We start from the raw sequence: 64,109 nt of genomic DNA, 5'->3' as shown, positions 1-64,109 counted from the left end.
TATGCAAGAATATGCACAACAACGTATTTCAGATTGCAACTCGAACTCGGCTTCCGGGCCGATCTGAACACTTGCGCGGACCTGCACAAAAAGGTGAGCACTCCGACGATCAAGTCAGTATAAGTCGGATTCCCAGTTTAGTTCGAGGTCAGAAATCATCGTACCTGATCGTAGAGTGAGGCCTTCTACTTATGGGTGGTAGTCCCGCTAATCTCGCGACGGTTATACCCGGTAATCTCGGGACCGACGGTTACGCCCGATAATCACGCCGCTGACAGTTGCTCACATTGGCCCCTACCGAGCTCCCCGGTAGGTTGGACCTGGGCCAGGTTCACCTCGGCCCTCATACTTAGCATTTGTCGACGTTAGTGGCGGCCATCTCGGCTATCCGAGCTGGGATGACTCATGAGTCATCTTGGAGCACCAATAGGGGTCCTCCACGTGTCCAGGGTATTTTCTTCCCCAAACACTAACGTTTTTGAAAAAACATCGGGGAAAGATAATATATCCCAACTTTTTGAGAAAACGTTGGGAGAAATCTTTTAAATTCATAAATCCCATCTTTTCCCCAAGGTTATTATAAAATGTTGAGAGAGGTTAGTTGGAAAGCATGGGGAGAGATTCTTGAATACCAACGTTTGTTAGAAAACGTGGGGAGGAGGATAACTTATCCCAATGTTTCAAAAAATTTGAAGATATGATAATCTTTTCCTATATTATTTTAAAATTGTTGGGATATGTTGAAGTATTCCAACCTTTTAATAAACGTGGAGACTTTTCGCTAATTTTCATGCACCTGCGCCCCAGACTTTTTGTGAAGGTGCTGGAGATTTTAAAAAGAATTATAAAAAGAATTAGGAAAAATTTGATACAAAATTTGAGTGATGAATTGTTATGTCTCATTTTTTATTATTTTTATTTTTAAACTTTTCTTAAAGGCATCTTTTAAAAATCTAACAAAATTTACTTTTTTGTAAGTATAATATAACAAAATTAGTAATTTATCTTCCAAATAAGTCGTGGATTTTACAAAAATAATAATTTTTTTAATTACAATATAATTTACTAAATTTAATTTAATAATGTATTTTCAAATGAGTTGTGTGACTTCAAATTTAATTTAATGATATATTATGAATTTAAGTTATTTGAAATATTGGGTAAGTTTTGAGTCAAGTCTTCTCAACTTTTAAGTTAAATATTATTATTATTATTATAATATTTTTTTCTACTTCAAAAGTTACATATTTTTATTGTTAAAAACATTTTCGGACTATTCTTATTTTAAGATTTAAATTGAAGTTAAGGTGATAATTTAAACCCTTGAATTTTTTAATTTGGAGTTCTAATTTTTGGTAAATTATAATTAAATTAAGATTAATTAAAATTTCAAATTTTGAAAACAGAAATTTAACTAAATATTAATTCAAAGTTTTTGAATTTTAATTTTTCTTCTGGATTTAGATTATTGAGTTTTAACAATTAAGTTAATTCATCAAATAAAATTTTTCGAAGGTGGTTCCCTTTTAATACAAGGATTAGAAAAAAAAATCTTTAAGGTCATATCTTTGGTTTAATAATAATAATAATATTATTATTATTATTTTGGTAAATAAGAAGAAAAGAAAAGAAACAGAAAAGAAAAGAAAAGAAAAGAAAAGAAAAGGAAAAAAGAATGAAAAACAAATGAGGGCTTCATCTCTTTCTCCTCTCTCACCACCCAAGCCGCCACACCCCTCCCTCTCTCACGTGTTCCTCTTCCGGCCAACGATTCAGCGTTTTTCGACGAGATTTTCGAGCAGTTCCGGCGACTCCCTTGCAGTGGTGCGGCGCTCTTCAAGCAACATCGGCGGCCGCCCTCCTCCACGAACGACGAAGACCTTCGGCAGCCGCTCAGCGAACGGTCGATTGCGGCAATTCTCCTCTACCCTCGACGGCCCGGCACCTGTCGTATTTCAGAGGTTTGCTTTCTGTAATCTTTATTCCGGATTCTAGTACATGTGATGTGGAACAGTGAAAAAAACCAGGAAATTAAGACATGGCAACCCAAGCAGCTAGTTCTTTCAATGGCAACATGAAGGCAATGTTTCTTTTCTTCAACACTTATATGCTTATTACTTGTCGGAAATGGTTGTGTAATGCGTATTTGTGTTCATTATATGTTAAAAAATTGGCTTCCTTCTTACTGCACGCCAACTGTTTGTAGAACAATTGATGAGATTGTAAAGTTTGACAATTTGTTTTGCTGTTGGATATGCCATTAAGTTGTGCTTGAAGAAGATGAAGCCCTCATTTGGATGATTCATGAAGAAAAGTTTGTATAGTAGCTGAAGAAGCTCTTGATTTCTATTGCTTAAGTTACTTTGTCTGATTAACTCTGATTCTGTCTTCGGGGTAGTGGAAGAAAGGTCAAAGATTCTTTGTTGGGCTTGGTACCTTTTATCTTTCAAGGATCCAAGGTTATGTTGTGAAATATCCCATATTGAAAAGAAAAGTAACCTTAATTATTATGGTTTATAATAGACTTCACCTACTCTATTGCTAATCAATTTTGAGATGAGGGAGATTAGTTAAGTAGGCCTCGATTCTTACCAGAGAAACAAACAAACAAAATAAAAAAGTTGAAACTTTTATAGTAAATTCATTTGTTCTTGGGGAAGAAAATTATTGAGAAGGAAAAAATGATAAGAGGGATGTATGTGGAGGGGGTGGGAAGTTGGAAAGGATTGTTTGTTTGGTTGGACTGATAATTATAATTGTGGCCGATTCTCGAGTTGGGATGGATTTATTAGCATCGAGTTTTGTTGGTGTGTAGAATTTAAAATGGTTTTTATAACTCTTCAATTTACCATCTTCGTGTTTATTCTACCTCATCCGGATTTAATTAGGCGTTTACTCTAGTGATGATGATGCCGTTTAGATTTTTACAAATCCAATGGTGGTGAGAGAGACTTATGATGATGATGGATGATTCCAGTCTGAGTTCATTAGGCAACGTCCCCACGTTTCGTCTTCTTCTTCTTTTGAGTCTTCTTATTATTCTAAGTGGGTGGCATTTTTGCAGGTTTTGGTTTCTATGATTTTGTTCTTTATTAAGTATTTTGTTTCCAGGTGCTTGGGTTCTCATTGAGAATCTTGTGAGGTTTCAATTAGAAATTGTTAGTACTTTCAAATCCAGCGGTCGAAAATTTATATATTATGGTTTTCGTTGAACATGTGGAGTGGTATTTGATAATCGATATTTATAAGTTTGGGTTTTCTATTTTGTATTTAAGATTAATTTTGATTTTGGTATTTTATATTTTGGCATTCGACCTTCAAATCAAGTCTCTCAAGAATGCGGGGATTGAAATTAGCTCGTTTTATTTTTTTTTTAAATTAAATTAATGTTGTCAATGTTTTTGGTAAAGACGTCGGTAAAACTGTAGATATATCAACGTTGGCAGAATAGTTGATCTGCCAACGTTAAAGGCATAATAGTAGATCTATCGACGCTTTTTAAAACGTTAGCATAATAGAGTAGATTTGCCAACATTTTGAAAAACGTCGGCAAATGTTGGCAGAAGTTTCCATCTGCCAACGTTGGTAGATCTGCCGACGTTTAGGAAACGTTGGTAGAAAGTCAGCTCTACCAACGTTTTTTGAAGGTCAGCAAAAGTATTGTTCTGACAACGTTTTTTTAAAAACGTTGGCAGTGTGCTTTCCCAACGCACTTTTGTCGACAAAAATGTCGACGAATATTTATCATTAGGAGGAACTATTCACAAGGTTTTTTTTGGTCTTTTCCCAACGTTTTATGGCGTTGGGAAAAATTAAAATTCTTGTAGTGTATTGGGGACAGAGAAAAAAAGGAATCTTTCAACTGGATGCTAGTGTACCGGCAGATCCAGCCATGATTGTCCGACAGAATAATGGATAAATTCATGCAAACATGGAAACAATCGGTACCTTCGACAAGGAAACCTGATAGAAGTTGGGTCAATATTTGTTGGATAGCTCCACCAGCAGATAAATGGAAACTCAATACAGATGGGTCTTCGCATGGAGATTCTGGGATAGCAGGGGCAAGTGGCATAATAAGAAATTCAGAAGGAAGTTGGATCAAAGGCTTTTAGCAGAACATTGGGCATACAACGGCTATAATTGCAGAATTATGTGGAATTTCAACGGGTATAGAAATTGCTTGGGAGATGGGGTGTCAGATGCTTATTGTAGAGTCGGATTTGGCTGTTGCTTACAATATGATACAAAACCGATCGAGAGCTAACGCTACATTCCAACCGCTCCTAAGGAAAATTGGCCAGATGATGGATCGAGAATGGGATATTTCGATAAATCATATTTACAGAGAAGCTAACTTTTGTGCCGATTGGTTAGCAAATAAAGCATATAATCTTCCTTTAGGTGTACATATTTGTGAAGTGCTTCCTAGAGGCATCTATCTTCTGTTGCTAGCAGATATGTCTAAGATCCACCAAACCATCTTGTAGTTTTTGGGCAATTTGCCCCTTTCGCTTTCCTAAAAAAAATTAAAGGTGGACCATCTATTAGAAATGCTTTTAGAAATGCTTTTGAAAGAGAGGTATCAATATTTTTTATAAATATTTATATATTGTTTTATGATTGGTATTGTTCTATTTTAAAAGTTTATGCATTATTATAAAATTTGAAAATTAATTATTGCTACAGTTTTTTTTAATAATTTATTTGTGTAATATAATTATCCATCAATTTTCTCTCCTACGGATGTTTAAGAAATAATGTCATTATCTTTACTTTTTGGATTTTTTATAGTGAAAATTATATATTTTTAGTAAGTACTAAATAGTAAAAAAGAATGTAGAAATGTTTTCTCTAAAATAAGCAAAAATTCTTTTAAGATAATTCAAAATATTATCAATAATTAGTTAATAATATATTTAATTTAAATGCTAAAGTATATTTCTCTCATTAATTATAATTTGTTAGAATTAATATAATAAATTAAAAACAAACTAAAAAAAGTATTTTATAAAATAATCCAATATGCAGGGTTGGCTTAAGCTATAGGCGAGTAAGGCTCGCTTAAGGCCCCTTCTAGAGGAGCTCATATTTTTCATACAAATATAATATGTGGTATATATACTATAATATTATTATCTATTGATTTTACTTTTTAATTATAAATGAAATTTAAGATATAAAATAATATATATTTTTATAATTTTTCGTACGTTATTAAAAATACAAACTAATAATATATATAATTATTTGAAAATAAAAAAATCCATAGGTCATAAAATTTTCTCAATTTTAATTGGATACCTTTTCAAATTTGTTAATTTTTATCTTATTTTATTTGCTTTAAAAAATTCTTTAAAATCTCAAACATTAATATAACTTCCTAAAAATGCTTATCAGGAGACCTTCCATATTCATTTATTTTGTTTTTCACTACTAAAACATTTCAACTTCTTAAAAAAACTCCATGAATATATTAGGTAGGTTAGACTAATTACTCTTTCTCGATCTCTTTCAAGTCTCAACTCTTCAGGTTTGGTTTGTGCGGTCTCACCACTACAAGTGCAATTATCAATTACTAAATTGAAATCCTTATTTTCTCAAACCAATCTAGTTGCCTCAAAATTTTAGGTTTTTTTTTTCCGTTCAAATTCTTTTACATTTAAAAGAAAATTATTTCATATTGTTAATTCTTCAATACCTTAATATGTAAGTAGGATGACTTTGAGATGAAAAGTTGAAAATAAAAAGAAAAATGATTGAAGAGGCATCTCAACTTTACTCCCTCCTTGCTAGGGATCGTCGAATCAAATCTGGTAATCTATATTATTTTATATTCTAAATTATATTTATAATTAAAAACTCAAATAAATAGATAATAATATTTATATTATATGAAAAATATGAAGGTTTATAGATTTGAAGGCTTTGGACGATGGAACTCACCTATAATATATTAATAATATGATATTAATTTTTAAATTATAGAAATATAATATAATTATTGATTAATTAAATAAATAAATAAGTAATATAATATAGGTTTAAAGAAGCAAAATTAACTCGGGATATACAAAAAAAAAATTATGAAACTCAGTATCGGTGGTTTTTTTTTAATAATTTTTATCCGCGTCTCAAAATGTTAATGGACACGCAGCCTTTCCTTTCCCTCGTAAGGTCAAAATTCTTTCTGTCCTACGTCACGTTTTGAGAAAAGAAAAGAGAAGAAAAATTAAGTAAAAAAAAGGGGAAAAACCCTAAACCCAAATCTCTCCCTCTCCGTCTTTCATCTTTGTTTTGAGCCGTCACCCACCACAGTCACGCTCTCGCCGGAAACGACCTCCGACGGCCACGACAGCAGCGGCGAACGGTGGGTCGACCTCCGCGACGACCTTGAACCGGCGGCGGCAGCAATCCTCGAGCACGACACGAACGGTGGCGCCTTCCCCGCAAACTCGGCGGCTCTGCGTCTCGAACTCAGCATCTCCGGCGAACCACGGCGTTGCTCCTCCCTCCACGACCACATCTGCAGCGGCGCGTCTCCTACGGCTACTTTCAGCGCTGACCCACAATCGATCGCAGCCAAATCCGTGATACCCATCACTGTGGGCGTCGAGTTTGCAAGCCCGAAGCTCTTCGAACTCAGATTTGCAGTATCGGCACTGACCCAACCATAACCCAAGAGGTTTCAGTGTGAGTTAGTGGTTAATGACTCATCTAACTTTGGTTTTCGATTTCATTAAAGTATTTTGAATTGGTTTCTAGAAACGTATCTCTTTTCATTTAGGAGCCTTTCGACAAAGTTTAGGAGTATTAGGACGCCCTTTGTGTAAATAGTTCTTACTTGGGGATTTCGTATGTTGTGTGATATTATGTGATGCTTGTTTGCTCTTGCTTACACATTTATTACTAATTTATATTATGTTGGATAGACTGGTTGGTTGTGTTCACAAAAGCATACTAGATTATTTGTGAGGAATCTTTTATGTTATCGACCATACTAGCGTTGTTGTGATTTGATGTGATTGGCATATTGCTTGGTTGAAAGCATGTATGTTGTGTTTACTTTACAGGATGCTGAAATTTTGTGAGTTAATTGATGCATGGGCCATGAGTTAGAAAGCATGTTGCATGACTTGCTGTGAGAGTTGCAACGACACTATTGGGTATCGAGACTTCGGGTAAAAATGGTCGAGGGTCGATACACCAATTTTTGATAAAAATTATAAGATGAGTGGTGAGGCCTCGATAGTGTTTTCAAGGTACACCTCAAGGGGACAAGTCCTTAAGGCGAGAGACGATAAAAATGCGAGGTCTGAGTGAAGCGAGACACACCTTAATTAATCAATAAAAATTATATATATAGAGCATAAATTTATATAATAAACATAGTTTAAAAATATCAAAACCATAAAATATCAATAATAAATAGCGAATACATCAAAATATTAAAAAGAAACATATAATGACCAAATTCTATTGACAAAGTTAAAAACAAGAACAAAATTAAACTTTAAAAAAGTAACAAATAAAAAAGTAAAATAATAACAAAAGTAAAACATGAAATAAAAAAGAAATAAAAAAAGAAATGAAAAAAAGAAACAGAGGTGAAAACCTAAAAAGAAACAGAGGTAAAAAAAAGTAAAATAATAACAAAAGTAAAACATCAAAGAAAAAAAATTGAAAGAAAAGATATGAAGGTGGTCGCCTTGGCACCATTAAAATAAAAAAAAAAGAAAGAGTTGATTTCCTACCGTCAATGGTGAGTGCCATGGTGAGTGCGCGCCAAGTCAAGCGCCCGATTGAAGGCAGTCGCCTTGGCACCATTCAAGGTGCATCCAAGCGAAATTGCCTCATCTCTCGCCTGGATACATCTCGAGAACACTGGGCTTCGGGTTAAAACTGTTAAGGATCTATGTGATGAGTCTAGTTGGAAGACAAGTATTGAGACTTTGGGTAGAAATGGCCAAGAGCCAATATGTTACAAAGTCATTGAGACCTTGGTAAAAATGGTCAAAGGTTCGAGGCTTTGGATAAAAATGGTCAAGGGTTGAAGGCCGAACATAGTAGAGACGTGCAGTGTTTTAAAAGTCTTAAGGCGGCTTCAAGGCTTTTTCTCAACGAGAGGCGAGGCGTAAGCCTCGAGGCGGTATGAGGCGTAGGCCTCATTTCAAATAAGGAATCACAAAAATTTTAAACTTTGTATTATAAAAGTACAAAACATACTTAAAAAATCTAACAAAAAGAAATATCTCAATAGTCCATTAATGTACATCAATACATCTAACCTTTCAGAATCATTATCACTAAAAAAACAAAAAATAAATCAAGAAAAAATTTGGAAAACAAGTTGAGGTGAAAAAAGAGAAGAAAAAAGGGAAAAACAAAACTAAAAAAAGAGAAGAATAAAACTTGCTACCCTTAATACAGTATGTAATGACCAAAAGAAAAAAGAAAAAACAAAGCAAAATAGAGTAGATAGGAGGGAAAGAGAAGGAAAATAAAATTTTAACACTGCTGATTTACATTTTTATTCATTGTAACAAATCAAGACAAACCTAGTTTGTCTTTTAGTTTGGTCTAGGTTGCTAATTAATTATAGAATAATAAGATTTTAAGTTTAAAATAATATATCAAACAAATGTCTAAGGCAATTATTTTTCTGTCAGAGCACTAAACCACCTTGGTAATTACACCACCTTATTAATTTCACCCACCACCGCCAAAGACCATTTTCATTTGAGGCTAACGCCTTTTAAGCCTCAAAGGCTTAAGAACAGAGGCTTACGCCTTTGTCATCTAAGGCGTAAGCTTCTTTTTATTTGTTACAGGCGTAAGCCTTGAGGCATGATATAGCCGCCTCACCTCAAGGCGCGCCTCAAGGCTTATGCCTGATCGATTTTTAAAACATTGGAGACGTGTCGAGGTTATGGGTAAAAATGGTCAAGGATTGGTATGACTTGAAAGAGTAAGTCTTTGAGGAATAGGTTATAGGTAGAAAGAATTAGAGATTTATGATGTGGGGTTTGACTTGTCATATAGGTTACATGTTTAGTCAGCGCATGTAAATTGTTTTACTTTATGTAGCGCATGTAAATTGTTTTACTTTATGTAAAGCATGATATTCTGATGAGCTGATATTTGTGTTTTTGTGAAAAGCAAGTTGGTGGTGCACGGCCATTCAAGTAAGGGCTACTTACTAAGTGGTTTTGCTAACCTATTCCCCTTTTAGATTTTGCAGGTAATGGTGTGATTCACGAGAACGGTGATGGCATGGAGGGGACTTGGTTCGAAGGACCATATAGTTGTTGTTTAGTTTTCTTTTTATAATTTAGTTTCTCCTTTACTGGTTTTGGATAGGATAGTTGCAGTTGTTTTTATTCTTAGTTTAGGTTGTCCCTTGCGTCAGTGGATTGGTTTTGTTTAGCTTTCTGTTAAAGGTTTGGGTTGTGAGATTGAGACTTATTGAAGTTAAGAGTTACTAATTTTGTTCAAGACTCTTGTGAAAACATAGTTTTTCCTCTTGTTGAGTTGAACTTTATAGGTGGTTTTAGTAACGGTGCCCCCATTTGAGTCGGTGGAAATTTGGGAGCGTTACACAAAACCCCCATTTTGCCGCCATGGCAGGCCTTCGGAGAACCTCCACACCACACTTGCTCTATTCCTTCTATTCCTCTTGCCTCTCTCCAGCATCTCCCTCTCCAGCAACCACTCTCCTCCTTGGAAATTTCCACCTCCGCCACTCTTCAAACGCCGCTCGCATCAAGGATGATAAGGACCCATGGTGGAAGGAATCCATGGAGAAACTTCGTAACATTGGGATCTCCGCGCACATTGATTCGGGCAAGACCACACTGACTGAGAGAGTTTTGTACTATACGGGTAGAATCCATGAAATCCACGAGGTCAGGGGAAAAGATGGGGTCGGTGCCAAGATGGATTCTATGGATTTAGAAAGAGAGAAGGGGATCACGATTCAGTCTGCTGCTACTTACTGTACCTGGAATGGTTACCAGGTAGAATTATGGATATTTTACTAATTTATAGTCGAGGTTTTGAACTTCCAAGTGAAACAGTTTTTGAACTTTTATTTGATGACCATGATAAAACCACTTATGTGAACCTCTTACCAAACAAGTTAGATAGAAGATTTGCTTTTCATATTAATTATTTGTCTAGTTTTATGACATCGTGTCTAAATGAACGTAAGTTAGGACATTTACATGTATTATATACTTTTCTGATGTGGTATCTGTTTTGGTGAAGAAACTTGTAGTCTGCATCAAGAACTTTTGAACTAGTTTTTATTTATTTTTTATTTTTTGTTTAAATATCTTGAACATTTGATTGCAGATTAACATTATTGACACCCCTGGTCATGTTGATTTCACAATTGAAGTAGAACGAGCCTTGCGTGTTCTTGATGGTGCCATCCTCGTCCTTTGTAGTGTTGGTGGTGTGCAGAGTCAGTCTATTACCGTTGATCGACAGATGAGGCGATATGAAGTTCCTCGGCTTGCGTTTATCAATAAGCTTGACAGGATGGGTGCAGATCCGTGGAAGGTTTTGAACCAGGTAAATATAAAAAAGAGTGCTTGTTGTCTTTTATAATTTTTCTTTATGGATTTCAAATTATTGGAGGCCTCGTTTTCTCTCTAATTATTCTTTATTTATATACTATTGAAGATGATAAATTGGAATTACAATATGCTAGTACTAATAAAGTGTTTTTCTCTCTCTCATATATGTCTATATTGAAGATAATTCATTGAAATAACAATATGTTCTACTAATCAAGTGTTTTGTTTATTTTTTCTTTCCCCTAATTTTTTTTGATAGGTTTTGCTTAATTATTATGAAACGGAAAGAAAAACTTATAGATGATCCTCAAATGTAATTAAATTGGAAAAAAGGTCTTATGAAGTTTTGGTCAATATTTGAAAGGATTTGGTTAATTTTGAGTATTGGTGTAAATGTATGCATCCTTTTTCTAAGTACAGTTTTTTAATACTATTTTAAGTTTTTGTAACATCTCTGGCGGCGGCTTCCCTCTCTTTTGTATATTTCATTTCATTAATGGAATTCTCATTTCCTCTTGTATTTTTCTTTCATTGCCATGGTCCTATGTTGCTACTAGTCATAAAAACTTTGCTACGGGCTCGGTGGTTCCTATGTAGTTAATGTATTGAAGCTAGTCAATAATATAGTTTTGTTGTTGGTGATAATGGGTAGGGTACTAATCTTTGTACTGAATTAGATTTCTTTGTTTTGAAGGCAAGGTCTAAGCTCCGGCATCATAGTGCTGCTGTGCAAGTTCCAATCGGCTTAGAAGAGGAATTTAGGGGTCTTGTTGATCTTGTACAGCTTAAAGCTTACTACTTTCAGGGTTCCAATGGGTAATTTTCCCAACCAACTACATATAATATATACTTTTGATCCTCATCTTCTCATGGTTTGTTTATTGCAAAGCAGTGATAAAGTTACGATCGAAGAAGTTCCTGCAGACATGGAAGCTTTAGTCTCAGAAAAGAGGCGTGAACTAATAGAAATGGTTTCGGAAGTCGACGACAAACTTGCTGAAGCATTTCTTTGTGATGAACCCGTATCACCTGCAGAACTTGAGGTGCCTATTCAAGTAATATAATAAGAATAATTTATTTATTTTTCCAGGAAGGGGTACGAAAGAGTAGGGGTGCACAACAACATTGACAAAACTGACAAGCCAAGCTGATCCAAACTGATTTTTTCGTTTACAGTTTGATTTGTTATACTTTTAAAAACCAAAATATTAGGTTCAATTTCGGTTTGGGATTATAAAATCGAATCAATCCCAAACCGAACTGAACCAAATATATGTATATATAATTTTATTTTTATCTTTTTGGCTTTAGCTTTTCAGTTCTTTAGTCCCAATTTTGCAGTGACCTCATCTGAAGTGTGCCTCATGCCATACAGCCTTAAGCGTGATTTATGTTTTCATGTGATTGACGCTTTCATTTTTTTATTTACTTCTTTCTTATCAAGCTCTAGGCTTTCTTTTTTATTAGTCCTTCTCCAGACCCCACCCCACCCATGCCCATACACCTAGCCGCTGGTGTTATCAATACCATCATGTTGGTCTTTGTGCAGCTGCAAACCCTCACCCAAACTCATAACCATGGCACCTCTTCCTAATGTAGATTGAAAACGGGCCAAACCTCTACAATTGTATGATATCCATTTGAGTATAACACTTGAGGATTGTATATAAACACGATAGTCAGCAACAAAAAACTCAAGAGTTCCAGTTGAATTTAAAGTTTGTTTCATTGGAGCACTTTCGGACACATCTTTTGTGTTTGTACTTTTAAAATTGAATTTAAAGTAAATGCAGATCCGGTTCTCTGTTTTGGTCCTTTAATTTATTGCTTTATGAAATTAAAGAGGCCGTTGTATGTTATTTTCAACGGATACTTGTTGTTTTCCTTAATCAATATCTCTCTCTTGTATAAATAGGCTGCAGTTCGTAGGGCAACTGTTGCACGGAAGTTTATACCTGTATTCATGGGTAGTGCATTTAAAAACAAGGTACTCATGCTTCTTCAATGTACTTCTTTGGATGAGAGCTGTCTTAAATAGAGTTTCCCTTTATAATTTATAATGTTCAAAACTATCATTGGTTGCTAAGAATGTCTAGTGTTCTTTAAGTTGTTTGTGCATCCGTTAGAGATGCTTTCTTGATGTTATACCATGTACATCATTAGAACAAGTAGATGAGTTGAGATTTATCTCTTACCACACTAAATTTCATCATGTCATAGTTCATTTCCTTTTTGCTAAAAATTTTCTTATAATGATATTGGTTACAGTTTTGGCGAATTACCCATCTTTGATGTGATCTTTAGAAAGATGAACATAGGTTAGACTATGTTACTAACTATTAAATCCTGAGGTGACCAAAAAATTACTGAAACATGATTAACTTTGTAAGTCTGCTTGGTTATTGTTGAGCATTTATCTACCAAAACTGGATTCTTGCAAAGAATAGTTGTAACTCTGGAAAATAGAATACCCTTTTTTTATGTTCGGGGAAGGAAGCTGCCTTTAACGGTATGAATACCCTCCTTTCCTTTTTTGAGGCCATCTCGGGGCTTAAGATTAACAGAGGTAAGAGTTCGCTTTTTCGGCATTAATTGTGATCCCTCAAAACTTCTCCATTGAGCCTCCAAAGTTGGGTGTGAAGTGGCACATCTCCCCTCTTCCTATTTAGGCTTTCCCTTGGGTCATAATCCTAAGAGTATTTTTTTTTGGGTCCCGGTGTTGGAAAAGATTCAGAAGCGACCGTCCTTATGGAAGAAAGCCTTTTTCTCCAAAGGGGGATACTAACGCTTATTCAGTTGGTGCTAAGTGGGATTCCTTTTTACTATCTTTCTCTCTTTAAAGTTCCTGTATCAGTCAGTAAAAGTGTGGAGAAAATTATGAGAGACTTCCTTTGGTAAGGGGTGGACGAGGGAGGTGGAGCTCACTTAGTTAACTGGGAGGTGGTTTCCAAGTTGTTGGAGGTCGGGAGTCTGGGTATTAGGAAGATGAGATCGAGAAATGAGGTGCTTTTGGCTAAATGATTATGGTGGTTCTTTCAAGACTTTAGTGTCCTGTGGCGTAGGATTATCGTGAGCAAGTATGGATCGCACCCTTTTGACTAGGCCTCAAACAGAGGGCTTGAGGTTAACGCTAACAACCCCTAGAAGGCTACCTCCTCGGGCTTTCCTTTCTTCTCCCAGTTTTTGTCTTCTTTAGTTGGCCTCTGTGTTAGATTCTAAGGGGGTGTTGTTGTCTCTTTCTTTAGGTCTCGACCGGTCTTTGACTGACATAGAATCTCGGGAAGTGGTTGAGTTGCTTCTCTTGCTCTCTGATGCTCCTATTTTTCAAGGTGGAAGGGATATTTGTGTTTGGTCCCCTAGTTCGTCAAAGGGTTTCTCTTGTTGTTCTTTCTTCAGGCTTTTATCCTCTCCTGACCTTTCCCCTTTGGTCCCGGTGTTTGCCTCGCTTTTGAAAGTGAAAATTCCAAAGAAAATTAAGGTGTTCGTGTGGCAGGTCTTACTTGGGAAGCTTAATATCATGGATTGTGTTCAAAGGAATTCTTCGTGTTGCTTGGGACCGCATTGGTGTGTTCTTTTGTGGCGTTGTCCTTTCTCCCAGAGCATTTTGGGGCAGTTTTGTGAGACCTTTGAGGTGGCTTCGGTCCGTAATAGAGTGCAGGGCTCTGTTGGAGGAAGTGCTTATGTCTTCTCCTTCTGGGGAAAGAAGGAGTTTTTTGTGGCAAGCGCGCTCCTTAGCTTCTTGTGGGGGATTTGGCTTGAGAGAAATGATAGGATTTTTAGGAGCGTGGAAAGAGATCGGGAGTCTATTTGGGATCTTATTAGATTCAATGTCTCTTTATGGGGATCTGTTTCAAAGTTGTTTTGTAATTATCTGATAGGCTTGATTCTTTTGGATTGGAGACCCTTTCTTTATTGGGGTTCTCCCTTGCGGGCTGTTTTTTTTGTATGCCCTTATACATTTGCTTTTGTTTTCATTTGTCTTAATGTAATGCTTAGTTTCTTATTAAAAAAAAACTCTGGAAAATAGAATCCGGCAAGAAAGACAAGAATATGCGAAGTTTGGAGAAGTTCTGTAAGGACTCTAAAATAAATATATTCAAATTGAAATAATTATAATATTTAAATCAAAGCTTTTATTGGAAGTTCCTGGCCTCTTAAGAAGTTGAATGTACTTTCCTTCTTTAGGGTATGTAAAAAAGAAATAGGAATTCTTTTGTGTACTCAATTATAAAGTAGATAATGGTAGGTTCTTTCCTTGTTCAAAGAATAAAAATATTTTGAAGGGGTCGACCTTTCATTTTATTTTTTAAACCAATACATTTTTTTTGATCTATTTGGGATTTCAATGGTTGATAACTCAAATCATTGCTCAGCCACGTTGCTGTTTGTAAGTCCTGCTGCCATTGTACTATACAGCTTACAGCTGTCTGTTAATAGTTGTTTCATGTTTCTCATGTATGGATTACAGGGAGTACAACCACTTCTAAACGGAGTACTTAGTTACTTGCCTTGTCCAACTGAAGTTAGTAATCATGCATTGGACCAAACGAAGAATGAAGAGAAGGTATCTGGTCTAACTAAACAATTTGTGCGCTAGTTATTTTCCCATGATGATTTGAGGATTGAAATATGTTATTCTGGTGTATTTTAGATTACACTGAATGGTACTCCAGATGGACGTCTTGTGGCACTAGCATTTAAGTTGGAGGAAGGTCGTTTTGGTCAGTTGACATATTTGAGGTATTTCATGTGCTATGTACAAACTTAAAAAGAGCATAAGGGTAAAGGTCAAAAGTCCATGATACTCAGATTCAGTCTTAGTCAAGAGAAATGAACCAGTGGAAGAAAAATTAAAATCAAAAGAAAAGGGGCGACATAATAACTAACTTATTGTTTAGTACTTTATGCTTCTAGTTAAGTGGAACGATTATTTTTTTTGTGGCGTGTGTATTTGGGACTTTGATATATTTTGATGAAGTGGGACTTGGATATATAATAGGATTTATTTTTATTTTTTTGAGAAAAATATATAATAGGATTTATTTTTATTTTTTTGAGAAAAATATATAATAGGATTTAATTTTCTTATAAGAGACATAATATATAACTTGATTTTACATGATTTTCTTTTCTTTCTTTGGTTTTTTTAGCTAGCTTGTTTCTATATTTGTCTGTTGTTTTTAATTTAAGTGGCCCAGATAGGTAAATAATGTCAAGATTCAGTTAGCTAAGTTGGCGACTCGCGTGATGTTATCTTCTTGTTAACATGAATATGAATGAATATTATTAATGTAATTATCTTCTCAAAGAAAGGAAAACAAATGTATCTGCATACTCATACATAATTGCATTCTAGTTCTACATTGTCCTTGATTACTGATGTTACCATATTCTTCCCTCCAATGAAGAATCTACGAAGGCGTCATCAAGAAGGGAGAGTTTATTGTCAATGTAAACACAGGCAAGAAGATTAAGGTTAGTTTAGGACATGTGTTATTGGTTTTGATTTTTGTCTAAATGTTGAAGCTTTTTTGTTTCAGCCTGGTTATGCCAAGGATTTGTTAGGAATGCCTTTAGAGCAGTGTTTTGAACGTCAAGGCGAGATGATGTGACGAAGCCTAAAAGCGCAAAGCGCCACTTTACGAGCTTCTGTAAAATTAAAGAAAAATATAAAAAACTAATAACGCTAAACGAAGAAACCTAAGAAGCACGGATACGGATACGATACGACACGAACACGGTGATACGCCAATTTCTAAAAATATAGGACACGGACACATTGGGGACACATTATTTTTTTAATAAAAATTTAAAAATACATGTATATATTGATGTAGTAGTATTTTTAAATAAATTAACTACACAAATAGAACATTTTGTTGGTGAATTAATGATAATAATACAAAATCTACTCAATAAAATATTAAATAAATATTACCTATAACTATTATTGATAAAAATAAATAAATTCTTAATTTTTAAAATATAAAAATATTAAATAAATTATGCCTAAAAATTAAATTAAAGTTTAAATAATGTGATTGGTTAATCTAGAAAGTTAAAACACCTATATATTTATTTGAAGAAAAAGCTCCCATCCGTCCATCATGGAGGATTGTGAAGAGAAAGGTTGTTAAACATTCAGTCATTAACATTTCTCCATCTTCTCCATTTTCATTCTCTTCCTCTCCCCATTCTTTTGATTCTTTTTCTATTTTCTCCTCAGTCTTCCGACTCACATTCTTCTTCTTTCTTTCAATTTTCTTTTTTTCTCTTCTACTTCTCCTCCGTTTGGGCCGCAAGTAGGCATCATCAATGGCAGAACTTCCGATGGTGGCAGTGGCAATTGGCATGCCTTTTTCCTAGGTTTGAAACCAACAGCCGTGTCTCATCCGTGTCCCAGCGTGTCTGAAATTAGGAAAAAAATAGGAAAAAAATCAGACAATTAAATTAGGCTGTCGGACACGTGTCTGGAGTGTGTCGGACACGTGTCTGGAGCATGTCCAAGTGTATCCGTGTCGGACACAGACACTTCGCCTAAAATGGGGTGTCTGTGCTTCGTAGGCAGAAATCCTTGCGTTTAGTTTTTTTTTTTTAATCTGTATTGCTGCCGGCATGTAAATGGGCCTAAAGCCCAGAATCTTTAATTATTACGAAATTTTCGCGTTTTGATTCTTTTCCTCCTAATAAGATTCACGAGTCACTTCTTTTCCTTTTCTATTCTTCTATTTCTTCTTCCTTCACTCCAATCTCTCTATTTATGATTCTCCCGCAGCAACCAGTTTCCTGTGATTCTTCCACAAGAACCAATTTCTACACTAGATGTATATTTTTATGTATTTTTATGTATTTTTATATATAGTGCGCCCAGCACAAAAAGTCGATGCTTTTTTTGCATCTCGCTCTTAAGCTCCAGAGGACTATTCCACTTTAATGCGACCCGAGCTTTTAAAATCACTGCAGTTTATGGTAATTAGGACTTTTTTTTTAAACAAGAAACGAACTTTTCATTGATATATGGAAAAAAATTGAAATTGTTCGAAGATACAAACCTTGAAGGAGTGAAAAGAGAGGAAGAACGAGAAAATTAAAATAAAATTAATTAGGACTATTATTAGCATGGAAGAGTATTTTAGTAATTAGCCAAGGAGTCGGTTATAAATAAAGGGAGTGGAAAGGGATGGAGGTAAACAATAGTTTAGTTGGTTAAGGCTGGAGTAACTCAAGAGAGGGGTTCTGAAGGAGTCAGGAGAATAAAATAAACCTTATAACACTTGGATCTTCGTTAAGGCAATCTAAATTTAAGATGTTGGCACTACCTACCAGATCACCACTATAATACAAAAAGTCCTCTAATGCATCTTTAGTGGCATTGTCATTAGTTGAATTTATAATGACATGACAAAGGAGATAAAATTCATTAAAATACCCAATGTATTTTATAATACCCTTAAACTAACTCAAACCTTCAATTTCCAAAATTAGAGGGAGGGGCAACCAATTTTGAACCATCTTTTGAGATATCTTCCATCATAGACAATAGGAAAAGGCTCTAAGATCATTGATGAGTGAAATTACAAAAAGAGGGGGAAGAAAATCCCATCAAAACCAAAGAAGTTACAGAAAACATCTCCAGTTGGTCAAAAGTGTAGGCAAGCTATATGAATGAAATAAGGGAGAAACTTTACACCAAGACATTGCAAGAAAAATAATGTTATAAAGAAGACTAATGAAATGTAGCTCTTTATCGACAAAGAGTCTATGATTCTTTTCGTTCCAAAAAATTCATAAGAAGCTATCATGATGTGCTTCCAAATAATCTCTTTCCTTTCTTGAAAGGGTGTCCCACAAAAACAAATGATAGTAAGGCTTTGATGTTGAGAGGTAGCACAACTTTCCAATTGAATGCAAGAAAAGGATCACATCCTATAATTATGTAGCAAGGGCGCATAAAAAAAATGTAGCAAGGGCGCATGCATGGAACGAGATTGTGATTCTCCATCTCTTTTACACATAATGCACCTATGGGGGGATATAGAGAGATGAGGGGTTATTTGTTGAAGTTTGTCCTTGATGGCTTTGTGAGCGAGCTCCCATATGAAGAATTTTATCTTTTTAGGGTAGGGATCACCCCATATCACTTTGGCAAGATAGGTAAAAATGTTCAATCCTTTGGTTCTATATCGATGAGGAGAGATTTGGTTGAGTAAATTCCTTTTTTTGTCAAGAGGCCATATCTATAAATCTTTGCTTGTAATCAGTGTTTTTAAGGCGCAAGGCGCACCTCAAGGCGACGAGCCTCGTTATCGCCTTAAGGCGAGAGGCGATAAAAAGGCGCCGCCTGAGTGAAGTGAGGCGCAGTTAATAAAATAATAAATAAATATTATATATAGCAATTTTATGTATTAAAAATACTCTAGATGAAAATATTTATAAATCTATTTAATGTACAAATAAATTTTAACTTAAATAATTAAGTAAAATAAAAAATTTTAATTTAATAAGATATTAATAAAATTAGTGGTTAAATAGAAAACTAAAATTAAATAAAACTTAAATCATAAATTAACTTAAATAAAAGAATTATAAAAGAATTTATTTCACTCTTGCCTGCCAGATGGCAAAGTAAATGCAAGATGGCAAAGTAATTGCATGCAATTAGTGCCTTGAAAACCTAAAAGGGAAGAGGAAAAGACTCCACCAAACCTCAAATACCAAAATCTCTTTAATTCTACTTTTTATTCTTCTTCTACTTCTTCCTCTTTTCCGATTCTTCATCTTCAGTTCTTCTTCTACTTCTTTCCCGAGCACAACCCGTTCATAGGTGAGTGAGACTAGATCTTTTGGCTGTCTACAAAGAAGGAGATGACTTCATAATCCTGCAATGACCAAGCAAAGGCAGTGGCGGTGGTGGCAGTGAAGGATGAAGCAATAGTGGCAAAGGAGGAAGGTTTTCGGGTGTGGGCATTTGAATCTTTGGGTGTAGGTTTTCATCTTTCTAGGGGTTCTTTCATGAGTTTTTAACATTATAACAAAAAAAAAAGAGTCGCCTTGCTTCTAAGAGGCGCTCGCCTCACCTTATGGCAACGGCGCCAAGGCGCAGCAAGGCGCACAAAGGCGAGCGCCCGATTGAAGGCGCTTGCCTCGGCGCCGTTCAAGGCGCGCCCAGGCCAAAACGCCTCACCCCTCGCCTTAGGCGAGCGCCTGGGCGCGCCTTGAAAACACTGCCTGTAATAAGATTGATGGATGCTAGCTTGTTAGATACAGAATCCCATTCTTCTATTTCGTCATCCTTGAGGTGTCTCCTGAACCCCAAGTCCCAAAATCCATGGTTTGAACACCAAATCTCTTTAACAGAAGCGGTTTTCCACAAGGAGAGGTCAAGAAGACGAGGGAAAAGTGAAGCGAATGTAGTGTCCATTAACCAACAATCAAACCAGAAGGATGTAGAGGCTACATCTCTGACATGGGAGGAGGTGCTATTGAAAATAAGATGCCGCTGTTTATAAATGCTTTTCCACGGTCCATGTGCATTTTTTATATGTTTTGAACCAACTTTATTGTTGTATGCTTCGGCAGAATATTTTGCGTCAATAACCCTCCTTCAAAGTGCTGTTTTTCCCCTCGAAATTGCCTAATACACTTAGCCATGAGAGATCAGTTCTTATCTCGAAGCCTATGGACACCTAGGCTGCTTGGTTCAATGGCTAGCTGAATTTTCCCATTTTTCAAGGTGCGTGGAAGAGTTGTCGGCACTGCCTCTCCAAAGAAAGTTCTTGAAGATCTTCTCCATAGCTAAAGCAAGCAACCTTGTTAGCCAATGCAAATAGAGATAGGTAGTAAATGGGAAGGTTAGATAATGTAGCTTGAATCAATGTGTGTCTATCCATTTTTGACATATATGAATGCAGCCATGAGTGGAGCCCTCGTTCAATTCTCAACCACTGGTGCCCAAAAAGTAGTGGTGTCAGGATTAGCATTGAGGGGGAAGCCAAGGTATGAGCTTGGCCAATTACTAACCTTGCAGGCATATAAATGAGTAATGGAAATCAGATTCCTCTTCCATATTGATGCCTAGAATCTCATATTTGTGGAGATTGACGTCGAGACACGATGTCTTGAAAATTCTTGATGATTCCCAAGAGATTTTGAATGGCTTCGATATCATCACTGGAGAAAAGGATAGTGTCATTGGCGAATTGGAGGTGATGAATGTGTAGTGAGTCGGGTCCCAAATCGAAGCCTTTTTTCAAATTCGATGCAGCAGCTTGATTAAGAAGTCGGCTAAGATTGGAGCTTCTAGTCGGACTTATTTTGTATCAATTTTTGATTGGAGCTTCTGCCTACCTAGCAACATCCCAGATTGGCTCGAAACAATCCTCTTATCACACCCTTTTAAGAAGGAAAAAGCTATCCTCTGGATGAACATCTATAGGGCTTTCATTTTGATCATATGGAAAAAAAAGGAACTCTAGAATTTTCAAGGATACCAACCACTCGCACTAACATTTGATAGACTATTATTTTATTTGGCTTTATCTTTATACAAATGTGTAATCCATTTAATAGTTACCGTTTGAATTCTCTAATATCCAACTAGAGTAGTTTTTTGTAACCTCTATGATAGGATTTTTTGTAACCTCCATGGATAGGGTTTTTTTGTATATTTCATGCCATCAATGAAATTTGTTTCCTATCCCGAAAAAAAAAAAGTCAGCTAAGATAATCTACCACCAAGATGAATAGGAATGGTGGAGGGGTACCTTGTCTAAGACCTCTAGAAGTAATAATTTTACCTCTAGGCCTCCCATCGATGATGATAGAGTAGTTGGCTATTGATATACATCCTCTAATCCACTTTCTCCATTTGTTACCAAAGCCTTTAGCATGAAGAGTGCCGTCAAGAAAATCTTAATCAACTTTGTCAAAGGCTTTCTCTATGTCCGTCTCTTCCTTTTTTCATTTCCATTTCTCAATGAGTTCATTGGCAATAAGGGATGCATTTGGAATTTGTCTCCCTTCCACAATGGTTGATTGTTACTCCAATATGGTGGGAGGGAGAACCTTTTAAAGTCTAGAAGAGTGGACCCTGGCCACAATTTTATACGTACAGGTAGTGAGGCTAATGGGCCTGTAATCTCCCACCATGCGAGCACATTCTTAGTATTTAGGCAAATATAGGTTTCGTTGAGGTTAGCATTGACGATGCCATTCCTAAAAAAATCTTGAAACACTCATGATGTCATGCTTGAGGATGTTCCAAATATTTTCAAAGAATTCCAATGTAAATCCATCAGGACCTAGTTACTCGGAGACTTGTTGGTGCCAAGATCACAAACTGTTAACCATACCTCTTGTTCCAAAAATTGTTCTTCTAGCCTCTGGCTATGGAAAGCATCAATCGAGTCCCATGATAAGGAGGGAGGGAGAGCTCGGGAGCCGTCTTTTTTGGAGAAGAGCTGCTCATAGAAAGAAAGAAATTTGTTAACAATTTCAGACTCGAACGAAAGACTATTCCCTTGCTTGGATAAGATCTCCATGATGGAACACTTCCTTTTTCTGGAAGTGACGATCCTATGGAAGAATCTGGGGTTGATGCCACCCTCATTCAACGATTTACTTTTGCATCTTGGACGTCATAGAATTTCTTCATTCGCTACCAGTGATAGGAGTTGAGATTTAATGGATGATCTCTGAACTCGATGAATGTCTAAGAAAGGCCCTATTTCCTCCAAATTATCAAGGTTAGCTCTGTTTGGAGCTAGTTTCGCTGGGGTTTTGATACTTACAAAGGTAGTCAAATTCCAAGTCTTGATAATTGGTTTTTGAGCTTTTAACTTCTGGATGAATCCGTGCCTTGGCCAGCCCCTGGCATTTTTTTATCAATATTTGATAAGAGGTAAGAAGCTATTATGGTTCATCCACATATTTTCAAACCTAAATGGGGATGGAACCAATTTCTTGGCCGAAAGGAAAGCAAGATGGGGTAATGGTCAGAAGTGGGTCTACTCAATCTTTTAACCAGCAGATTGCAGAATTTGTCCATGATTGCTTCAGTCACCATGAATCTGTCAATGAGTGTGTTTTAACCATGGATCTGCTTGGAAATTGGGAGCTTCTTGATTGTAATTCATTGAATTCCTAGAGATGATGGATTTGAGTTTAAAAATTCTTCACTAACTATACAAACCTGAATATTCTGACACACTAAGAACTGTTGTCCACAATATCAAGGCTATCAATCTACAACTTTGGTTTTATGGCAATGATTGGAAGCCTACATTTCTCGAAAAAGGAAAAGGTTCCTTTTTTGAGAGGTCGTCATTGCATTTAGATGCCAAGCTTGGGGCATAGTTGTTTGGAGGAAAAATATGTTTGGTAAGATCACCTCCTTAAAAAAGGGTGGCAAACATCTCTTCAAGTGGCTCTTCAATTTTATCCTTCTTATTAATATAAGAAGTAAAAAAATGCAAGATTGAGGTATTATTCGATGCACTGAAATCGGAATCTAATTTAATTAAATAGTTTTTCCTCCAAGATGTGTTTGATTTTTTATGACCACCATTTTGTTGGCTGAGTAATATCATGGGACAAAGAACTTGTTTCCAATAAATTGGTCGATTCTCCAGAAGTCTTGCATGCATTCGGCGGAAAATGGTGGTCAAATAAAGGCACCTTCGAAATTTGATAAGACTTCATGCCTGAGTCCTCCTTAAGTCTCAATTCACATTCGTTCCTAAAATATCAACTATTTCCAACTGTTTCCAACAAGGTTGAACATCTTTGAACTTTCTCCTACTATAGAAAAATTGAAGGGCCCAAATAAACGATTGCTTTTAAGGCATTTGTCATGGAGATAACAGAACACCCCCTCAGACTTCATTCCTGCTGTTCATTAAAATAGTCAGCAGCATTTAATGCATCAACCGAAAGGCTGGCGCCTTCAGATTCTTATCTTTTACATCCAGTGAAAATTTATTATATGCCTAAACTTCCACTGCTTCATCTTCTATTCCTTCATTTACATAAAACCTAGATTTTGAAGCATTTTTCTGTTCACCTTCCAAAACCTTTTTCACTATATGAATATCCAAGATATTGTTGAACATTTCGGATTCAACAAGGGCATAATTGGAAGAAATTATATCAGCATTTATCTATTTTCCATTACATCCCACCACTTGCACAAAGAACTTTCCAAATCTTGGGTGTTTGATCTCAATCTCTGCTGGAAGAAAATCACACAATTTTTTTTTTTACTTAGATGGAAGCTTCATGTCAATCCAACAGATTAAGTGTGTTACTGTGTCAAAAGAAGTGATGAATCCCCCACAATTAATACACTAGACCTCAAAGCAATCCTTCTTCCATAGCATTAAAGGTAAGGGTCCAACCAGCAACCATCTCAATCTTGTTATGTTTCTCAGCGCTCCAGAGTTCGAATTTCAAATAAAACTTTCCCACCTTCTTCCACTTTCCTTCCGCACCAAGATCCTTCAAAATCCTACCATCCTGGAATTTTTGATCTGCAAAGAAAGGATCAATCAACTTTTGAGATTTCTTTCTTCAATGCGACTGAAATGGTCTTCCAATATGCCGGAAAACCAGCCACCCTCTTTTGTGAACACCTGCAGGAACCACCATGCATATTTGGAGAAGAAAGAGCCCTAGGGCCTCCAGCCTACTTGTTAGGGCTTGTTCTCTCCCTGCACATTTATTCCCAAAACAAACAAAACAGAACCATAGACAACAGACACCCCAAACATAAGGACTAACAAACTAACTTGAAGGGGGTGAATTTCCTACTTTACCCTTCCTAACGTAAGTATTGACTATTGGGGCCTCACAAAAAAACATCTTACTTGCGAGGTTGGTTTCCTATTAGATCAGACCCCTCCCTCTTCAACTATATTTCTTTGTTTCCCACTAAAAAAACTATCAAATGTTAGATTAAGATAGACCAGGAATTCAGTTTGGTTATCTATTAAATATTGGAATTTGGAACTAAGATAAGATAATGTGGTTATGTTCTGCTTCCTAAAGTGATATCTGATGGCTATTTTAGATTCTATTTGATGAAATTTTATCTTCATATTTTGCAGGTTCCTCGCTTGGTACGGATGCATTCTGATGAGATGGAGGTAACTTTAACTTTCACTAGCAATTTCTGTAAATGAACTTTGACATTCGACATTTATTAGAGGCTTCTCTTTTAGTAGTTGACCTCTAGGCTTGGTTCTGGTGGCAAGAAGACAGTGGGTCTCTTTCGTTAGTGCATAAGGTCTTTTAATAATAAGATGCATTTCCTCGCTCAAAGATATGTTTCTTTGCCTGCAGGATATTCAAGAGGCACATGCTGGGCAAATAGTTGCAGTTTTTGGTGTAGACTGCGCATCAGGTGTGTCTCTTATCCATGTGTATTTCCCCAAACTGGTATTTTACCCGAGCAATCCAATTTAATATGATGAGGAAGGTTATCCTATATTAAGGCTGAAATTATCCTCGAGGGACTTCAAAGTTTTGATAATTAGAGAAGCATTGGTCCTATTTTACACAGGACATCCTTATGAAAATTTTGAGGTAGTATTATTACATGTTATGCGAGGATGGGGACAGGAGATGTTGAACTGTTTCCTATTCAAAACTTTTTTTTGTATACTAGTATGTATTTTCATGATATTCTACACTGTTGGGTTATCAGGAGATACATTTACAGATGGGTCAGTTAAATACACCATGACTTCTATGAATGTCCCTGAGCCAGTGATGTCATTGGCTGTACAACCGGTTTCAAAAGATTCTGGAGGACAGGTGAGTTGATTCCCCTGTGAGGGTGACTGGGATCAAAGTAGTATTACTCTTTAACTGAATGTTTTTTCTTGACGCTTCCAATAGTTCTCAAAGGCTTTGAATAGATTTCAAAAAGAGGATCCTACTTTCCGTGTTGGGTTAGACCCAGAGAGCGGGCAGGTACCATTATTTATAATTTCTCATTTATATAATTTTTGAACTCCTAGTTCATATCTTAATGCATTTCTTTTACTATTTCTGTGAGCAGACAATAATTTCAGGGATGGGAGAGTTGCATTTGGATATTTATGTTGAACGCATTAGGAGAGAGTACAAGGTTTATTGCATTCTCTCATTTTGTTTTTAAAGATATCTTGATGTTATATATTTGGAGGGAGAAAAAAAAAGAAGATTTCTTGTTTGTGTTTAGAATTGGAACTCTAAGTGGATTATTTTTTTGGGTGGACATGCTTCTGTAGGTTGACGCAACTGTTGGAAAGCCCCGAGTAAACTTCAGAGAGACTGTCACGCAACGTGCTGAATTTGATTATCTACATAAAAAACAGACAGGAGGCCAAGGCCAGTATGGACGAGTATGTGGGTAAGTGCCACTTATATTCCTTCATGGTGAAAATTGTAATGATCTTACGCTTGGTCACTTCTTCATAATAACAGTCTTGCATATAAAATTGAACTAACCATAATTTTGAAATAGAGATTCAAGGCTATTTGGAAGCTATATCGAAGAATCATGTTATGTTTCAGTAGACAAGAACTGGATGCACCTTTGGCCGCAAATTTTAAATAATGTTTAGAATCCAAAAAAGCACAAAAATAGAAAAGAATGGTTTGTATTTCTCGTGTTTTCTATCTATGTTATTTATGTAGTTCATTAATAAACATTAACATTAAATTTTTAAGTATTAATTGAAATATTATTTATTTTAGGGTAAAATGCACTTTTAGTCTCTTAGTTTGAGAGTCGGTTTTTATTTGGTTCTTAAGTTTCAAAAACTTATAATTTGGTCCTTGACCTTTGGAATCTAAAATGTCTTTGAACTCAAACTTGCATGTTAGGATTCTGTTAATAACAATAATGGAAGTTCGACTTTAGAGACGTTTTAGAACCATTTTATAAAGGTTGGATACCAAACTATCAGATTTTGAAACTTAGGGACAATAGAAACCTACCTTCAACTCACGGAATAAAAGTGTATTTATCCTTATTTTTAAATAAATAATAACAATCATAATTGCTCGACAAGAGTATGAGATGTAAATATCTAAGGTTTTTCATTTTTTATATATATATATCTTTTAATCTTGCAAAACAAAAGATATTAGTATTAAGATAGTTAGGAAAATGATTTTTTAAAACAAATTATGGAAGCACGTCGGCACTAGGGGTAAGTCAAAATTGAGAAAGTTAAAAAAAAGTTATTAAGATGATTGAAAAGGAAATTTAAAAATTTGATTTCTAGACAATTCTTTAATCTTTTTTCGTGATATCATTCCCACTCTATTACCGCCTCCATGGAACTCAAAGTGGAACAGAATCAAAATTCTGAATTACAAAAGGTAATAATTGATTTTGAGAGCTCCATATTTATCTTAGTTCCACTATTTACTTAGTTCTGCCCATTCTTTCCCTGAACAGCTATATTTGCACTTTATCATATTCACTGAATTAAAATTGCTTGCCTTTTTAATACTCTTGGCTAATTTCTGTTACTATTTTACTTCTTGTCGTGATAATTATATTGTCCCACGTTTTTTTATTACAACAAATGGGGGTGGGGGATCACGTTATCTAATACTATTTGGGTGAGGTGATGGTTTTAACGACACTTTTATTGGGTATCTATATTGGCAGATATATTGAACCACTTCCTCAAGGATCACCAACTAAATTTGAGTTTGAGAACATAATTGTTGGACAAGCTATACCATCAAATTTTATCCCTGCAATCGAGAAGGGTTTTAGAGAAGCTGCCAACTCGTATGATATTTCTATTGTTCTGAATTGATTGTAGCAATACGATATTATATTTGTTTTTAAATCTTATCAAATAGATCATATTGTGCTCATTTTACAACATCTTATATTTGACTTTTTAAAATACTTGGCTCAGTGGCTCATTAATCGGGCATCCTGTCGAGAACCTTCGCGTGGTCTTGACTGATGGTGCTTCTCATGCTGTTGATTCTAGTGAACTTGCATTTAAGTTAGCTGCAATATATGCATTTAGACAGGTACATCTCTTATCCAAAGTTTATTGTTACCCCCCAAAGCCATCACCATGGGAGAAAAAAAAGGACTTAGAAGAATATTATTGATCATTTTTTTGTTTTCCCGATGGCAGTGTTACACGGCTGCAAAACCAGTGATATTGGAGCCTGTTATGTTGGTGGAAGTGAAAGTACCTACAGAGTTTCAGGGAACCGTTGGTGGTGATATCAACAAGTGAGTGGTTTATTTATAGTCTACCATTTATTGTCTCTAACCAAGAACTGAAGTGAAAGTTCTTTACAATTTTTTCTACTTTGCTGAAAGCGTTTGTCCCACTTTACTTTTTCAGGCGAAAAGGTGTTATTGTTGGAAATGACCAGGATGGAGATGACTCTATAATTACGGCAAATGTATGCAATTTTTCTTTAATTTTTGTGTATCGTTTTATGGCAATCTCATCATTGCTCATAATTATCTCGTTGTGCACTTTTTCGGTTTTTTTCCTACTAAATTCTTGCCTTGCATGTTAAACCATTCTCTGTGTATGTGTATTTGTGGTTATCTAAGTAGGGAGTAGGGACAAAAGACATGTAAATTTCTGAAGTTGTACTAGTACATGCACGTTTTTAATAAAATATATCTGCATGGCCCTAAAGGGCAGCTCTGTTGGCAATGAGACCTTGTGGTATCACATGTCTACCATGCCTTTGAATAAGCTTAATGCCAAAAATTCTTGATGGTTTTTGGGTCTGAGCCATGGGACAGGTGCAGGTGTCCCGGTTATAAGGATAAAAGCTAAAGAGCTATTGATTTCAAATTGTAAAAAAAAAGTATATTTTGAATCATTTAAGTCTACAAAGTAGCTTAAATATGTAGATTTAAAGCTTTGAAATACATCTTATTAGAGATTATCTTCTCACTGGGGTTCTGGTGTGTTCGACTCTCTTTGGGACACGAAAAATGAGCTATCTCCTCCCCTTCCATGGAGTTTCCCTTCCTGCCCACTGGTCGCGTCTGATAATGATTCAACCTGAATTGATTTTCGATGGGAAAACTCACGGTAAGGATAGAGAGCAAGCTGTTCTCATGCGACTACGACAAAAAGAAAAATGGTAACTTTGTTAGGATCGTTGAGAAACATGGTAGAAGAAGTTTTGAGATTACAGTGGAGGTGATGACGGCTGTTTGGATTGCAGATATCGTGGACGATTTTCTTTTGTCCCCTCAGACCCAAAAATTTTTTAGGAAGACGAATTGCAATGGGGGCTTCCTATGGATCCATAAAACGAAAAACAAGAGAGGAAGTTCTCTGGAGGTAACAAGGGTTCAAAGCTTGGGGGGGGGGGGGAACTTGGTGCTACCGTCGGACGTTGACTGCAAAGTTTGGCGGGCTTTTCGTGAGCTGATTATGGACTTTCTGTATGGAAAGGAGGAGATTTTCTCCACACAAAAGGTGAGTTCTTATCCTTCCCCCAATAGTGATCTTTATGTCTAGAAACAAAAAATCCTTCGCAGAGATAGTAAAGACAAAAAAGAAGAAAGTGGAACCGATGGAAAGAGACTTGGAACAGAAGTCTTTAGAAAGAAAAGGGGCTAGAAATGAGGAAGTCAGAATTCTAAATTGGGAAGATACCATAGTGATCATGCGTCGGGATTTCCACGATGATTGGAGCCGCATTTTGAATTTTGTGAAAGAACAAATGGAAAGCTCCTTCATTATCAACCCTTTTCAGGCGGATAAGGTGCTTCTAAAATATCCCTCGAAAGAAATGGCGTGCCTCCTCCTTTCCAACAAACCTTGGGTCACCTTTGGCCCTTTAACGGTAAAGCTGGAAGCCTGGAACCCAGTCCTTCACACTACAACTCTCCTCTTTCCTTCCTACGGTAATTGGGTTAAGATTAGAAATATTCCCTTACATTTATGGACTTTGGCTATAATTATTTAAGGTGATTGGCAATGCCCTTGGGGGCTTCATTGACTACGACGACAGTAACTCCAGCTTCATAGAATGTTTTGATGTGGCTATTAAAGTCAAAAGCAACTACTATGGTTTTATCCCTGCGGAAATCAGTTTGATGGATGGCCCCATCTATTTTCAAGCAAAGGTGGTCTCTTTTGAAGATAGTAAATGGCTTGCCGGAAAAGATGTCGGAGTCTACGGCGGTTTCTCACTAGAGGCGGCAAGATCTTTTCACCAAGGAAGTGCAGACCAGAGCTTCAGCACTATTGATTGGTGGAGAATGGAGGATGGGTGCAACTATCCGGTGGTCAATATACAGTATCCACCTCCATCCCTTTCCTCTATGAGACAGCTGGATAAGGAAACTCTGAACGGCACTTTGATACAACATTCTGATCACATGAAAGCTCAAAAAGGAGAAAAGGATGGAGTGGGCCCCAAGCTTGACTTAGCGAAGAATAAGGACAAATTTCCTGTGCCTCTGTGCACAGAAAGAAAGGTTAGTTTCATTCTCTAAATTTAACCAAACTCTGTTATTTCAAAGAAGTAGAAAGTTTGCTCTATGGAGCCAGCTTCAGTGTAGGGATCGAATCAGAAGGATAAGAGGTTTAAAGGACAGTCAAATTCGTCTGTTTTTAGCCTAAGCAGTGTGGAAGAGGAAATGGTGGTAGCGACACCATTTGCTGAAACTCTGGATGATATCCCTGAGGATTATTTTGACTGTTTTAGAGAAGGCGAAATACGGGAGAGGGGGGTCTTCCCCCATGAAAAAGAAAGGCTCCTGGAAAAGGAAGGCGAAGAGTCCAACTCTTTAACGAGTTTAGAACCATCTCCAGAACAAGAACAAGATTTAGAGGAGGAAGATTCGAGGGAAGAGGAAGAGGAATCCGAGCATTTTCCTTTTTCCAAAGAGCTGGTCCGTAATTTGTGCAAGTGTAAGATGTGTATTGGGCCTTTGTCTACTAAGAGGAGCGTCTCAACGAAGAAAAAAGCTAGAGAAGTTACTAATTCGCTCCGGGCTATGGAGAGGGAAATAGAAGAAGAGACCGACGTAGTAGGGGGACAGAGATGTTCTAAATGAAAGTCCTCTTCTGGAATGTAAGGGGGCTCGATGCTCCTCCCAAGAGAGCTCTTGTTAAGTCTCTTTTGGTTAAAGCTAATCCGGACGTGGCTATCTTGCAAGAAACAAAGTTATAGGCTATAGATGGAAGTTTAATGAAATCTATATGGAGCTCCAGGCATTTAGGTTGGGTGGAGTTGGAAGCTGTTGGGTCGGCTGGCGGTATTATCATCTTATGGAACCAAAATTCGGTGCAAGTAGAGGATTCAGTGATAGGTTCGTTCTCGGTCTCTATTTTTGTTAACTTCAAAGATAGTTTTTCTGGCTGGATAACACGAGCCTACGAGCCTTCTAGCCATAAAGGTAGAGATGATTTTTGGGAGGAGCTACAGGATTTGAATTGTCTTTGTTTTGAGAACTGGTGTTTAGGAGGGGATTTTAATGTGGTGCGAAGAGTAACAGAGAAATCAAATGGGGAAGAATTACTAGAAGTGTGAAGAAATTCAACTTGTTGATTGATGAGTTGGAAGTGGTTGACGTTCCCATGAAGAATGGCTCCTTTACTTGGTCCGGTGGAAGGGAGAGACCGTAGCCACTTGGATAGATAGATTCTTCCTTTCTAATAGCTGGTGGAGGCTTTCAAAGAGGTGGAGTTAATTAGGCTCCCTAGAACGACGTCGGACGGTCCCCCTATGCTTAAAGCTTGAAAATAAAAAATGGGGACCGTCCTTTTCGTTTTGAAAATATGTGGTTAGACCACCCCATTTTCAAGGAAAATGTAGAATCCTGGTGGACTTCCCTCCCTTCTGAAGTGGTCAGGATACGATTTTATGGGAAAATTGAAAGCTCTTAAAGCCTTGTTAAAAAAATGGAACAGAGAGACCTTTGGGGTAGTGGAAGATGCTTTAAAGAATTGTGAAAACAGAATTGAAACCCTTGGTCAATTAGAAATGGATGGCCTGATTTTTGAAGTTGAGAGGAAAGACAGAGAGGAGCTAAAAAAGTCCTACTTGAGCATAGTAATCAGTGAACAAAGAAAGTGGGCTAAAAAATGCAATAGAGGGGGATGAGAATTCCAGTTTTTTCCATAAATGGGCATCGGCTAGGAAATCTAAAGCTAGCATTTCAATGCTAGAAATAGACTCAGGGGAGCTTCTTACTGCAGAAAAAGAAATTGAGCAGGAGATTGTAGGGTTCTACGATCGTCTATATGGGAAGACCCACGCCTCCCAAAAAAGAGGCATATTAGGGGCATTACAGCAACGGAATAATAGCCTCAGGCGTGCAACCACCTGGTAAATTGGGGGAAAACTGGCCTCCCCTTGCAGTTCGGTGGGCTGGATATAGGGGCATTACAGCAACGGAATAATAGCCTTCTTCTTAAGTGGCTTTGGAGATACACTCGAGAACCCCACGCCTTATGGAGGAGAGTGATGGTCAGTATTTATGGTGAAGACAAAAATGGGTGGGGTACTCCCTCCCAAAGGTAGTGCTAGAGGTAGACCATGGTATGAGATTGCCAAAAACAGCACCTTCTCCAAATTTTTGAATTTCAAGGTGCAGAAAGGGAATCGTATAAAATTCTGGTTGGATACATGGATAGGAGAGAGGCCCCTCAACAAAGTTTCCCCTGATTTGTTTAATATTTCCACCAAAAAAAAGGCCACGGTTGCTGCTTGCTGGAATTGTAGTGAGAAGGATCAACCTTATTCATACTATTGATGTGGTGAGACTTGGGGAAGGAGAGGACCATGTAGTTTTGTCACTAGGAAAAGGTGGGCTTTTTTCTACACGTTCTGCTCGGCTCGAAATGGTGGACTGCAACCCTTCCTTAAGATCCCCCCTCATCTTGGCGGTTTGGAATTTCAAAGCTCCAAAGAACATTAAGGTGTTTCTTTGGTCCTTAGCCCACAGAAGTCTTAACACACATGATTTACTCCAAAAGAAGTGCAGAAATTGGCTGATCTTCCCCTCAGTTTGCAGTCTTTGCAATGGAAGCAGTGAAACCATTGATCATATTTTCACTCACTGCCACTTTGCGGCAAGGGGCTGGCATTTTCTTTTGAACATTTTTCGGGTGGCGACATGCTTTCCAAAACATATAGATGATTGGATGTTGGAAGTTCTTCATGGGTGGATGCTTCCTAAGAAGGCTAAATTCATATGGAAGTGTGCTTCCAGAGCTCTTTTATGGCATCTTTGGATAGAACGGAACTCTCAGGTCTTTGAGGATAAAATTACTCCTTTTGACATGTTTTGTAGGAATGTACAAGCACACCGCTTCTCGGTGGTGTATTAATTACATGAAATTCTTTTGTAATCTCAACCTTTCCTTGTTCATGAACAATTGGAAAGAGTTGGTCTAGCTTTTGGGTGGGGTTGCCTCTACCCCAACCCGTTGGTTGTACGTTTCGGTTTTGTTTAATAAAAGGTTCTCAAAGTTTCTTATTAAAAAAAAAAAGAAATACATCTTATTGGACTCACTAAAGGGAAGCAGTGGTTTTGGACCAAGTAAAAGGAGAAAAAAGAGAACGAGAAGAAAAAACGAAAATTAGCTTTGTTAGTTTTCAATATCTTCTGGTATTGTCTTTTGGCCACAAGCAGTTGGAACTTTTTTACCAAATTTGCTTTTGATTGCTCAATATCTTTATTTACTTTTATTTTTTATTTAAAAAAAACTCTCTTTACTTCTATTTCTCATAAACGGTTATTAGGAGGGGAGGAGAGAAAAACTATATTAGTTTATTTTCACGTTATCGTTGTATTCAATCTCTGTACACTAAAAAATCATTCATGCTTTGCAGGTCCCATTAAATAATATGTTTGGGTACTCGACATCTCTCCGTTCGATGACTCAGGTTTGTTACATAAATCTCGTCTGGTGCATGAAACTGAATTCCATTAATTTTCATAAAGATGTTAGTTATTTTTGTCATGATCGAACTACCGATCTTTTGGAATGATATAAGTGCTTTATCAATTGTGCTATACTTGAGTTGAAAAATGGTGTTGATAACGTTGATATTGAAATATTTTCAGGGTAAAGGAGAGTTCACAATGGAATACAAGGAGCATTTAGCAGTTTCTAATGATGTCCAAATGCAATTAGTAAGCAACTACAAAGGCAGTAAGCCAGCTGAGTAGTAGTTTGATGGCTGCAATTGGTATTCTGTTTATGCTCATGCCCCAAATATATGAGATCTTTCTTTTTCATTTACTAGTCAGATTCACCTGCCATGTTTTACAAATCTTGGAACATAATATTTCGCGGTGAAATTTCAAATTTGAATAAATAAAAATATATATATAGATATATATATTTGTTGGGTTATTTGAAAGAGTTCAATAAATAACGAAAGAGAGAAAATAGCAAATATATATTTTAAATTTTCATTTAAATGGACTTGCATTCTGTTTCATTAAAGATAATGTATGTGCGAAAAGTGTTTATGAAGTCTAGGTCGGCATATGTCCTCCAACAATACCAAGAGTTGGATTAAATGACCTTGAAAAATTTTAATTATTTTTCTTCCTTCCATATATTTAAGGAAAAATAAAAAGTAAACAAAAAACACATTACATCAAACTTTTTTATAATATTGAATCATCCTTGTTTATTAAAAAAGAAAAAAAGGAAGAAAATCCTGCTGAAATCATACTTGTTTATTAAAAGAAAAAAAAGGGAAAATACGGTTTTAACAGGCAATGATAATTATACCAACCAATCATTATATGTTATTTTTCTTCCATAAACCATGGTTAAAGCGAAATCTCTTAGATCTTTGTATGGTTTTTTGTTCTCAATCTCTCCCTGAAGTAATACATTATAGGGAGCGATAGAGTACATTATCAATTAAATTAAATTTTTTTTTCTTTTTTGGGATAAAATTCTCTATTCAACTTACATTACTATTGAAATTTTCTATAGTACATCTGTAAAATATAAGAGCATGAAACTTAACATTTGATAGGGATGGTTGACGGAACCATGAATTTGGCAAATTATAGTAGTAGAATGTTAGGTCCTGAAGACGAAAATGTTGATGATGTCAAAAGAAACTGTGAGGATCAGAGGGGGAAAACGTTAGAAAATTTTCATGGCTAATATTTTATAGCTCTAGTTATTTTATTGGAGAGACGAAAAGAGAGATTTAGCATCGAAAAATCTAGAGAGAGAAAAAGAGTAAAGAAAAGAAATTATAGCTCAGAGTTATTGTATAGAAGAGACGAAAAAGAGCCATTTTGTAGTTGTGAAAAATGAGAAAGGTGCCAAATTCTTGAATTTCCAAATTTTTTATATTAAAAGATTAAGTGTAATTAAATATGATAATTATTAAATTAATTTAAGTTAAATCAAAACATTTCCTAACACATTTTATGATTAAATTTAATTGATATAATTTAATAGTTGTAGAAAATTAATTGTGAGTGACATGTTTTTTAAACTTGAATAAAATACACTTTTAATCCATGAGTTTGAAGGTAGATTCCTATTTAGTTTTAAGTTTCAAAATTTGATAGTTTAGTCATCGATCTTTAGAAAATAGTTCTAAAATGTACTTAGAGTCAAACTTTGTAGCACTGATAAGGAATGCTGATTGCTGAGGTGACAAGTTTTAGATGATAAAAGAATACCTTTTTTTTTCGAAAAAGATATAGGAATGTTTATTAATTTTATATTATTTATAAATTATGTGGCATTTTTTCCTTTTTAATTTCCTCTTTTCTTTCTTTCTCTCTCCCTCCCCCTTCTTCACCAATACTCCTCTCTGTTGCTGTTTCAAATCCATGCCCAAAACACCCATAATCATTCTAGTTCTAACTGAGAATTTCGATTAAAGCAATACGATCTCCAAGATCACTCGAAGATAAGAGATGGATCTTGCAAGAAAGGAGTTAACACTCCACTTCAATACAGGATTCAATTTACTCAAATTTCCAATATCAAAGTTTGTGTACCTTTCCCATTTAATTTCAGGATATTTATAGAGAGTATAGGTAACCGCTAGTATCATATATTCAAATTCACGGTTGTTCTCGAGATATAGGTGTGAAATACGCATTAAGGACGAAATGAGGTTGTATGGTTACGCAATCGTATGTTAGAGTTAAGTTCGGAGATTCCTGTAGCATAAATGATTTAGTTCGATAGTAAACCAAAACTTGCTTCTCAACTTCACCTTGCGAGGGTCATGCCGGTGGCTTTCTATTGAGTTTATGATGATGTGTCATTTAAATAAAATTCTACCTTCATCATTAGCCCCCAACTTTGAAAATATTCGAAGCCATTTTACTGTAGTTGTCTTCTACGTGGCATAACCTATTCTTCCACATCATGAGTCAGAATTGTTAACTTTTCCCCTTTTACAAACTGAGGGCGAATAGTCATTACGTATTTAAGCTCTAATTGCGCCTCGTTGAGGCTCAACTTCATTGCAATCTTCCTCGTTTGATTCTCCTCTCTAAATCGTTTCATTCGACTTAGGGTAAAACCCATTTTCATCGTCGCCTCTTCGGTTTCACAAAGAAGATTCACTCGATTTCTGTCGCTTTTCCTAAATCTAGGTAATTCTCTGACTTAGATTCTATCGATATCTCAACCTAATTTGTTTAGATTTCTTGATTTTAGTCGATTAATGGCTAGGAAAAAAACTTTCGACCCTAGTTCGCATAGACCTTCTTCTTATCAAGCTCCCCCTAAGGCTCAAGTTTCCGGGGCTCATCACCTGAGAACCTCTCATTCAAATTCAGAAAATAGCAAGAGCTTGAATTTAAATTTCTGTCCCTCAAATTGTCTTGAAGGACTTCTTGACGTCCTTAGGTATAATTACTCCATTCCCGATGACATCAAACTTAGGATTCCTGTTGAGGGTAAGACTATCGACAAGTCTCCTGTTGGTTGCCCAAATTTTTATCCCCAAATGTTTGAATATAGGGTTCGTCTCGCTCTTCATCCTTTCGCCCAACTATTCTTAAATGCGATTAATTTAGCCCCTGCCTAATTAGCACGAAATGGTTGAGGTAATCTAATGGGTTTCTGGGATTTGTGGTGGAGATTTAACAAGAATAGGACAAGTGTACTCTTAGTACAGCAAATGTTAGCATCTCATACCGTGAAGAAGTCTTCCAAAGCCCACGTCGCTTCTATCGAAGTTGCTATTAAAGACTCGTCAAACTAGTGAATGATCCTGTTATGGAGAAAGGATTCACCTCCATTGTTAACAATCATACTTCCATGAAAAAATTGGAAAGAAAGGTGGTTTTGTGTCTAAAAATTGGCTAATGTTGACTAATGAAGGAGCTCCCTATCGTGAAGTTCCTACTGAGTTCAGTAGATTGAGTAAGATTAACTCTTCCTTTATTATCCATTGAACTTTCTAAATTCGTTATGACCCTGTTCCTTCTGGAACTTTTTTGCAGGCTTGATTGAGCCTCCACCATAATTAACTAAGGAGATAAGATCAATTTTGGTTGGCTGTGTAACATTCTCCCCTCAAGATCGCTATAACCTCATTTTCCTTACTAATGAGAATTTGAGAAACTGTGGTGTGGCTCATGAGCTACCAAGAGGTATGTGTTGTTCAAGTTGTCGAACACATTTGAACACATTTATTTTTGTATTGCTTTCCTTTTCACATTTTTTCTTGTTCGGCAGATATGTCTTCTCACCCCGCTACACTACTTGGTAGCTTTCGCCAACTCAGTGTTCCTCAAAATGAAGGATCAGATAGAGCTGCTCAGTCAGCTACTTAGCCCCAGTCAACTACTTCGCCAAAATCGACAAAAGACGTTCTTGGAGTTTAAACATCCTCTCCAACTTCGTTTAAATCCAAGAAATCAGGAGAGGTCAAACTATTATAGAAAAAGGTCCCCTGGGAGTCGAAGGAGTTTCAACACCTCGTGCTACCCCTGATCATCAAAAGGAACAAGCTACTATCTGTAGCAATGAAAAAAATCAGAGTGAGGGAGCTCAGTTGAGAAGAAAAAAGTGTGTTCGTTCGGAGGGAGAGTTCACTGCTCTTGAGCCTGAAACACATAAAAGCTGTACCTCCCTCTCTTCCTATCCCAATTGTTCTGTCTACTCCACCAAGAGTTTCTGATTTTGAGTACGAGATTTTGGAAGGAGCACATAGAATTTCTCTTTAGGAGTTAGATGAGGTTCAATTTAAGGCTCCTCTAGAAAGCAAGGGCATAGATATTGTTGCAGAGATTTCTTTCGAAGAATCAAGATCTCCTGATGATTTTCAATTTTCCCCCCTTTGTGTAAAACATGGGGAAGAAGTTTCAACTCTGGCGAACAAGATCTACCCAAGCTTCACCAAAGACAGCGTTGATTCTGTGTGGAATGTGAAACAATCCACTGGGACTGACCTCGTCAAAGAAACAATTTCCAGTGCCATCAGAGTAAGTCGAATTTTTGTTTTCATTTTGTTCAATTATGAATAACTTGGCTAAATCTACTCTTGTGTTTTTACTTTCACCTCAAACTCTAATCCTCTTGTGCCAAAGCGCTGTTACGAATGTCAAGCTTTCACATTGCAACTTAGCGTACTGTCGAACTAAGATCAAACTATCTGAGGCTACCAAAAGAGCTGATGTCTGCTCTTTTCAACAGAAATAACATGAATTAGCAATATCTAAATTAAAACAGAACCAAGCCAAGTTTGAACTGTTGAAACACAAATTTGATGCGTGGAAGGAGAAAATGGTTTTATCGCTACTTCAGTATCAGAAGTGTTTGATTGAGAATAACAACTTCAAGGTGCAACTTACCTATGGAGGAGGACAATCGTGTTTTACTTTCTAAAAGAGTTTAACTGAAGTCGGAAATTCATAAGCTAGATAAATCAAAAGCAAAATCAAATGAGCTTTTATTGAACGAGTCAAAGTTAAGATTACGAGCGGAAAACAAGCTTGCATCTGAGTCTGAATTGAGATCTCATGTAGAGAATAAGTTCGCTGATGTAGAAGCCAAACACTCTTAGGCAGAAACTAAACTCAGCAATACTGAATCCATGCTTGTCGAGATCGAGACCAAACTTTATGACTCTGAAACTCAGCTCACTGAATCCGTGGCCAAAATAACAGATATCAAATCGAGGCTTGCTGGTACTGAAGCTCAACTGGGGGATTTTGACTTGCTTCATGGAACAATGTCTCACTTTCCTAATTTCAAGGTATATGTGAAGGATTTGGAATACGGTGGTTTGAACTTCACTGTAAATTGGATAATGAAAAATGTGCCCCAAGTTGATGTCGGCCAACTTATTTCGGCGTTCGATCGTGATTGGGAAATTGCCAATCGCTTAGGTGAGGGTACTCAGGTCGACTCAACTGCGCCAATTTCCGAACTATCCCACCATATTGTTGAACAATTATCTCGAGAGGCCGAACTCCAGCGTTTTAAGGGGGCCAAACACGAACAACCGCCTGAAGAGGCAGGACGACAACGCGTTCTAGAAGTCTAACTCGAACAACCGTCCTAAGAGATCGCACTTCAACTTGTTTAGGAAGTAAATACTAATAGGATCGAATCCCTAGTGGAAGCTGTTGAACGGATTCGACTCGGTTTAGAAATTATACGTTACCGATTTTCAAAAACAAAACATTTCTATTAAAATTGAAGTTAAGCCTCTTGGGAGGAAAAAACGACTTACATTTGAAAACGGTTGACAGTCCTTCCTCGAGCACGAAATTTGTTTCTGCACGAACGAACGAACCCAAATGCATGAACTAAATGTGGGACAATATCGTCTCCTCACTATGACTCTAGGATTAAGAACCGATTGTGGGATCTTTGTTCTTTGAAAGGAAACAAATGAGAAAAATTATGCTAGTGAATGAGAGAGAGGTTTTCATTTTTACAGGGAAAAACTAACGAACACTCTGTGTTTTTAACCCAAGAGGGAAAAGAGGGAGAGTATGAGTAACTTCCAACTCTTCACCTCACTATTTCTCAACAAAAATGCTCGGAAGTGGTCGGTTTGTTAATTATGGTAAAAACCATAATTAACATAATTATACGTTAATTTAATTTAATAAATAAATAAATTAAATAAATAATAAAATTAAAACTGTGGATACGACCCACTTTGTAAAAATTACAAATGACTTGATCTAGGTCATTCGTGTGGAGACATGCGAGTGAGAGTATCCTATACAATGAGTTTGTATAAGACCGGACCACGAAATAATTAATCTTTAGTTGTAACACCGTTGGTTAATAGATTAATATTTCAATAGGATGACCAGGTAACTCAATCTCAATCCTGAGTGAGTTATGGACTCCTGCTTGTTAGGGCTCCTCCTTTATAGGAACGAGGCCTAGTGGGGAGCTGGGAACATAACTACACAAGATGGAATTCACTCCTTCTCAACTTTAGGGTAAGTAGATGAGTGTTCTCTTAAGTGTTGACTCCGAGACTTGAACAAGGGGCCCCACCCTCTCACTGGCCCGATAGGGACTTCTGGTTATTGGTTGGACCATAACTGGGTTGTTGATTAGAGGATCAACAGTACTTAAGGTACAAGATGTAACATAGGGGTAAAACGGTAATTTGACTCAGTTATGGTTACGAACACTCGTGAAGGATTGACTTACCATTAATAGTCAAAATCCATGGACGCAAAGTGGATGGGCACTGGAAAATAAACTGCTCAAAATACTTGGCCGAAAACAAGAAAGTCAAATTAGGTAAACATGATTTACTTGTTCTTGAAACTTGCTTAGTAGAGAATGATGATTCTGCATGGATACTGGATTCAGGGGCCACTCACCATGTTTGTTCTTCGTTTAACGGAATTAGTTCCTGGAGGTAGTTTTATGTTGGGGAGATGACTCTCAAAGTCGGAACGGGAGATGTCGTCTCAGCAGTAGTAGTAGGAGAACTAAAGTTGTTTTTAGACAAGAATACATATATATTATTAGATAATGTATATGTAGTTCCTAAAATAAAGAGAAACTTAATTTCAATTTCTTATCTACTGGAACAATGTTATGCTATTTCTTTTTCATTAAATGAAGTGTTTATTTCACGAAATGGTGTTAACATTTGCTTTGCAAAACTTAAAAACAACTTATATGTGTTAAGACCAACCATAACTACAGCAATTTTAAATACAGAGTTGTTTAAAAATGCTAAAACTCAACATAAAAGGCACAAAACTTCTCCTAAAAAAATAACTATCTTTGGCACCTAAGATTAGGTCACATAAATCTCAATAGGATTGAGAGATTGGTTAAGAGTAGACTTCTAAGCTAGTTAGAAGATGACTCCTTACCTCTATGTGAATCTTGTCTTGAAGACAAGATGACTAAAAGACTTTTTACTGGAAAAGGTTACAGAGCCAAAGAACCCTTGGAGCTGGTACATTCAGATCTTTGTGATCCGATGAATGACAAAGCCAGGGGAGGGTATGAGTATTTCATCTCTTTCATATATGATTATTCAAGGTATGGATATCTCTACCTAATGCAACATAAGTCTGAAGCCCTTAAAAAGTTTAAGGAGTGCAAGATTGAAGTTGAAAACCAATTATGTAAGACGATAAAGACACTTCGATTTGATCGGGGTGGAGAGTATAAGGATTTATGATTCCAGGACTATATGATAGAACATGAAATTACATCTCAACTCTCAGCACCTAGTACACCTCAACAGAATGGTGTACCAGAAAAGAGAAATAAAACCCTGTTAGGCATGGTTCGATTTATGATGGGTTATGCTCAATTGCCTGCCTCATTTTGGGGTTTTGTAGTAGAGACTGCAGTATACATTTTGAACACAGTTCCATCAAAAAGTGTTTCTGAAACACCTTTTGAACTATGGAGGGGACATAAATCTATTTTACGTCACTTTAGAATTTGGGCATGTCCGCACATGTGTTAGTGACAAACCCGAAGAAACTAGAATCTCGTTCAAAAGTGTGCCTATTCGTAGGTTACCCCAAGGAAACGAGAGGTGGACTATTCTTCGATCCACAAGAAAACAAAGTGTTTATATTGACAAATGCTACATTCTTATAAGAATACCACATTAGAGATCATAAACCACAAAGCAAGGTTGTGTTAAATGAGATTTTCGATGAAGCTACAAATACATAAACAAGAGTTGTTGATAAAGTTATCACTTTAATGAGAGTTGTTGATGGCGCTAGTATATCACGTCAGTCACATCCATTGATTACGCTTGTTTACATGCGTAAAAAGAAGGTTTTAGATGCTGTTTTTACTATGTTTTAACTTTGTTTCGAACTTTTTCTCGGTCGTTTGAGTTCCAATTCATGCAAAATTCATATATGATGGTTTGTGGTTGGCTTATATTGTATTTATGACATTTTAGGACCATTTGGGAGTGCAAATTAATCAAAAGAAGCAAAAAGACGGAAATATCTACATGGGAGGCGCTAGGTGCCTGGGAAGGCTGCAGAAAACTGTTTTTCTTCCAACTTTGCCCTTAATGAAACGCGTCTTCCAATGCGTTTTGGTGGTTCCAACCGATGCATATGTGTAGAAGAAGTGTTCCACTATCAGTTTGAGCACGATTTAGTCAGTCAAAGGAGTTGGAAATGGGTGATTCACCATCGTTTTAGGACCTACCTAACCAATTCTGCACAGCTATAAATTCCAGCAGCTTCTCCACCAAATGCATCAAGCCTTGCTTCCTTCTCTTGATTATTTTTAGTGTTTCTTTGTTACTTTTGGTTTTTAAATCTCGAGCACTTTACATTCCTTTATTGAGCTTTGTTTTGTTTCCATTTGTACTTAGTTATTTTCTACTTATTCAAATATATAAAAATCCAGCACTTTGCTTATCTTCCCTTTGCCTTTACTTTATTTTTTAGTTAAGAGAGTTGTGTTTTTGGAGGAAAGAGCACGTGACACTCCCCTTGCTTGAAAGAGAAGGGCGAAGCTCTCAATCCCGAGAAAAACTCTCCGTTAGTTAACTTTTGTTTTTCACACATGCAATTCACATTCAACCATTTTACTTGCTGTATTTTCTTCAATATGTCTTTCTAAATTCCCGTCTCTAGCCCGGTTATGGATAGTTAGCCTTTTATTTCTAAAAAGGGTTGCTAAGAAGTAGTGTTTTTGCTTTCCATTCATTGCTCAACATGTTTTCCCAAAAATTTAGGATTTAGAGAAGGCCACTGTAAGTCTTAACAAGTCAATACTGAAAAGGTTGCTTATTTGCATTGTTGAGTGGTTAAACCGAGGAGAGGAGCGCCTTAGACATAAGGGTTCCGGTTAAGCAGCCCAGACATAAGACCTTAACCCGAGGTTGCGACTATTTCCATCCTAAAACTAAGATATCTCTCATAATAGACATATTAGGGAATGTCTTAGGACTTTGAACTTGCTTAGACATAAGTCAAGTGAAAAGCGTAGTTGTTGGTTCCTAAAGTAAAATGCATATCGTCCTTAGCGTATCCTTGACTCTTTGTTGGCTAACTTGAAGTAATTCGGGCTGGATTTTACCATTATAAGACCAAATCCCAAATCCAAAACCATTATTTGTGACCACTCCCCATTTTACAAGAATCACTCATTTCAACGTTCACTATTCATTAAAACTTTAGAGTTTGGAAATTATTTAGAAGTCCTTGAGGATCGATACTTGGATACTCCATCCATTTTATATTACTCTGACAGGTGTGCGCTTGCATCTATAGAATTGTTACCACGCCTAGTGCGTGCGATCAGCATAACCCCAATCATCCATCTCAAGAGTTAGAGTGTCTCGACGTAGTGGGAGGGTTGTGTCACAACCTGATCGTTACGTGGGTTTAACAGAAACCCAGGTCGTCATACCTGATGATGGCATTGAGGATCCATTGACATACAAAAATTCAATGGAAGATGTTGATAATGACAAATGGATAAAAGCTATGGATCTTGAAATAGAGTCTATGTACTTCAATTATGTCTGGGACCTTGTATATCAACCTGATGGGGTCAAACTTATAGGTTGTAAGTGGATCTACAAGAGAAAACGAGAAGTCGAAGGAAAGGAACATACTTTTAAGGCTAGACTCGTGGCAAAGGGTTACACCCAAAAGGAAGGGGTGGACTATGAGGAAATCTTCTCCTCGGTTGCCATGCTAAAGTCTATAAAAATACTCTTGTCCATTGCCACATTTTATGACTATGAAATTTGGCAAATGGATGTCAAGATTGCTTTTCTGAATGTCAATCTTGAAGAGAGTATTTATATGTCTCAACCAGAAGCGTTCATTAAGCAAGATCAAGAGAAAAAGGTTTGCAAGCTTAAACGATCCATTTATGGATTAAAACAAGCATCTCGATCTTGGAATATAAGATTTGATACTGCAATCAAAGTCTTATGGTGACCAGAATGTTGATGAGCCTTGTGTATACAAGAAGATCATCAAAAACACTGTAGCTTTCTTGCTGTTGTATGTGGATGATATCCTACTCATTGGGAATGATGTAGGTTTCCTAACTGACATTAAGAAGTGGCTAGCAACTGAATTCCAAATGAAAGATTTAGGAGATGCTCAGTTGTTATGGGGATTCAAATCATAAGGAATCGAAAGAACAAAACGCTGACACTGTCTCAGGCGACTTATATTGACAAAATGCTTAATAGATAGTCGATACAAAATTCCAAGAAAGGTTTACTACCTTTCAGACATGGAATCTCTCTATCTAAGGAATAATGTCCTAAGACACCTCAAGAAGTTAAGGATATGAGGCGCATTACCTATGCTTCAGCAGTGAGCAGCCTGATGTATGCCATGTTGTGTACTAGACCTGACATTTGCTATGCAGTAAGGATTGTCAGTAGGTATCAATCTAATCTAGGATATGATCACTGGACTGCTGTTAAAGGTATCCTCAAGTATCTTAGGAGAACGAAGAACTATATGTTTGTGTATGGCGCTAAGGATTTAATCTTTATAGGTTACACTGACTCTGATTTCCAAAGTGATAAGGATTCAAGGAAATCCACTTCAGGATAAGTGTTCACTCTTAATGGAGGAGCTGTAGTATGGCGGAGCATCAAAGAAGGATACATTGTAGACTCCATAGTGGAGGCCAAATAAGTTGTCGCTTGTGAAACAGCAAAAGAGGCAGTGTGGCTTAGAAAGTTCTTAACTGATTTGGAAGTTATTCCAAACATGACAATTCCCATCACACTTTATTGTGATAACAGCGATGCTGTGGCAAATTGGTGATCAGTTTAAAGGCTCATACGGTTAAAGTGTTAAAGGGCCGTCTAGAAGGTCTAAACCTACGAGATATGTACAATATAGTCTAGGTAAGTGGGAGACTTGTAAAGGGTATAGTGTATGCCCTAGTTTATTGTATTTGTACTTTATTGTACAACCCACTAATGCCTTTAGTTTTTGTACACCCCACTAGAGTTTAGTTCAAGTGGGAGTTTGTTGGGTTTTATGCCCGAAACTCGTGGTTTGTAAACATAAAACAAATATTCATTCAATAAAGTTGTTATTGGTAGAATTGCATTAACCCAAATTCATTAAACTAACATTCGAGGTTATGTGATGTAACTAGAACAATATATAACAGATATACAGTATATATTTAATATACAGCTTATATATTTGATATACAATGTGTGTATATATATACAATATATATTTGATACACATGTGGATAATGTTCCAGTAGTAACCTAAAGGGTCCTATAGTATATGGATAAAGTTGGGTACCTTATCCTAATAACACTATGGATACGGCCCACTTTGTAATAGTTACAAATGACTTGATCTAGGTCATTTGTGTGGAGACATGCGAGTGGGGGTATCCTATACAATGAGTTTGTATAAGACCGGACAACGAAATAATTAATCTTTAGTTGTAACACCGTTAGCTAATAGATTAATATTTCAATAGGATGACCAGGTAACTCAATCTCAATCCTGAGTGAGTTATGGACTCCTGCCTGTTAGGGCTCTTCCTTTGATTTGTATGGGTGAGAGTGGTCTGAGTCGCCGACTCAATATGCCTACCATTTTAGGGACGAGACATAGTGGGGAGTTGGGAACATAACTACACAAGATGAAATTCACTCATTCCCAACTTTAGGGTAAGTAGATGAGTGTTCTCTTAAGTGCTGACTCCGAGACTTTAACAAGGGGTCACACCCTTTCACTGACCTGATAGGGACTTCCGGTTATTGGTTGGACCATAACTGGGTTGTTGATTAGAGGATCAGCGGTACTTAAGGTACAAGATGTAACACAGGGGTAAAACGGTAATTTAACCCAGTTGTGGTTACAGACACTCGTGAATGATTAACGTATCGTCAATGGTCAAAATTCATGGACACAACATATTCTATGGTGAGAAGAGTGCAAATGTGGGTCTTTAGTGGGGTGACCGACAGTTAATGAATGTTGATTAATATGGTTAATGAGTTTAATCAATTAATCTCGTATCGTTGGAGCTTCTGATCTATAGGTCCATTAGGTCCCCTTGCTAGCTCATAAAGGATAGTTAAAAATATTTAGTCTTAAAAAGAATTTGAGTTGTTCAAATTTGTTAAAGGGAATTAAAGTTAATTGTATGAGATGCAATTAATATAATGTATATTTACATTATAATATAAAGTTGATTTTGAATTGGATTCAAAATTATGAGAGAGATGGATATTAGAATTTGATTCTAATATAGTTGATTATTATACATTTAATTTAATTAAATATGATTTAATTAAATTTATGAGATATGTTAATTTGATTAAATTAAATTTGATTTAATTTAACTAAATTAATATTTCTTTTATGTAATTAATTATATTAGATTTGATTAATTATTAATTTAATTAAAAATGTTTTAATTAAATTACATTAAAAAAAGGGGGAAATAATGGAACGATTAACCTCCCACTTCCACCATTATTGGTGGGGAGTGGGGAAAATTTGACTTCCCCACCATTCTTCCTCCATTATAAAAAGGGAGGTTCTCCCTTTCTTTTGGTGATACCCCAAACGTTGGTTGATAGAGTTTTCGAAACTCTAAAAGAGAAAAGCTCTCTCTGGATTTCTCAATTTCCCTTTCAATTATAAGACGGTTCCCACAAACCGAGTTCTTAACATCTAGCGGATAGCGAGGAAGACTTTGTGGTGGCTTTGGTGTCTACATTGAAGATGTGATATGAACTAAGGAGCTACCTTTGTTATGCCTCATGGACCGATTACAAGATCGAGAGCTAGGAAACTTCAACAAGCTTTGCTACTTCGTGTCCAAGCGTTCTTGAACTCGACAAGAGAAAAAAAGGAAGATGTGCAAGAAGTTGGAACTATGCACTTCAATTTGGTACAAGTTATGCATTTTTAAATGTTTTTAAGGCAAGTCAAAGTCCAGTTGGTCAAGGTCAAAGTCAACTCCATCAAGACAAGTCAAAGTCAACTCATTCAATTCAAAAATCAAGTCAAACACTCACATCCCTCATTATGGACGAGATTGCACTTATTTTGGTTGGCTTTCCATGTTCTTAACCTTTTCATTTGCTTGTCTTTTTATTTCTTGTAAGTTATGTCTTCTCATTTACAAGTCTTTTCATTTCTTGTAAGTTACAAGTCTTTTCATTTGCTTAAGACTTTTCATATGGCTTGCTAGGATGGCTATATATAGCCTTGAGATGTCTTGTTGTAAAGACAATTTTAAGTTTAATGAAAAGTGAGTTTTCTCATTAGCTTGGTTGAGAGCTTTATCTCCCATTTCTTGTGCAATTTCTTGAGTCTTTAGAATTTGCATGTTAGGATCATTCAAGCGGTGTTGATCATACCTCTTGTGGAGTTATTCGAATCACGAGTTTAGAAACGAGTTTTCTCTACTCTTGATATTGATCATCAAGGTAATCCGTTCTTAAACTTTTCCTTGGGTTGATTTCATACTTGTTTTCGGGGTTTTTGGGATTGAGTTCTATGGGTCTTGTTCGTTAGCAAGGTTCTTAGATCCAACTCTCAGTTCTATACGTCCACAAAGCATCATCAAGCTTAATAGCCTAGTCTTTCCTATTCACATTCATGGACTTCTCTAAAATTGACTTTATTGCCCTATTTGATACCTCCGCTAATCCATTAGTTTGAGGGTTATATGCAGTTGCAATCTTGTCATGAATGTTATAGTTTTTCAACAAAGTACTTACTACTCTATTTAAAAAGTGCGTACCCTCATCACTAATCAAGCATTTAGCTGTACCATATCTAGTGAAGATAAACTTTTGCAATAAGAGAGAAACTACCTTGGCATCGTTAGTAGGGGTGGCCAAAGCCTCAACCCATTTTGAAACGTAATCAACTGCTAAGAGAATGTAAGTCTTACCGAATGAAGGTGGGAACGGACCCATGAAGTTGATGCCCCAAACATCGAAAAGTTCAACTTCCAATATTGGGTTTAAGGGCATCTCATGTTTCCGTGTTAAGTTACCTGATCTTTGACAACAGTTACAACCTTGAGTGAATATGTGAGCATCTTGAAATATGGACGGCCAAAAGAAACCACTTTGGAGAACCTTTGCCGCAGTCTTTCGTCCAGCAAAATGTCCACCATATGGAAATTTGTGGCATGCCTCTAGAATCTCCTTCTGTTCATGCTCAGCGACACACCTGTGAAGAATATTGTCAGGTCCTAGTTTAAACAAGAAAGGTTTATCTCATCTATAAAACCTAACATCATGAAAGAACTTCTTTATCTGGTACTTACTAAAGTCATTAGGAATTATATTTCTAACCAGATAGTTTGCATAATCAGCATACTAAGGGACTTCAGAAATAACTAACAGATGCTTGTCGATAAAATGCTCTCTAATCTTACAACTATCATGCTGCAAAGAAGACTCTAACCTATACAAATGATCTGCTACTTGGTTTTCTATTCCTTTTCTATCTTTTATCTCTAGATCAAACTCTTGTAGCAATAATATCCATCTAATTAACCTAGGCTTAGCTTCTTTTTTAGTAAACAAGTATTTAAGTGCAGAATGATCAGTAAACATTTACACTTTAGTCCCAATCAAATATGAAAGAAACTTATCAAATGCGAAAATTACAGCCAAAAGTTCTTTCTCAGTCACAGTATAATTAACTGACTACTATTCAAAGTTTTACTTGTATAATAAACAAGATGAAGAACTTTACCTTTTCGTTGACAAAACATCACACCTACAGCAAAATCACTTGCATCACACATTAGTTCAAATGGCAAATTCCAATCTGGTTCAATTATGATAGGTGCTGAGTTAAGTGCATTCTGAAGTGTCTCAAAAGCTTTCAAACAATGATTATAAAAAATAAACGGTCGATCCACTTCTAATAACTCACACAAAGGTTTTGAAATTTTCGCAAAATCTTTTATAAAACGACGGTAGAAACCCGCGTGTCCTAAGAAACTTCTAACATCTTTTACATTTATAAGAGGGGGTAGTTTTGCAATCACCTCTATTTTAGCCCTATTGACCTCAATTCCTTTTTCTGAAATTCTGTGACCTAGGACTATACCTTCACGTACCATAAAATGGCACTTCTCCCAGTTAAGCATAAGGTTAGTCTCTTCACATCTTTTTAAAACTTCCTCTAGATTTTAGAAACAAATTTCAAAAGATTCACCACACAGAAAAGTTATCCATGAAAATGTCTACCGTTCTTTCTAGCATATCAGAAAAAATAGCAGTCATGCATCTTTGGAAGGTAGCGGGAGCGTTACACAGACTGAACGACATCCTCCGGAATGCAAATGTCCCATAGGGACATGTGAAAATGGTCTTTTCTTGGTCCTCCGGTGCTATTGAAATCTGGTTGTAACCTGAATACCCATCTAGGAAGCAATAACACTCCTTCCCTGTAAGACGATCAAGCATTTGGTTAATAAAGGGTAATGGAAAATGGTCTTTTCGAGATATCTTATTTAGGCGACGGTAGTCCATACACACTTTCTAACTAGTTACCGTCCTTGTTGGGATCAACTTGTTGTCATCATTTGTAATCGTCGTCATACCACCCTTCTTGGGAACGCATTGAACCGGACTAACTCAGTTGCTATCAGAAATAGGGTAGATCACCCCGGCGTCTAACCATTTTATGTTCTCCTTCTCGACCACATTTTTCATTTTGGGGTTAAGCCTCCTTTGACACTCAATAGAATTGGTGGCTCCTTCTTCTAGGATGATTTTGTGAATGCAAAAAGTAGGGCTAATTCCTCTAATGTCCCCTATAGTCCATCCAATAGCCCTCTTATACTTCGATAAAACTTGCAAAAGCAAAGATTCATGTTCATTAGTTAAGTAAGAAGAAATGATAACCGACAAAGTATCATTTAAACCCAAATAAGCATATTTTAAAAGAGAAGGTAGGGGTTTCTTCTCCAATTATGGAGGTTCAATGATGAAAGTTTGCAAGGTCTTCAAATCCGCTATAGTTGGCTGCAAGAACTCAAAATGCTCAAATTGGGGTAAAATTGCGCCGGGCGCAATTTTGGCTTCTTTTTCTGCGGCCTCCAAATCAGCTTCTAAGTCTTCCACAATCATTTTCTGGAGTTCCTCCATGATTGCCCCTATCGCAGAGCAGTCTTGGACTTTATCTGGGAGACACATCGCATTAAGGACATTAAAGGTTGCTTGCTCATCATTGACCTTCATCGTGATCGCTCCTTTTCGAACATTGAATACCGTATCTCCAGTTGCTAAAAACGGCCTCCCTAGAATGATCGGCACCTCAATATCTACTTCACAATCCAAAATTATGAAATCGGCGGGAAAAATAAACTTATCGACTTTAACAAACACATCTTCTATTTTTCCTTTTTGTTTCTTTATGGACCTATCAGCTAGTTGTAAAGTGATAGTAGTGGGACGAGCTTCTCGTATATTTAACTCTTTAAAGACAGAAAGAGGCATAAGATTATGCTTGCTCCTAAGTCACATAATGCTCTGCCTAAGTTCTTACCACCTATTGAGCAAGGGATAGTAAAACTACCTGGGTCTTTATATTTAACAGACAATGGATTTCCTAGAGCATCACTACTACACTTTGTTAGGGCTACTGTCTCATGTTCTCCTAACTTCTTACGCCTAGATATGTGTCTTCCAAGAACTTGATGTAGTTAGGCATTTGTTCTAAAGCATCTATGAGAAGTATATTTATACGCAACTGTTTTAGAATCTCAAAAAACTTCTTAAAATGATTATCCTGATTCTTTTTTACTAGCCTTTGGGGGAAAGGTGGAGGGATCTTAATATTACCTACCTGTGGGGTAGTGCTGGGCACTACTTGCTTACCTTTATCCGCCTTCTTATTTTTTTCTTCTGAACTTACGGGTTCTGCTTTCTCTTCTTGTTGTGGATAGGAGGTGGATGCAGGAATAGGTGTAACTGTATCAGTTCCTTCAGCTGGAAGTGAGGGTCCTTGATAACTTAGTTCGCTTCTTGTGATAACCGCCTTACAGTGCTCTTTTCTCTCACGGTCTCACTTCGGGTTCTTTGTGTGTCCACGCAATGAACCTAGGGGTCTAGATTTTTGGTCATTTGCTATCTGCCCCATTTGCACCTCCAAGTTTCTTATCGCAGCATCTGTTTTTGTCATGAACTCTTTCATCATGGCCTCCAAACTTGCGTTGCTACCACCTTGCTGAGTGTTATTTTGAGCTCTTTACTGATTGTATTGTTGAGGCTGCGACGCCGATTGAGTTGGAAAACCAGGAGGAGTATAATTTTGCTTGTATTGCTGAGCGGGTGCTTGCGCACTGCTACTAGCTACCCCTTGGTTACTCCAGGAAAAGTTTGGATGATGCCTCCCTCCAGGGTTGTAATTGTTTGAATATGGATTGAAATTCCACCGGACACCTTGACCTGCATAGAAAATAGACGCTGGATTAGTTGAATAGTTCTCATACAAGTGGTTATCACCACAATAGACACAAGATATATCTGAAATTTGTAAGTCCCCGACAACGGCGCCAAAAACTTGTTGGAATTTTCTCTACCTTTAAAAATATTAGAAACTCGTGCAAGCGGACACGGTCACAAGTAATACTTGGTAGTAATCCAAGGTTGAATCCTCAGGGACTTGTTGCTTTTCAAAACAGTTTTAAGAAGTGAACGGTTCAAATATGTAATTATGATTTAGAAAACAAAATGTGATGAAATGTTGTTGTCCAGGGTTCTAACTAACAAGCAATTTAATAAAACTCAACCTTCTTGTCTCCTACCTTAGTTTTGATGCAAAACATAGAAAACACACTATGTTGGGAAAATGCACCAGGCGCAATTCCTGACTTTTCTTGGGATTTGAGTCCTACTATTTCACTATTACTTTTGGTTGTTGCAAAGACTAGGGTAACCTACAATCATGTGCGTATGTGTGATTACAATCCTAGAGGATATCTACAAACTCATTTGCATTATGGGTCAGAGGGCCTATGCCTACGACCATGTTTTATGCGCTTATCCCTAAGTCACATCCCATATTGGTTTCCTATTATTTTTCATAACTCACCTTTTCCAATGTTGGACTTTGGTGTATAAATCAAGTTTCTACTGGCCAAATAGAAAAAAAGACGTAAAGAGAAGTTTTTAGAAACCAACCTAAGAAAGTGCTAGGAGTAATCTGGTTAAAATCCCGAGCATGTTGAAAATTAAATCGTTTGACTAAGGCATTCCACAAGGAGGTTGATAACTAATTTAGAACATAATTAAATGAAAGTAAATGCACGAAATCATAAGGAAAGTAGTTTTCATTGAATTTAAATGAATAAATAAGCTGTACAATGAGTTCTAGCTTGACCACTTCTCTCTCGAGCGTGAAGGGAGTTGAAACTTGCTAAAGAACTTTAAAAGAACAGAATGAACAAAGAACAGAAGTAAAAACTTGAATTAAAAGCAATACAAAAGGTAAAAGCATGAAAAACAAAGAAATGAACAACTAGAATTTAAACATAAACTCTAAAAACGTGTTCTACAACTAGAGAGCAACTAAAAGAAGATGAAATGAAGATTGGAAAGGATGATTTGCTGATGGAGAGATTACTTCCTTTTATAGCATTATAGGTTGGTTGAAACTCCCCTCTATTTTAGGTGGAAATGGGTTGAGATTCACCTAACTACCTCACCTAGACTTGGACTCACAGTTTTAAACATGTGGGAAATGTCCTCATTGCCCTTCATTAATTAAAACGTGCATTTGACATTTTGTCCTCCAAAAATGTGCCAGGCGCAATTCTGCAAAAACAAATTTATGTTCTTTTCTTCCAACTTTGACCGCATTTTTCTCATATTTTTCCTAAAGTACCATGTTTGACTTATGCAGAAATAACCTATGCATCTTCTACTTTAAGAATATTTCGTTCTTTTTGGCAAATAATGATGGGAAAGGGGTAAAAAACGTGGTCAAACAGGGCTACTGACACATGTTTCTGCAGTAAAAGGTCAACCTTAACAGCTTCTTTTTGGGCAATCAAACATGCTACAGCGGCTCGGGTCCTTGACCTGGAAATTGCACTAGGTGCAATTTCTGCCACATTTTTCTTTTTTCGTGTTTTCTTCACCACTTTGGTCAAGCACACCTCCTTCAATGAGATCTCTACAGTAGCAACGAAGTTCGGGTCAGAAACATTCAAACTCGACAAAGAAGGGGTCTTACCTTGTGAGGAAAATGAAGATGATTCTTCCATGGCCTCATTAGGGACATCCACAGGACCGAATGCTCCTTCTCGCTCTTATGCAGAGGACTCCTCATCATCTTGCTGTGATTCATGCATCGGAGTTTGTATTCTTACTATTCTTACTTCATATTGAGATATATCATCATTTTCTTTTTCCTCCTCATACTCATCTCCATGCACTTCTTGGGGTAATTCTCCAAGATCCTCATTCAATGCCATCAAAATTTCAGTAATTTTTGATGTTGTTCGTTCCCATTCTAAATCATCAAAACCTAAAGACTTTTTAGTCAAAATAGGATCTGGAAAAGAGGGAGACAAAATACCTTGTAGAGTGGCTAGTGGAGTATCCTCCAAAATTGCGCCAGACGCAATTTGGCAGTGAATTTCTACCGTGGCTGAATTTGAATGCTCCAAGGGCTCCATGTTGTGCTCAGAGTCTCCACTAACTTGTTCTTAACCTTCAACATTCATAGCAATAGTAGCAAAAATAGGGGGTGGGATATACACTTCTACAGATTCGTAAACGGGGTTATCTTGAGAAGAATTCAACCTACGGGGGATACTCATACTGTTTAATTCAAGTTGAATTTCCTCACTCATTCTCCTCGAGTTTTCCATAAATTCTTGCCATTTTACATTTAGTTCCACAATCTTAGCACAAATGCCCTCATTCTTTTTATCCCTAATTTCTTTCTTTTTATTTACCGTATCCGCTCTCTCATTAAGTCGATCAATTCTCTCTTCAAAAGCAGCACCTTTTTCATCCCAGGATTGATTTTTTGAAGATAGACCTCACCAAATTCCTCTAATTTCTTCTAATTTCTTTTCCAAGGATTTATTAACCGTAGCATCATGCAATTCTACATTGATTTTTTCAGCATTTGCACCACCTAGGGTTAGGTTCTTTCTAGGGTTCATTCTTAAAGTCTCCTCAAATTTTTTCCTTTGTTCCCTAGGATAAAAACCTAGCTTTTCATGATAAATTTTAGGAGGTTCAAGAGGAATCATATCCAGTTTAGTTGGCGGCAGCAACAACATCTTCTTCTTCCACTTCTCTTTGTCGCATGGCTTGAAGGAGGAAGAGCCTTCCATGGTTCTTGATCTCTTGCTTCACGATCAACACAAAAATTCCTTTTTCAAACCCTTAGTGTACCCAAAAAGAGAGGGGTGTGAGAGACTTGGGGATTCTTGAAGATTTATTGAGAGATAATTTGAAAACAAAAGTGAGAGATTTGGAGCGGAAATCGCCAATGAAGGGGTTTTGAAAACTTAGGGCTTTTTGTTTTATGTTTTAAAACATATTAAAAACAGAATAGGGTTTAGTGTTGGGACTCTTTTTGATTTAAAAATAACCCAAAGCCCATTTAAACATAACCCAAATAAAGCCCACGAAAACCATGCTCCAAATTCGAAAATCAATTTTTTCTCTTAAATTGTGGCTGGTGCAATTTTGACGTGGGTCAGATCTTGATCCTGCAAAATTGAATTGCAAAAACAAAAATTAGATTTGAAATCTACACAAAAAAAGCCTGAAAAAAATGTAAAAATTTTGCAAAAAGAAGATAAAAAAATATTTTACATAAAAACCGCCCTCAACACCGACAGAGGGACTGTTCTCACTGTTTTTTCATGGATCTTTCAGTAGTACAAAGGTTTTGCCTCTGTCAATATGCTCACCAAAGTATTTCTTGACTCGATGTCCGTTTACTTTAAAAACATTACATTTCGAATCACTTAAATCCACAACTCCATCTAGACTTAAGCTTACTTGGAAACAACGTTAATCTAGAATTGAACAACAAAACTGAGTCTCCAGGTTCCAAATTTTTATCCATTATTTTCTTATCATGCCACTTTTTGGTTTGTTCTTTATACATTTTAGCATTCTCATAAGAAAACTGACGAAACTCATCCAACTCATGTAACTGTAGCAATCTTGCTTCACCTGCAGCAACATAATCAAAATTTAGTTTCTGCGTAGCCCAAAATTCTCTATGTTCTTATTCTAACAGAAGATGACATACTTTACCAAAAACAATGCGATAAAGGGACATGCCTAATGGAGTTTTATAAGCAGTTCTATCCCACAAAGCATCATCAAGTTTAATAGCCCAGTCCTTCCTATTCACATTCACAGACTTGTCTAAAATTGACTTTATTACCCTATTGGATACTTTCACTAATCCATTAGTTTGACGGTGATATGCAGTAGCAATCTTATGATGAATGTTATACTTTTTTAACAAATTACTTACTGCTCTATTTAAGAAGTGCGCGTCCTCGTCACTAATCAAGCATCTAAGTGTACCATATCTAGTGAAAATGAACTTTTGCAAGAAGAGAGAAATTACCTTGGCATCATTAGTCGGGATGGCCAGAGCCTCAACCCATTTTGAAACATAGTCAACAGCCAAGAGAATGTAATTCTTATCGAATCAAGGTAGAAACAGACCCATGAAGTCGATGCCCCAAACATCGAACAACTCTACTTCCAATATTGGGTTTAAGGGCATCTCATGTTTCCGTGTCAAGTTACTTGATCTTTGAAAGCGGTCACAACTGTGAGCGAATATGTGAGCATCTTGAAATAGGGATGGCCAAAAGAAACCACTCTGGAGGACCTTCGCCGCAGTTTTACGTCCACGAAATGTCCACCATATGGTGATTTGTGGTGCACCTCCAAAATCTCCTTCTGTTCATGCTCAGCAACACACATGCAAAGAATATTGTCAAGTCCCACCTTAAACAAGAAAGGTTCATCCCATCTATAAAACCTAACATTATGAAAGAACATCTTTATCTGGTGCTTATTGAAATCATTAGAAATTATATTGCTAACCAGATAGTTCGCATTATCAACATACCAACGGATTTCAGAAATAGCTAACAGATCCTCATCCACAAAATGCTCTCTAATCTCACAAATATCATGTTGCAAAGAAGACTCTAGTCTAGATAAATGATCTGCTACTTGGTTTTCTGTTCCTTTTCTATTTTTTTATCTCTCAATCAAACTTTTGTAGCAATAATATCCATCTAATTAACCTAGGCTTAGCTTCTTTTTTAGCAAATAAGTATTTTAATGCAGAGTGATCTGTAAAAACTATCATCTTTGTCCCAATCAAATACGAATGAAATTTATCAAATGTGAAAACAACAGCCAAAAGTTTTTTCTCAGTCACAGTATAGTTTAACTTACTACTATTCAAGGTCTTACTTGCATTATAAATAGGATGAAGAATTTTACCTTTTCGCTGACCCAACATCGTACCTACAGCAAAGTCACTTGCATAACACATTAGCTAATATGGTAAGTTCCAATCTGGTTCAATTATGATGGGTGCTGAGCTAAGTGCATCCTTAAGTGTCTCAAAAGCTTTCAAATAATTTTCATCAAAATCAAAGGGTCGATCCACTTCCAACAACTGACACAAAGGTTTAGAAATTTTCGAACAATCTTTTATAAAATGGCGGTAGAAACCCGTGTATCCTAAGAAACTTCTAACACCTTTTATAGTAGTGGGAGGGGGTAGTTTGGCAATCAAGTCTATTTTAGCCCTATCGATCTCAATTCATTTTCTTGAAATTCTATGACCTAGGACTTTACCTTCACGTACGATAAAATGATTCTTCTCCCAATTAAGAACAAGGTTAGTCTCTTCACACCTTTTTCATTCTCTAAATTCTCTAAGCAGACATCAAACGATTCACCACACATGGAAAAATCATCCATGAATATCTCTACCGTGCTTTCTACCATGTCAGAAAAAATAGCGGTCATGCATCTCTAGAAGGTGGCGGGAGCGTTACAAAGACAGAACGACATTTTCTGGAACGCAAATGTCCCGTAGGGACACGTGAAAGTGGTATTTTCTTGGTCCTCCGGAGCTATTATAATCTAGTTGTAACCATAATACCTGTCTAGAAAGCAATAACACTTCTTCATTACAAGACGATCAAGCATTTGGTCAATAAAGGGAAGTGGAAAATGGTTTTTTCGATTTAACTTATTTAGGCGACGGTAGTCCATACACACTCTCCAACCAGTCACTGTCCTTGTCGGGAACAACTCATTGTCATCGTTAGTAATCAACATCATACCACCCTTCTTGAGAACGCCTTGAACCGGGCTAACCCAGCTACTATCTGAAAGGGAGTAGATCACCCCAGCGTCTAACTATTTTATTATCTCCATTTTGACCACCTCTTTCATTTGTAAAATAAAAATAACATAAAAATAATAAATATTGTCTAATCATCTAAAACTTGCCAACTCACCGGTGCCACGTCAACATACGTTGCTTTTTGAAACTTAGGGACTAAATAGAAACCTAAACTCAAACTCAAGGACCAAAAGTGTATTTTACCCAAAATTAAAATATGTAAATGAAAACATATTTAGTTCTAAGAGTGAATTGGACTAATGACTAGTGAGACTCATGGACACACCAAACAACAACAAACTAAGATGATTTTATGAATTTTCAAGTATAATATTAATACAATAATCATTTTTTCATTATAGGTAAATCAAATTAAATAAAATTAAATAAAACAACGCCCTGCTTTTATTTTTCCCCTATTTTTGATATATTTTAAAAAAACCTAAAGTTCATCATCTTACTCGGACTCTTTTGCCTTTGCCGTCATCCTTCATCTTCCTCACGCCGTCATTCAAGCTTGATTACCTTGATGATGCAAATTCACACAATCGATCGCTGACACTACAAAAATTATGAGTTTTTTCGACGCTGGACAAACATATTTTTCTTGACTAAAGAATAATAGTTGGGAATTTGCCGACTATTGACTAAAATAATCAGGAAAGGAATAAATTTCCTGACTCTATTTTAAACCCTTCAGACTATATTGTTCTTTCCTACTTTTTTTAAATAATATAACTCTCGACTATTTTAAGAATAGTCGAGTGAAGTTACTCTTATCGACGCTTTGCTTAATAGTCGGGTAAAATTTTGTTTTTATATATTACCATTCCCAACAGTTTTTTAAATAGTCTCAGGTTTATATTCCCGACTATTTTAATATATAATCGGACAAATTTTGTTCTTAATTTTTTTTATATTACCAGTTCAGACTAGTTTTAGAAAAAGTCGTCATAAGTGGACCTTACGCCAATATTTTAATAAATTGTTGGACACTATTGTTTTTAATATTTTTATTCAAATATTACAATTCCCGACTATTTTCGAAATAGTTAGGAGATAATATTCCTGACCATTCTAAAATAGCATTGGTATTATTCTTTTAATTGTTTTTTTTAAATATTACAACTTCCGTCTCTTTCAAGAAAGAGTCGGGAAAAGTGGACTTTCTCGATTATTTTAATAATTGTCCGGCAATATTGTTTTAAGAGTCTGGTCAAATTTTGTATATAAGAGTCTGGAGATAAATTATTTATAAAAGTATAAATTTGTTTTTAATTTAAAAAGTTTTAAAACTTGTCTTTTAATAAAATAATAAAGAAACTAGAGGGTGTTATAAAATTTTGTTAGGTTGTAAATAAACCGTGTAGGGAGAAGGGATGTTAAAATCCCCTGATGCTTGTTCTTGTCCCACATTGGGATTTTTTTTAAATGATTATTTTTAAAAATAAATGACAAAAATAATGTAGATTTCAAATAATTACCAAAATAGGATAGATACATCACAGGGATGTGCTGCGATTTGACCAAAGTCGCAGGCATGGGCTGCGATTGCATCGTAAATCGCAGCCATTGCCCGCGACTAATGCAAAGTCGCAGCCATTGGCCACGACTTCTCCCTGACATAGCTCCATGTAGCCATGTCTCTACTGACGAGCTATTTGTTTTTTTTTTGTTTTTTTTTAAATTTGGGAGTCTCTTTGTTTTTTGTTTTTTGTTTTTAATTATGTTGAATTTGGAAGCCACTTCCATTTGTTCGTTTTTTTTATTTTGAATGCCGCTTCCCACCTTTTTTTGTTTTTTTTTAAATTTTATTTCAAAAATCAGAATTTAAAAAAACGACTAAATTGTATAATCTTAATTTTCTCCATATTTGGAAAATAGATCATGCATTGCCTACAAAATGATGGGCATCTTTATAATTTAAAACAAAATAATTATAAAACAAACAAAACCCTAATTATCCCTACCCCAAATTAAAAAATGGTCTCTTTATACCTTGACTTTTATGTTTTTTTATTAATTTAATAATTTTTTCGATTTAGTTTATATTAAAATTAAATGTTATTTTATAGAACATATCAAGATGAAGCACAATAATATAAATGACATTTTAATCATCGAATTGGTTTTAATCTAATTTTAAACTTTCAGACTTTAAATGACATTTTAATCAAAATTTAAAATATAATAAAAAATAAAAAAGTAATCACATCTTTATTAAAGTTCACAATATTATTAAAATAACAATATATAAGATTAAAATAAAAATAAAGTAAAATAAATAAATAAAAAGGCTGGAGTCGACTTAAAAAAAACAAAAAAAAGTGAAAGTCGTGTACATTGTAAGCGACTTCCGCCTAGTCACCTGCCATGTTTGCAGGGAAATTACAGACACTGTAGGCAAGTTTTGACTTTTATTTTGATCTAATCTATTTTTGTTAATAATTTTGAAAACCTAACTTAACTTTTAATTAATTAATTTAAATTATATTTATTTTCCAGTTATTTTTAAGCTAACATTATTTTTTAATTTATTTTTAAAATTAGATTACTTTAAAACTTTGTCTCCCATTTTAAAATCCATGATCTTTTTTTTTTCTGTCCCATTCGAACTCTCTCCCCGTCCTCTCTTTCGAAGCGCCAACGTCGTCACCCAACCCGGCCACTCTCGGAGTTCTCCATTGCCGCCATTGACAAGAAGCTTCTGCGTTTTCTCATTCGTAAGTTCTCCTCCTTCCATTTTAATAAGTTATTTCGATGCTTCTCAATATGGCCGAAGAATCCCTAAATCCATATCTGATTTCACTATTACTGTATTTAGCTCAAATTGCTTTCCAATTTACTCTTTTGTTTTGATGTGAAATGGAATATTCTCTATCTTCTTGCTCGTTCTTCATTTCGCCGAATCAGGTTTCTTCGTTGGAGTGATTTTCTATTTAATTAGTTCATATATAGGAAACATTTGAAATATTGAACTATAGAAATATTTGGGGGATTTTTTGTCATAAAGTATTTATCTTTCGCTAAATTTACTAGGTGATTTTATAGTTGACTGATACTTTTTAACCAATTGCACATCTTTTTCTAACTTTTGATATAATTTCATTTAATGTCCATACAGCATATAGCTAAACAAAAAGTACCTGGTTTGGCAAGTGATTTGGTGAAGAAGGGAAGGCACATTCATATTGATGAGAAATCCACTTGATATTTTGGTAAGATACTCGTGAAATTTGTTTCTCATTACCATTATGTTGGTATGCAACAAGGTATCAAACGAATGAATAGTACTATACCAGTATTACCCTCTTAATATTGGTACCTCCCATATGAATTAAACCTTTATTTGAAAAATCAATCAGTTTACAAATATCAGCTTAGGAAAAGGGAATATATTTATTACTTTGAAGTTCAATTTTGTTTGTAGTTGTTGAGTGTAATAACCATATATGCGTTTTGCATTCTTTGGATGGTTTGTTCTGTGTACATTACAAGTTTCATGATAGTCACCCCACTCTTTATTTATCCATCTTAGATTAATGAACTTGTCTCAGCCATCCTACGACAAGGTGATTCCTGCAACCTTTTATGAATTGGGCTTTTCTGAATTGGGTATCTGTTTACAACGAGCTGAAAGAGTTGGGAAGACCCCCACCTATCACTGACGCTGCTGAACTTCAAAAGGATCTTGAGGTGTTACTGCTTTCTAAATTACCACTTATATTGTGGGAATGGTATTTACCATTTGCATGAACAAAAACGATGTTGTGAATGACAAATACATTCATTCTGGGTTTTAAATCCTTGTGGAGTGTAAAAGTTTTGTTTCCTTAAAATGTCATTACCTTCTTAGAGGGACTTTGGGATGACTTTTCTTTTGTAAACATCATTGGAAGAAGCACTCAATTTAAGTGCTTCTGATATGCGACAACCGGAGCGTATTGGACTATTCGAGCCACAAGCCACTGGAATCCAATCGTATAGATGGTTTGAACTCGAAAAGCTAAGAGTTAGACGAATTACCTTTGCAGTTGATTACCTTGAGCAGACAGAATACTCACTATGCTCAAAGCCGGAAACACTCCACGAGTTTAGTGACCAACCAACCAAACATGCTCCGAGGGTAAAATACGAAAACCTATGTTCAACCACATAAAGGGATTCGGTATTTGGGGGGGGGGGGGGGTTGCACACGACAAGGTTGAGAAAACACTCAACAATTTTATTGATTTCAAAACTAAGATGATTCAAAACATGAGGGGCGCAAGCATCATTTCCCTTAAATTAAAACTAAAAATAAAATAAAACAAATTAATTGAAGATATTTCTGTTAAATTGCTAACTTGCTAATCAAGTAAGTAGACATTTCCTAAAATTGAAATACTTGCTAAAACCAATTAAAACAAATCTCACAATTGTTTTAAAACAATTTAGGAATAGGTAATTTCCTAAAATGTTGAAAAGTGGGCGGCAAGGCAACCTTGCAACATTGGAGCCAAAATGGGGAGGCAGCGTGCGGGTCGGTGGCATGGGCCGGCACGCGCAAGGCCCCGATGCGGCGAGGGCAGGCGGGTGCACGGATGAAGGCGTTGATCGTTGAGTGCTGGCGGGGGCGTTGGCGATGGTAAGGTGGGCGCGCGAGCTGGGGCAGGTGCTGGCCTCTTATGAGGTTAGCATGGCATGGGCGTGCAGGCACTGGCATGGTAGGCGGTTGGTGGGCGCGCGGACAGGTGGGCATGCAGCGATGCACGTTGGCGTCTGGTGGGGTGCACGTAGGGCATCCAGTTGGGTGGTTGGCATGGGCGAGCGGTAGTAGTGGAAGGCGTGGGCTGGCGTAGGCGTTGAGCGGTTGGAGGGTGCGCGCGGCTGAGGTAGCATGCGGGCGGGCGATTGGAGCGAGCAGGCTGGCTGCATGCATGCATGTGCGAGGTGTTGGCGTGCGTGGAGATAGGAAATTGAGAGATGCCGTGCTTGTAGAGGGCGAGCTCTTGTGAGGTTAGTGCAGTGATGATGGTATTTGCACGTGCGCTGTGGACATTGAACGTGCAATGGTGCTCTTCTCTTGGGTTGATTTTGTTCCAAGGATTTTTTGCCAAATATGATCATATCATCATCGCATGCACGTGGAGGGTGAGCTTTTCTGAGGTTAGCGCGGTGATGATGGCATTTGTGCGTGCGCTGTGGATATTGAACGTGCAATGGTGCTCTTCTCTTGGGTTGATTTTGTTCAAGGGCTTTTCGCAAAATATAATCATATCATCTCTTGGCTGGTCACGAGTCTTTGCTCAACCATGATTGATGTGAAAAGTTGAAACTTCCTGTAAAAAGTCTTAGAAGGGTACAAGTTCTTGGGAAAATAATGTTAGCTTGAAAGAATGGATATATATTAAACACTCTCTTAAGATTTGACTTGTGAGGCCGATTAGAAATGATCTTACTATTATTCTCTTCATTCTTCGGTCTCAACTCTTCTTCATTTTCTCTCATATTTACCAACTCACAAACATCAACAATTGATTCTTCATGTATTAATGGTGCAAGAGTAGATATTTCACCACCTTCTTTTTCAAAAAGATAAAATGTCATGCAACAACTCGTGATCCATGAGAATGAGAATTTCATGTGTGGATTCACAAGGTGTTTCTTATTCAAGTATACCACTTACATTTTCAACAATAGGCATACAATCATGTAATACTTTGCAATCCAATGAAATAGGATCAACATGCATATCATCACAAAGCATTTCATTTTCAAACATCTTACTTTCTTCCTTAATAATAGAGATAAAGTTATGCAATATTTTTCTAGCACTATTAGTAGGTTACCATACATAGTTCCACAAAGTATGCCATGCTCTTTATTTTCTACTATTGGGACTAAAGTAGGCAAATTAATCTTTCCTAATGTAGGAATTTCATGATCATTAAGTTTAGGATTAACATACCTTGAAGATTCTTGTTGATGTCTTCTTTCAATCCTCTTGGCAAGGTGTAGCATTTCTTCCGACCTAATACAAGGTCAAAATTCTTCTCTTTCCACAATCACCTTGGCGATTTCTCCATCGACTCCATTATAGAACTGATCCATGGTGGACTCCTCATCTTCATAGATGTTAAGTTCCTCAAACAATGAGCACATCTCACCGTAGTAAGCTTCAACACTTTTGTCCTTTTGTCACAAGTTTTTCAACTTGACTAATGACATAGGAACAAATTATCTCCTCATTAGGGGCTTGAGTTCTCTCCATGAGGTGATTTGACTTTCTCGATTCCTTTTCCTACTAAAAAACAAAGCATCCCACCATGTTACAGCATAATCTTTAAAACAAGTGATAATAAGATTTACCTTGGTGCTTTCACTCCAATGGTGTTTTGCAAAGATGCTCTCGACTTGGTCCTCCCAATGAATATATTCTTGTGGCTTCGTACTTCCATGGAAATTTGGAAGTTTAGGGGTTGAATGTCCAATGTAGCCACTAGTGCGGTGATCTTTCTTCCTTTGACGAGCTACATTAAAAACATGATTATTATAATTCTCGTATCGTTGACTTGTTTATTCTCTTGGAGTTTTACGAGACCTCCTTTGTTGCTCCATAACTACAAAAGACAAGGTTAGTAAAACAAGAATATAATTCTCATTTCACTTCCTTACTTGACCTCTCGGCTTCTCTC

At 36.5% G+C, this 64,109-nt stretch overlaps 1 protein-coding gene and 1 long non-coding RNA gene across 4 annotated transcripts; both read left to right on the top strand.

Moving 5' to 3' along the window:
* The first annotated feature begins 6,219 nt into the window (after window positions 1-6,219).
* LOC111020094 (elongation factor G-2, mitochondrial) lies at window positions 6,220-33,952 on the top strand. Of its 2 annotated transcripts, none has more exons than XM_022296658.2 (21): window positions 6,220-6,693; window positions 9,242-10,016; window positions 10,354-10,575; window positions 11,275-11,396; window positions 11,473-11,623; window positions 12,496-12,567; window positions 15,049-15,144; window positions 15,232-15,320; window positions 15,989-16,055; window positions 24,683-24,721; window positions 24,918-24,978; window positions 25,282-25,391; window positions 25,476-25,550; window positions 25,639-25,707; window positions 25,850-25,971; window positions 27,244-27,369; window positions 27,503-27,623; window positions 27,734-27,834; window positions 27,950-28,010; window positions 33,426-33,479; window positions 33,661-33,952. In XM_022296658.2, exons 2-21 carry the CDS (start codon window positions 9,621-9,623, stop codon window positions 33,763-33,765), a joined length of 2,259 nt encoding a protein of 752 aa, XP_022152350.1. In that variant the 5' UTR covers window positions 6,220-6,693; window positions 9,242-9,620; the 3' UTR covers window positions 33,766-33,952. The 2 variants fall into 2 exon arrangements, with proteins under 2 accessions (XP_022152350.1, XP_022152351.1); XM_022296659.2 differs by having other exon boundaries at window positions 9,233-10,016.
* A 26,056-nt stretch (window positions 33,953-60,008) lies between these two features.
* Window positions 60,009-61,304, top strand: LOC111020118 (uncharacterized). 2 transcript variants are annotated; one of them, XR_002602621.2, is made up of 3 exons: window positions 60,009-60,155; window positions 60,557-60,650; window positions 60,990-61,304. It is a non-coding gene; the product is annotated as an uncharacterized LOC111020118 (long non-coding RNA). The 2 variants fall into 2 exon arrangements; XR_002602622.2 differs by having other exon boundaries at window positions 60,971-61,304.
* Window positions 61,305-64,109: the final 2,805 nt, after the last annotated feature.

Source organism: Momordica charantia, assembly GCF_013281855.1.
Source record: "Momordica charantia cultivar OHB3-1 chromosome 9 unlocalized genomic scaffold, Mcharantia_2.0 BLBB01000009.1, whole genome shotgun sequence".
Lineage (NCBI taxonomy): Eukaryota > Viridiplantae > Streptophyta > Magnoliopsida > Cucurbitales > Cucurbitaceae > Momordica > Momordica charantia.
This window is presented reverse-complemented; position numbering and strand designations above follow the sequence as displayed.

Coding starts and splice junctions, on each gene's coding strand:
- LOC111020094 (XM_022296658.2), top strand. CDS start 9,621: ATGGCAGGCCTTCGGAGAACCTCCACACCACACTTGCTCTATTCCTTC. Junction 10,017..10,353: donor GTACCTGGAATGGTTACCAG/GTAGAATTATGG, acceptor ATTTGATTGCAG/ATTAACATTATTGACACCCC. Junction 25,551..25,638: donor TAGACCCAGAGAGCGGGCAG/GTACCATTATTT, acceptor TTCTGTGAGCAG/ACAATAATTTCAGGGATGGG.